Here is a 72,089-nt window from a genome sequence, read left to right on the forward strand (position 1 = left end):
TAGACCATCCCTACCCATCACCGGCAGTGGCTAGATGCCACCGGCTGGTGTTTGCTGCCACCGGCAATATAGTTTGCCGGCCGGCACTATTTGTTGCCGGTCAGCACTTTTTTGTGTCGGTCGGCACTATTTTTGGCCAAGATGGCATTTTTGGCCGGCCGATTGCTGTTCATCTGCTTTTGCAGATATTTTTAGACAGCTGTCTTGCTTTTGCATCCCTCCATACACGTGTATGGAGGGATCTCCCTCTTGTAAAGCTTACAAGACAAGCTTTACAAGACAATATAGAGAGAAGCTCTCTCTAAGGCAAAGAGGAGGAGAGTTAGATATTTTTGGAGAGCAAGAACAGCCATTGTTGAGCTCTGGTCCTAGGGTTAGTGTTAGATACACAATCTATCTCTCTTTCCCTCTTATTTGTACACTAGGTGTTTTGTGTCTCACTATTGCACACAAACACCTAGTGTTTCACCATCCTCTTGGAGCTGAGGTTCTAAAGAGTTTGTTTTGAGATTTTGGTGTTGGATTCAAGCTCAAGGAGGCCATTGAAGCATCCATTTGTAAAGGGGTCTTCAAGGGTGAGATTCTAGTCCTTTTTTTCCCATTCTTGCATTGATTTTATACCTATCTTAGAGCTGTTTTTGTGCTTATTGTATAACATAAAAAAGTTCTGTTTTTAGGCCCTCTTTATTTTTTATTAAGAGTGTTTTGTTGTTTGAGGGTTGTTGACCACCCTTAGGCCTCAAAAGGCCTCATTTTGAGCCATCTTGTGCTAGCTCCGGGATTTTGGTGTTGAGGCCTCTTCACCACTGAAATCTTGAGGGATTTCAGTGGTGAAGATGATGCTTTGAAGTCCCAAGAAGGAGAGGGCCACCCTCTCTCCTTGTTGTCCTTGAAAGGACATATTTTGGCCTCTTAAGGAAGCCCATGCTTGAGTGTGTGTTGAGCATGTTTGGTTTGTTTTTCATGCTTATATATCCATAATATAACATGATTTTAGGTTGGTTTTGGAACTCCATGCATGCTTAGCATAGTTGCCATGTAATGCCATGTTTGCGCCTTAATGTGCCTTAGGTTGTTAGCCTTTGTTGGAGCATGTTTTAGGCTTAGTCTTGTGAAGATTATGTGCTTATTTTGCCATGTTCTAAGTCTGTCCATAAGTGTTTGGGTCGATTTTAGCATGCATTATATAGCTCCTTTGTATTTGGGCTTGTTGGCCTTGAGTATGTGCATGTGTAGCATGCCATCTTTGCATTGTTTTGGTGATTTGGAATCATTCTACATGCCATTTCAGTCCCATTTCCATGCTTGTTTGATTGCCTTGCATGCCTCTTTAATGCTTTGGAAGCTTGTATAGCATTGCTCCATGTTTTGGTGCCTTTGCATGCCTTTGTTTTTTTGAGCCATCTAGATGCCATCTAAGTGGTCTTTTGGGCCTTATGTTATGAGCTAAAAACCTGTTTTAGGTTGTTTAATGCATGCCATGTTTGTTGTGATAAACATGCTTCAAAGCTTCATGACTTGCCTAAAGTACTTAGACCATGCTTACATGCATTTGCTTGTCTTGCTTGATATGATTTGGCATCATTTTATGACATGATTTCAATGCTTATGTTCCATGCTAATTACTCTTGTTTGTCCCTTTCAAGTGTGCTTGAATGTTGTTTGATTTGTGCTTAAGTGTTGGTCCTTATGTGCATGTGTGTGTACATGCCATTTAGCCCTCATTTTATAGCACTTTGGCCACTGTTTTAGGCCCTTTTTAGAGTTGCCTAATTCATGTATAAGTCCATCTTGCCATCCATTTGCATTGCCATATGTATGCTTGTATGCTTGCATAAGTGCCTTGCCGTGCCATGTTGCATCCTTAGCTTGTATGCCTAGGTTGCATTGCATCTTGCATGCATTCCTTGTCTCTTGACTTGGGTGATAGGGATTGGGAATTTTGTTTGATTGGTTTGCATACATTAGAAATCAAAGTTGCATACTTGGTTCTTTGGGCCATCATGCATGGAAATGCGTGATTGGTGGTCCAAGAACCGAGGCACATGTCCCTTTGAGTCATTACAATGATAAGAGACATGGTTGGTGCATACATGCTTTGAATTGTGTTGCCATGCTTTGCCTTGCCCTCTGTTGCTGTGAGTTGCAGGTTCTGCAGGAATACTCTGCCGACCGGCAGTGAAATGTGCCTACCGGCAACAATTTCTCTGCCGACAGATTCAATTTTGTGCCGATGGCCATACCACACTGCCGGTGGCAATCTCAATCAGCCGGTGGTGATCCTCTCTGTCCAAGGGATCAGTCTTGAGGCTTTGACAGCCTCCAGAGGAGGAAGAGAAGGAAAACAGAGGCAGCTTGCGCATGGCGGCGCGCTTCTCGAGGTGTTTTACTGTTTTTCTTAGTCGATTTAATTTGTTAATTAAATTAGTTAATTTGTAATATTAATTAGCTTGCGTAGTTAATTAATTTGTAATATTTATTTGGTCCCTCCGAGCGAGGGTAAATATGTAATAAGTGTGCGTGAGTGTGTGTATGTCTTCTAACCTCACGTCTTTCTTCCCTTTTATTTACCTGCTTACGATGGTAGATTAGGGCACGTTTAATTTAGCATACCTCATGCTATGCATGTGTGCATCCATGCATCTGTATTGCATGCATTAGGCTCGGTACATCACGCTAACTGCATCAATACTTCAATTCCCAAACTGAATACGTGATAATTGTGCATTTTCACATGTCATGTTTAGGGTAGCCGAGCCTATTCTAGCAACATTTTGTATGCGATGCATTAGACACTCAACATGGACTTGGATCATGCATGTTTGCTAACAAGTTCTTTGTTTTGGCACGGAGTACGATGTAAGTATTTCCGCTTTAGCATATCGCATGAGTGTGAATGTTGCCATGTCAGCATGCTTAACATGTGGCTAGATGCTTATGTGTTAAAATGTTTTGAATGCCTGTGGGTGAAGGTTGGATTGTTTGAGTTGGAAAAACTCATTGAAATTCGTGTTTTTAGCCTACTTGCGAGTAGCAAATTTCAAAGCATTTTCAAAACAAACGGATATGCAATGATTCTTTCCAAATTAGGCAATCTAGTCTATACTTGTTTGCTGCGCGTATAACATAGTAATTCTAGGCTAATAATTGGTTTAAGAACACGTAGTGTTTTCAAAAATGGATATCACGGTTAGTAGAGGCCGGTCTTCGGACCGGGCGAAAGGGGGTGCTCATAACTGACCTTCCCCGATCGTACCCAAGCTCCCGAGCCGAGACAACTCCGGTGATGACGGACATGTGGCCTTCGGCACCGAGTCAGGGTTTCCTAAATTCTCCCATAAAAAATATTTAGGTGGCGACTCTGTATCTGGCAAAGCAGTCCATGTTTGGCACTACTTTTTCAAAAATATGTTTCTCAAAACGATTTGCCAGATTTGGACTCTTTGGTTCAGATTAAGAACCGTGACAAATCGAGTCCGAACTGTAGCATCGAGGCCCATGCGGGCGCGTCTACAGATACCTCCAATCTTGTTCTTGTAAGTCATTCTAGTTGACTTCCAGGACCACATTCCTTTTACCTAATGGTGGTATTAATTTCTAATATGTTGTTTGGCTTATGTCCCTTTGAGCATTATCCTTTCTCTTGAAATTCGAAGCTTTCTGAGCCACATCATTAGCTCTATTATTCAAGAATCTTGGGACATGAGTTACATTTGCTATTTGAAATTGAGAAAGCAGATGTAATGCAACAACATAATATGGCAACATTCTTATACTTTGACATTTGAAAATTCCTTTTACTTGGTTAACCACCAATTGAGAATCTCCAAATACGTCGACTACATGAACTTGTAATCCAATAAGAATTTCCAGTCCCACTATTAAGGCTTCATACTCAGCTTGATTATTAAAACAAGTAATTTCATCCACTCTGAAACCATGTGTGGTTTCTACTCCTTGTGGTGACTTAATCACTATACCAATTCCAGTTAGGCCATTGGCTTTTGATCCATCGAACCACATTTGCCATGGCTCAACATTAGCCATACCAAGTTCCATTATCTCTTGGTTTTCTGTTTGAAATGGATGATCTGCCAAAAAATTAGCTAAAACTTGTCCTTTTACCGCTTTTTGGGGAACATGTTCTAAATGAAATTCTTATAAGGCTAGTATCCATTTGCCAATTCTTCCCCTCAACATAGGTCTAGAGAATATATACTTGACTAAATCTATGGTTGCAATTACCAAGACAGTTGTAGGTAAAAGATAGTATCTTAATTTCATTGCAGCAAAATACAATGCAAGGCACAGCTTTTCTACAGCTGAGTATTTACATTCACAAGAATTTAAAAACCTACTAAGGTAATAAACAGCTTACTCCTTGCCTTCTTCATTGTCTTGGGCTAAGAAAGCTCCCAATGAATCCTCTGCTGCAGCTATGTATAACTTCAAGGGCTTATCACCCTTTGGTGGCATTAGCACTGGAGGGTTAGCCAAACAGGCTTTGATTCCTTCGAAAGCAATTTGATGTTCTGCTGTCCACACAAATTTCTCTTCATCTCTTAACTTGATGGAGGTCTGGCTTTAATGATGGCTTTGGCTTTATTCTGGTCAATCTGTATTCCTTTCTTGTGTACTACATAGCCCAAGAAATTTTCAGATGACATGCCAAAAGCACACTTAAGAGGATTGAGTTTCAACTTGAACTTTCTCATTCTTTCGAAAGCTGCTTCTAAATGAAACAGATGCTCCTCCATGGATTGGGATTTAACTACAATATCATCAATATAACACTCTAAATATCCTCTAATGAGGTCGTGAAAGATAGTGTTCATAGCCCTCTGATATATAGCCCAAGTATTCTTCAAACAAAATGGCATTTTAACCCATTCGAAGGTGCCAATATTCCCAGGACATCTGAATGCTGTCTTGTGAACATCCTCCTCTGCAATGCAGATTTGGTTATAACTAGAGTGCCCATCCATCATTGATAAAATTTGATGCCCAGCTGAATTGTCTACCAATAAATCTACTATAGGCATAGGATACTCATCTTTTGGAGTTGCTAGATTTAAGTTTCTGAAATCAATGCATACCCTCATTTTACCATTCTTCTTAACTACAGGCATAATATTAGATAGCCATTCAATATACTTGGCTGTCCTAATAAAGCCTGTCTTGAGTAATCTAAGAATTTCCTCCTTGACTTTCTGAATCACTTCTGGACTCATTCTTCTTGGTTTTGCTTGTATGGCTTGAAATTAGGCTTCATAGGGAGCCTATGTTCCACTAATGACCTATCCAATCCTGGTAGTTCATTATAAGACCATGCAAAACAATCTTTATATCTCCTCAGAATAACCAACAACTGGTTCCTGTCAAAAGCATTCAACCAAGCACTTATATAAATGGGTTGTTGTACAGAACCTTCCCCTAAATTTATTTCTTCTAAGAGGTCTTGTATCTGAGAACTTACTGAAGCTCCTTCTTTGATTCCTTCTGGCTTCGAAACAATCTCCTTGCTGTGTTCTACTCCCAGGTTCTTTGATTCAACATCTTTACCATCCTCCTCATAGATAAAGTCTGTCCACAAGGCTTCTTCTTTCTGTATCTTCTGGACTTTTGTTTCAATGTCCAATGCACAGTATTTATCAAGGGCCAAAACTCTGGCCTGTTGCTGCTTCTGCTTGTAGCCAATTATCATGGCTTCTTTCTTTTGCTCCTGTACTTTTTGGACTATTGATTTTACATCCAATATTGAAAACTTAATTAGAGCCAAAGACTTGGCTTCTGGTGCTTCATCTCTTTGCCTACAACTAGGCAACATTGTCATCCTTAACGACAACCTCTTCATCAACACTTTCCTGGACTAAGTGTTTTAGGTGTGTCACCTCCTCATCAGTCGTTGCTTCGGATGAGCCATCAGGTTTTCTCAGTATACTGAGTGGTGTCACTCCCTCAATATATAATTCGGCCTCCGCGAAGTCTGCACAGGCTATGAAGGGTTGAGGATCTGCATCAATTTCCTCTGTCTCTCCATTACCCAAGGCCATCATTATTTTCTGATGCAAAGAGGAAGGCACACATTTGTTGGTGTGGATTCAATCTCTACCAAGTAAAGCATTGTACTTAGCATTGCTGTCGATCACGAAAAATGCCATCATGCAGTCCCTGGTTCCTACACTCAGGTTGATAGGCAGAATTCCCTGAGCCATCTGTCTGTCTCCAACGAAACCAGTAATGGTTATGCTGGTTGGGATTAACCTGGGATTCCTTTTCCCTAGTTTCTTCAAAGAAGATTTCGGTAGTAAGTTCACCACTGCCCCATTATGCACCAAGACTCGGTTCAATTGTATCCCATTGAAAAAGGCCTTGATATACAATGGCTTGACATGCTGTGTCATAGAGTTCGAGGGATACTCAAAAGGATATGAGAGGTTGATACTCACCTCTTTTTCACTCTCATATTCAGTTTCCATTGGGGTAGCCATTCCGGAATTATCTTGCACCATACTCACTTGTGAGTCTTCACTAGAGACTGGAATTGGGTCAATTTCTTGCCCCTCTTGGTTCTCATCTCCAGCTTGGAATTCATGCGGTAGTATGTGTACCATATTCACTGACACTGAGCCAAATTGGATGGCTGGCTGTGACTGTTTCTCCTCTTGGCCACCTTGTTCAGTTACTCCAGAAGCATCCTCCATGCTGCATTCTGACACTTCATTACTAACAAACTCCTTTGAATGGTCTTTCATGACCGGTTTTTCAGCCAAGAATGTTTGTTTAGCCATGAAGGCTTCGAACATTTCTTCCTCAACCATTTCTTTCTTTTGGCCTAAGCCAACTTCTTTCTCTGTCTCGCTATCACTCTCCATCAATGCCTTCTCCAATCCTGCTAAACTAGACCTCTCTGTGGCTTTTAGTTCAGAGTGAACTTTGGCAAACTATTCTCTGCTGCAAATTGTTTTGCCTTGTAGAGTTGGTTTTGAAGTATGGTCTGACTTTGGATTCTTTTTTCCTTCTGTCTGGACCAATTAAGAACTCTCTCCACTTTCTTTCAAGTCCTTCTGGTACTGAGTGTACCTACGCTGAATCTTCTTCCCTTGTGATTTAGAAATCACGGGGACCATATCTGGTTCCTTTATTTTTGGGTGTTTAAGCAATATCCAATTGTTTGGAGCCACCAAAGGAGGTCTGACCATCCTACCTTGGTTTCCAACAACATCTCTCTGGGTATACACTTCCCTAGGTTTGTTCTGCATGACAAACCAGTCTGGAACTCCAGGTACCCACGAACCTACTGACCCAGATGTTGAACTGCTTCTTTCTTCCTTCGAATCCATCTTTGAAGGTGACTGTAAAGGCCACTGCTTGGTCCTGACTTCATGTCTTGGGCCTAACGCAAGCATTTGATGAAGGTATCTACTTTCTACCCTGCGTGAGGTTGGTTTAGGGGGCCAATCTCTGGCTTTGATCTCATAAATTGAGCCACTCTCCAGTCTCCTCTCAGAATGACTGCTCTCCATTCTGTGATAATTAGGTGGCCTGGACTCATATAAAGGCCTCTTGCCTTTGAAATGCATTCTATCGGCTGCTGGTTCAACCATCAATGGCTGCTGCCTAACACCAGATGGATATGACCTTTTATTGAAAGCATTGGTTAGTTTAGGACGTCTCTGCACATCCTTGTAATATTGCTTCCCATCAATTAGAAGCCCTTTCAACCATTTGTAGCTCAGTCTGCACCTGGGACACATCCTTTGCATTACAGTTGCCTTTAAAGAATCGTCATCCAGTGCTTCTTCATCAAAGTCTTCCCTCTGGTGTGAGAAACCTTGTCTAATAGCTGGTAGATTTCCAGTGTCCTTCTTGATAGTTGTCTGGTTGGCAACATGCATCTGCACATTGACTTCTCCCAATTCTTTCAAGGACAAGCTTCGAAAGTCTGATATTATGACATTGGCTGCCACCTCTCCAATTTCTGGAAAAGGATTATTGTCGATCCCCATGGCCTTTTCTACTTTGGGTGGGAATTTCAAACTTCCTTTCCGAATTTGTTCTTGGATCCTGTCTCGAAAAACAATACAGTTCTTAGTCGAGTGAGACCAAGAGTTTTGCCACTTACAATATACTTTTCCTTTAAGTTCATCTGGAGATGGAATTTTAACTCCTTTTGGTAACTTAAGGAAGTTGGCCGCAAGCAAATGATCAAAAATGTCATCTGCCTTAGTTAAATAGAAAGAGTATTTCCTGTAAAGGTCTTTCTTTTTAAACTGCTGGTCAATTGTTGTATCCTTATGAATTAATGCTTCACAGATCACAGGTTCTTTCCCCACAATCTCTGCTGCATCAATCTCATAATTAGGATCTTTATAATATGTCTTGTACGATGCATTATTTCGATCTTGTTCCTCCTCTAGTAATGCTTCGTATCTAGACACCTTATAAGTAAGTTCCACTAAGTCTCTGAACTCAGTTGAGTCAAACTTCTTTCGAAGCCTAAACTCTAAACCATTTTGAGCCAATCTCACGAATTCTGGCTCTGGTATGATGACCCTACATTTGTTTCGAGCCCTTTTAAATCTGGCAATAAACTAGGTAGCTTTCTCATCAAGCCTTTGACTCAATCTTGCCAAGTCTGCCATGGAAACCTCTGGCTCCGATTGGAAGAATTGGGCATGAAATGCCTCTTCCATTTGTTGCCACGTCTGGATAGAGCCAGCTGTAAGGTTAATATACCATACAAATGCTCCCCCAGTCAAGGAATTTGGGAATAACCTTAACTTCATATAGTTATTATTAGTAAATTCACCGCATTGAGCAGCAAATCTAGCAATATGCTCCACTGTTGATTGGTTTCTATTCCCATAAAAAAGGATAAAATCTGGTATCCTGAAACCTCTTGGGTATTTATGTACCCTATCTACCCATTCTGAGTATGGTTTCCTGTATGCAGGAGTTTGGACCCCCCGAGCCATCGGTCCACACATCTCTCTAACAATGTCAACAATTTGGTCCCTAGGGACCATATTTTGTGCCTGCTGAACCATTATTGGAGGGACAAACACAAGATTTGCTGGACAACTTTGTGCCAGTGGTCATCTTGGTCCATAAGGTGGTATATTTGGGACTGGTTGTCCCTGTGGTACATGTTGCTGTTGGGGGTGTGGGTAACCCCTTTGAACCTGTCCTACGAATGGACCTGCAAAAGGTGCTGGAACAGGTATTATGTCCCTTCTATTTGTAGGAAAACCTTCCAACCCCCCGGGTATAAATTTGAATAAGGGATTAGGGAACCCCCTCGTGCCAGGTATGGTTTCAAACATGGGATTTGGAATCATTCTTATACCATTTTCTTGTACTGGGTCAGATCCACCAATTTGCATGGCTTCACTGTTAAGTACTGAGGCATTTTGACCTGCCATAGGCCTTGAAATAGGTTCGTACGAAGACTGAGGTGATGATCTTTCATAGTTCTGATTACTAGTTTGACCATTAGAATGTCCATTAACTTGCATAGGCTGTTTATCTCTAGCCAATCTTTATTAAGGGACAGTTAAAACTTCCTCCATGTGTCTTGCGTTTGTTGGTGGGTGGTTATTTATTCGATCCAAAAAGGGTGTTGCCCACCTTTCCATTGTGTTCATTAACTGTTGTCCCATGGCATCTACTAGGCCACCCCATGGATTTATTGACTGAGTAAATGGAACAGTGGATGGTCCAATTCCTTAGTCTCGTCCAATTTTATGAACATGTGGTACTTGTTCTGAAGTGCTGGTCTGTTCGACCACAGTTTCTGATAAAATGGGAGTTTCCACAGGATGTGTTACCACATTATCCTCTGGATTAGGTATCTCTACCTCTCCTTCCACGCCTTCTTCCAAGCGTTCAATTTCTTCTTGTCTCATACGTCTAGCCATTTCAATTGGTCTCACTAGGCGTGCCAAAAATATATGTTGCTTTTTTGGCTTTCGAAGGTTATTTTTGTAATTGGGAGCGTGCTAGCAAGGATTAATCAGTCCTTACAGAAAATTAATTGCCAACCAATTATCAGACGATTGTGTTTTAATTCTTTCAGCCTCAATGAAGAGGACTTTTATTGGTGGTTTGATTTAGGAGAATTAAACAAGATAACAATTAAATGAAGAACAATTTGAAGCATTTCATTAAAATGAAAAACTTACAATGAGCCAAACTCAGCCTCGTAGAGGTTTACAGCAACAATCTACTACTTGAAACTACTCTTATGAACGAAGTGCAGTGCAGGAATTTAAAGTACAGGAATGTAAAGAATAGGAAATGTAAGACTGGAAATATAAAACTGAAAAGAAAAATAAGCAGAATAAGACTGGTTTTTTGGATCTGAGTCTGGGGCTGTTTTTGTGGGCCTTCTCTGCTATTTATACTTCTCTAGGATGACCATCGAACTGCATTTCTAATCGTTGAACTGCTCCTCCATGATCGCTGATCATGTTGCCTTATAATTAGCTCCATTATGCTGTCACTTGCAGTTAGGCTTCCCTCTTAATTTTTGAATTTAAATGTGAGCAACCGTTGAAGTCACATCACCTTGCATCTCTTTGTTGATCCACTACTACTCAGATCTCGTAATAACCAATTCTAACTGCTACGTGTACGATCAGGATCGAAGACTTGAGTAGTCTTCCGGTATTACCCTTATTCCGTCACGCGTCGAATTGTAATTGGCTTATACAAAATATGTAGCCAACAGTTTCAGATTGCAATCATCACGCAGTCAATGGTTAGGGTTTCGATCGCAAAGCTAGAGTTTCGATCTCAGAGAGAGAGAGAGAGAGAGAGAAAAGAGATTTGGTTCGCCTCTCGTCGAAAATCGTAAAACTAGGGTTTCAATCGCGAAGAGAGAGAGAGAGAGAGAAGAGAGCACCGGTTCGCCTCTCGCCGAAAATCGCCTCTCTCTCTCTCTTTCAAAGAATGAACAGTGATGCTTGGTGGTTTATATAATGGCAATTTGGTAATACTTCAAATTAGTAAAGGGCATTTAAGTAATTTTGCCCCTCAATTTGTAGTTTCCCGCTTAAACTGAATGAGTCAAGCATCCTGGAGGCCACTCAGCCAAAAAGCACTTTTTTGGCTTAATTTAAGCTACAAAAAGCGATTTTAAGTTTTACCAAACACACCAAAACAACTTAAAATAATCTAAAAACTGAGTTAAGCAACTTTAAAGCTCTACCAAACGCCACCAATAACAAAAAATTCAAAATTGTTAATTAAAATATATTTTCAACATCATTAAAAATTCTTAATTGATTTAATAATTTATTAATAAAAAGAGTCATTTATAAAGCGATTAAAAATTTAAAGTAGTGAAATGTAATTTCGAAATCTACAAAGGATAATTCATATTTTCAACAAATTTCAGATATTATATTTGTAATTTACCCTTAATATATATATATATATATATATTTTTTTTTTTGGTACATAAAATGGATATATAGATAGGCTACTTCAACATATCCGCTAAAGAGTGTTGTCCCTTAGCATCTACAACATATCTGCAGGAAGTCCCACCACATCTACGTCGAGGCTGAAACTTAAGCCTCTACATGCTCCAGGTACCGCATCTACGTCGGGACCGAAGCTTAGGCCCTCATGTGCTTTAGGCGTTAAAGAGTATGTTTAACCTTTAATAGGGAGCTATGAAGACTCGAACCCAAACCTTAAGCGAGGCATTCAAAGGTTTTATCTACTGAACCAACTCCTATTGGTTAATAAATATATGATTGGTACTCTCTAACAAAGACGTTAATGCTTCGGTTCATGCAAAGTTAGCCAGCTTGATTGTGAATAAATAGGAAAATACTTTTCATACTGATTTTCTTTTTATTATAGAATTTACCATCAAAATAATCCGCTGGTGGTATTTTTATTTTATTTTTTTATGAAATTGTACCAAATTCATTATATAAAAAAAAAAAAAAAAAAGAGAGAGAAAAGAAGTGCCAATGACATTTGTGAAAGAAAATGATTTACAATCATAAATTTTGTACCAAAAAAATGAAAAAAAAATCATCCAGATTGATATGGCAATGGCGTTTGAAATTATGAATCAAAAAAGTAGATTTTTTATTTTGAATGAAATGATCATAAGAAGTCAGTTATTCTATATGAAAATTTTGTGCAAATATTTTATTTGTATATCATTATTAGAATATAAAAGACTTTAAAAATCTAATAATAATAATTTTTTCCTTCTCTAATTTAATAACAAGTGATTGTGACCAACTGTTATAAATATGCTAAATTTTGTAATATTTGATAAAACTTGAAGGGTCTGGCTTGTGTTATTGGGCCTGTGGGGCCCACCACGGGTCCCGTTTTGAAAATCTAAACCGTTTCAATGTATAGAACTCGTCGAATACTATATGCCTGTGAAAAATCACGTTGATTGGATATCGATAGTTATGTGATCAAATCAGTTTTGTATAAAAAAATGGATGGTGAATAAATTAACGGTTCATAAAAAACTGTTTTGATCACATAGCTATTGATATCCGATCAACGTGATTTTTCACAAATATATAGTACTCGACAAGTTCTACACATTAAACGGTTCAGATTTTCAAAACAAAACCGTGGTGGGCCTCCACGGGCCCAGCAGCACGGTCCAGTCCGATGATAGACTGGAGCAAAGCCAAGCCCAAACTTGAAAGAGGTGGCGGGTTTGAGTTTGAGTAATGATTTAAAACTTGTTCCCCATGAAAAGTTTACAAAAAATTCTTTTTATATATATTGGAAGTGTAAAAACACATTAATTAAATTGTGAGAGGTGATTTTAATATATATGCTTCTTGCTCAAAAAATAGGCAATGTTAAACCTGTATTTGGATAAAAAATTCAAAGAGAAATTTACGGAAAAAATAAATAAAAAATAAAATGAAGGAAAGATTGAAAGAGATATTTTTTTACTTTTTCCTTCGTTTTCTTTACAGTTCTCCCTCATACTTCAATTTTAGCATATATATATATATATATATATACTGCATGGTTCGAACTTAAGCCCATTAGTCTTATGCTCACACTTGTATACAGGGCATGTATGTTTGATGCAATTTTCTTAAAAGAATTGATAATCACAAATCAAAAATTGTGATTATCAAATTTTTAAATAATTACTATTTGAATAAATTACATTGACACCCCTTGAAATTTATATTTATTATAGTTCCCTCCCTCACCTTTTGAAAATTACATCCCCCTCCTGGGGTTTAAAGTTTCATTACAGATTGTCCCCTGAGGTTTAAAGTTTCATAACAGTTCTCCCACTCACCGTAATGATCATCATACATAAAATCAAATTAATAGGGGGGTCAGTGTAATTTTCCAAATGTGAGGAAAAAATTGTAAGAAATAAAAACCTCAAGGGGCGTCAGTGTAACTTACCCTTATTATTTTTACCTTATTTAAACTATTTTGACCTCATAGTATAAACAGTATCAATTAGTCTGATACAAATAAATTCATAAAATAAAATAAAAATTATAAATTGTATCAAAAATTTTATCAAACACAATAATAGTTAATAAATAAATAAATAATAATTACACTAATGCTTGGCGTGGACAACAAACAACCTACCAAGGTAGTTCACTAGCATTACATGGGGAACGATAATGGGACAGACATGAACTAGTAAAACGACTTACATATGGTATAATAATTTGAAAAAAGAGAAACATGAATTAGGTTCCCCTTTAAAAAAGGAAAAAAAAAAAAAAAAAAACAGAAGAAGAGAGTATGTGTGTGTGGCCAATTACTACCTTAATTTGATTATTATTATTGTTATTACCTAAGGACGTTTGGTTTTGCCTTGCTTAATTACCATGTATGTGTAATTTTCTATCTCATACATACTGAAAAATTATCAAATATAAATCCTAAATGTGGCCTCAAAAATCAAAGATAGTAGTGAATTAAACCTGAGACTTCTCACTTGATTATAAGCTAATTTATTTATTTATAAGAAAAATGTTTGGGAGCTCTGAATTGGGAGCACTAAAGGAGCTCTAGAGAGTGGGTATCACTGACTGATGTGATGTTTTGGTCTTAAGTTTTTTTTTTTTTCTTTTTTTTTTGAATTTTCACCTCATTAGTGGTCCATTAGTGCTCCCAAATTAGTGAGATGTATCATTGTTGTATTTATAATAGACTCACAAATAAGTTGATACTTAAAAAAGTTAGCCTTGTTTAGATGTGGGTTCACTTTTTAGTTTTTAGGCTTTTTGAGTATTTTAGTGAGGGACTAAAAAATCTCGTTTAGGATAGATTTTTTTACTTTTGTAAGAAAAAAATAAAATTATTATAATTTGAATGTAATATTTTATCTTATTAACTTTTTAATTTGTTTGACATATTTTTTTTTTTACTTTTCTAATGACTTTATTAAAGTGATTGGAATTGATTTTTTGACGAGAAATAAGTATGACAGCCTATGTGCTTTGCAAGTCATAAAAACTGATAAAAAAAAAAAGTAAAAAAGTAAATTTCTTATGTTGGGTAAGGGTATTTTAGTCATTTTAATTTAATTTGACACCATAAATAAATATTAAATCAAAAAGTCAAAAGCTAACTTTTTACCAACTTTCCAAATCATTTTAAAAAAAACTAAAAAACTTAATAAAATGTCAAAAATTAACTTTTTACCAACTTTCCAAATCACCCCAAACTACGTACATTTTAACAACCGAACTAGCTTTGGCCGACACCGCTTATGTCACGCCACTGCATAGACGCCTTGATTTTAAATAAACCGAACTAGTTTTGGTTTTAGTCTTTTGAATTTAATTTTTTTTAAATTGATTTTTTTTTCTTCATGTTTTTTAGTTTTAGTTAATATTTTTAAAATTTTAAGTAATTTTTTTATTTTTTTAGATATACCTTACTTATATGTATCTAAATAAGTAAAATATTTATAAAAAAATATTTTTAAAAAATTAATAAATACACAAAAATATGAAAAATATACTAAATTTTCATTTTTTTGTTGTATTTTTTGGTATTTAGTGTATTTTTTAAATATTTTTTCATAAATATTATACTTTTTAAGTATATTTATGTTAGGTGTATCTAAAAATTAATTAAAATATTAAAAAAATTCATTAAAAATATTAAAATACGAAAAATAAAAAAATAAAATTTTCTAAAAATTATTTTTTAAAAGCTGAAACCTGATTTAATATAACTCTATCTAAAATACACCCTGAGAATATTGGTAACTTCAGTGGTGACAACTTTTTTTTGGGTGAATATAAAATAAGTTTCATCATTACATTTACGTTACATGTTTTCTGAAAATTTTAATTATTAACGTTTATAAATTTTACCATTTATTTATAATTACTTTTTCAATGGTACATTGACGTGAAATTTCTTTTTTTTATTCTTTTAGTCAAAACGTAAAATTAAGACCAAAAAATAATTTTACAGCCTAACAAGTTATAAAGAGAATAGTTAAATTTTTTGCTTTAGAGCTTGAATTTTTTTTTTTTTGATTCAATGGTAAAGAGTGTTTGGACCAACTTACGTGTATCTTGATTAATCTTTTTTCCGATTTAGTCAAAGACAGGCCATCCACATTAGAATTAGAGAATTTAGAAAAAAATTTCTTTTTTGTGACATAGCCCCAAGACTAGAACTTGAATATGTTTGAACCTGGTCACTGGTAATTAATAGTATAGTTTTCTTCTTCTTTTATTCTAAAGAATTAATAATAAATGGTAATAATTATATTTGAAATCAAATTGGAGATAACTGTCATTAATGTATTGGTATAAAATATGAGAAAATAAAATTTTATTAAAGAAGGTATTAGTGAAACATTAAATAGAATCTAAAATTTCGCATCCATATTTAATTCAATATTCATATTTTCATTGGTAACCGCTAGTATTATTGTAATGATAAATATATAAACAAATTTGGCTAGCCAAAAAAGAATATAATATATAATTTTCATAAATACCAGTATCATCAACCAATGGCAACAGTCCACGTGTTTTATATATCTTTGCTTCCATGCAAGGCTTCTCCTAAAAATTGCCCAATGCCATAAAAACCATCCATCACCAAGAGAGAGAGAGAGAGAGAAACAGAGAGACAAGTTATAATTTTCCTTTGTGCCTATTCGCAGTTATCACTGCCACAATAGTCGTCACACAACCAATCTCTTCAGTTCAATATATGTATATCAATTCTGGAGTGAGGAGTGTAGGTCTATTTCAAGTACTCAAAAGCCAAAAGCCATTTCTAGAGAAAGACCACTCACGGTAGGGTTTTTGGGCACTCAGCTCTTGTTCTTGCTCATCAACTCTACGAATTCCATCACGGGTTCTACTCTTTTCGCTTGAAAAACCAATTGCACTCAATTTTCTAATCAGATTTTTAGCTTCTAAATCCTGGGTCTTCGTTGATTTGAAGATTCCCCTGTTTCATTACCATTCTTGCGCGATACAGAGAGATTCAGCATTTTCCCGAGAAAATTGAGGTTTTCTGATCTGGGTTTTCTTGTTCTTGGCTCATTGCTTTTGTTTCTTGATTCAATCTAATGGAGGAAGATCAAGAACACAGGTTTGTTTGCAAGATTTGTAGCAAGAGTTGCTTTAGTGGCAAGTCCTTGGGAGGTCACATGAGGGGTCACTTAGCCTCGATTTCAGCTAAAAAGCATGAAGATCATCAAAATGGTGAGAAGGTTTTAAGGGTTTCTGATTCAACCCAGAAGCTAGAAAAGCTCAAGAATGGCGATTTGGGTCTCGAAGGTGATTGTCATGGAAGCTATGGCCTGAGAGAGAACCCTAAGAAGACGTGGAGGGTTTCAAATCCGAAACAGAGTGTTGCAATGAAAGAGAAACTATGTAAAGAATGTGGGAAAGAGTTTCCCTCTTTGAGAGCTCTCTCTGGTCATATGAGATGTCATTCAATCAAAGACAAAGAACATATATGCAAACAATGTGGAAAAGGGTTTGATTCAATGAGAGCTCTGTTTGGTCATATGAGACATCACACCAAAAGATCTAGGCTCTCGAATGAATCTCCAAAAGAGAGCCAATCGGAGTACGAAACTGCATGTCCAATTCGGAGAAAGCGATCAAAGACAAGGTACAAGATTACTGGGAATTTTGCTTCATCTAATTTGAATTCATCTTCAAATGTTTCTGAGATTGATGAAGTAGAAGAGGCTGCTATGTGTTTGATAATGTTGTCTAGGGGGGTGATAAATTGGGTTGAGTTTAATTCAGTCTTGGAGTCTTCTGAAAACAATTCTGTGATTTTTGAAGCTAAATCAGTGCATCAAAGTGAAAAATTAGTATCTGATGTTGATGAGACTTGGAAGGTGAAGAAACTGGGTGTGAAATTCGATTCTTGTGTTTCGTATTCTGGGAATTCTGTGTTTGAAAAGAATGAATCTGAATTGGGTGATTTTGATTCTGGGTTTTTTAGCAAGAATAAAAAGAAGGCTGAATTTGAAGTTTCCATTGATGAGTTTCACGAGGGTGATAAATTCAAGAAGCCTGTAGTGGATGATGAATCTGAAATCAAGAATGGAAGTGAACCTACTGAAGTAGAATTGGAGAAGGGTTTGATGAGAGAAGTCGTATTGGATCAAGCTGACTCAGAAATTTTGAAGTCTAATTCAAGCAAGGAAGCTGGTTTTGATGTTCAAGAACCTGAATTGGGGGCCGGTTTTGAGGTTCAAGATCCTGAATTGGGGGAAAATTTGTGTGATGAAATAAACTTTGTTGCTTCTACTTCTGGGATTTTTGAGGATTTTCAGAAGAAACGCGAGTACACGTGCAAGACCTGCAACAAGATCTTCCACTCTTACCGAGCACTTGGAGGCCACCGAGCTAACCACAAAACTATCAGCAGTAGTGAAAATAGGACTGTTGAGGCGAACATTTCACCACTGACTAACACTGAAGCAAATTCCAAGCTTGATAAGCTTGAATGCAATGAGAATGCAGTTGAGCATGACATTGGTTTGGGAGCTATGACAAGTTACGAGTTAAAGAAGAGCAAAGACCACAAATGCCCGATTTGCTTCAAAGTTTTCCCATCAGGACAAGCCTTGGGAGGTCACAAAAGGGCTCACTACATTGGATTCTCAGAAAACAGAAACACAGAAAGTGTTTCAACAAAGCAGGAGGAGCTTCCTGATATTCATAATAGCATTTTCGATCTTAACGTCCCATTAAGTCTTGAAAGTGAAGTCAATGATGATGATGTTGTTGTTGGGTTCAAGCCATGGTTGGTTGGGAGTGATCACGAGCGCGAGCCGCTGCTGATCTCTAACTGAGCAGACTGATTCTCCTTCCATGGTTTCCATGAATTCAAGAGTGTAGAGACAACTAGGATGATAAAACCAAGTTTTAGGATCACCAACGTAGAGGTAAAATTTTCGTCTTGTTTTCCCTTCCATTTTCTTGGCTACTTTTGTTTCTGTTTGTTCTTGCAAAACAGGAGCTCATTGATGATCTTTCTTTGGAAATTCAAAATTGAAATTGAAATCTGTGTCCATGCTTTGTGTGCTTCTTTTATCCAGTTGTGTTACTAGATAAGCTTGGTTGGTTGTCATTGAATTTTGTTGACATTGGAGTTTTCTCAAATTTTCATTCCAAATATTGGAAGAAGATTAGAGCATGGTATTACTATGAAGGTCTTTTCAAGATTGAGAGGTAACAGTAATTTGATTGCGTAAAACTTAGATACTCAAAATCGTTGCCCACAATTTAAACTTACAATAAATGTGTCTAGATTTAAGTCTTGTATGATAGGGATCACACTCAAAATGAGGTGGGGTTTGGCGATTACTTTTTTAGTTGTTTTTTAGAATGTAAAAATCTTTGTGTTTCGTAATTACTACAAAAGTTACTCTTTTTTTTTTTTTTGACTGGAAAAGTTTGTCTTGTTAACCGAAAATAATGACTTTTTTTTTTTTTTTTTAATTTGCCAAAAAGCTATATATATATGTTTAACTAATACATGAATCAGGAACACGCATTAATTTTTGTAAATTAATTTTTGAACAATAATTGTGGATATCTAGCATTACTGAATTTGATTACTACCGTTTGGAAGATTAGTTGAGACTTGAGAGTGCTTTCGAGCAATGTTGGTGTCCCTCAAAAACAATACAAAAATGTGAAAAAGATGGGTAACTGAGAGCTGAAGGTGGTTGTTTAGTCACCCATTATATATAAACATCACAACCATCTCACTCTGGTGTCTATTCATTCCACTTTGTGCTTTAAAAAAAAATTCATCAATCTTTCTATGGTTTTTGACCTCTCTCTCTCTCTCTCTCTCTCTCATGCTAGCAACTACCTAGAGGGACCTGGCTACAGTGTTAGAATTATTTTTTTAGGCACTCCACCTTTACCCAAAAGGAAAAAGCATCTCCATGTTATAAACCACAATGAGTCCAAAGTATCCACCTAATAACTCGATAAGATTAACACAGAAAAGATTTATTCACAAACAACTCGAATTTAAAATTGATTTAGCATTATAAAATAGATCCAAGCTTGAACTCTAATTAGCTCAGCTTTGAGATCTCTTCCGCACGCATGCACGTACGAGTTTTTGATTCATGATTTAAAAAGTATTTTTTGTAGTACATGATTTTTTCTATGTAAACAGAGGCTCATTGTTGGGAGGTCTAGTTTTCTTGTACCCTTTGCCTTCAATCAAAAGAAAAGGCATACTTTAATTTACAGCGCTTGGAATGAAATAAAGTTATGTTTGGTTTAGCTTAGTTCAGCTAATCCAATGTTTGTTTGGTTTTAGCTTAATTTAGTACTCTATGTTTTTTTAGTATTGTTCCAACTAAACAATTTTGAAAATTTCTTGCAGCTCTACAGCATCCCCTAGAATAGAAAGTAATTTTTGAAAATAGTTCACCAATAAATTTTTTGTGTTTTAGTCAAACTTTTAGTCATCAGCTAAGCTATAATCTTTTTACATGTTTGGTAAGTTTTAATATCATATGCTATGTAGACTTTTGTACCATAAAATATTTTCTTTACTATTCAAAATTTGATAATGTTATATTTGAATCTTACATTCATCAAATAAAATAAATTTTTTATTGATATTTATTTTTATGAGAAATAAAATGGGAAATGAATTTTTTTTAACTATTATTTATTCATTTTTCTAACCCAACCAAAAAAAAAAAATTAATTAATTTTTTATTATAATTTTCCATTGATTTTATTTTTTTTCCACAAATCCAAAACCAAATACAGTACCAAAAGAAAAAAGAAATGTGCTCAACAAAAAAACCAAAAATATAATAATAATTTTCATTTCGTAAATTTGTATCAAAATAGTACAAAAAAATAAAAACACTAATTATCAAAAAATTAGAGGAGAACATGATCTTGCTAACAAGTGTCTTGGGCACAAGTAAAAAAAAATATATATATATATATATTATTTTCAAAACACTTTTTTATAAATTTCGTAAAAAATTTAAGCTTTTGCATCTTTCAAACAATTTTTCAATTTCATTTCCAATTCCAATTTTAACAATTAATTTTTATTATTAACCTTCAGCTTTATTTTTTTTTTAATTTTTTTTATACATCAAATAGGCTCCCATTCTCTCTCTCTATTTTTGAGGATTTAAATGAAAAATCTTTTGAAAAAATTATTAGGCACTCTCGGCACACCATATATCTATACTACTTTACCAATCATGATTCGTCATGTCTCCTCATTTTTCTCAATTACTTAACATAAAATTATAATTTTTATTTTTTTCATAAATTATAATATTATAAAATATCACGTAACTATTCTTTCCTGCACCCAATAATCACTTTTTTTTTTTTTTGTATTCATGTTTTTTGGGGATAAGTATTAAGAGTGGGCCCAAAAACTGAGAGGCATTTGGGCCTTGTTTTGGGCCATTTTTAAATGGACCACTGTGGCCTGGGCTTGCATTCATTGCACAAATCATTTCTGTTACAAAAGTGCAGAGAGAGAAACTCTCCAACTCTCTTTCCTCTCTGCTCTCTCCTCTTTTTCTCTCTCTAATCTAAAATCCTGAATGTACAATTTCAATGGACTACAACAACCAGTGGAGAGAAATGCAAACCTACCCACCACAAAACCCTAACTCACAACCCTTAGATCCTTACTCTCATCATCACCATCATCTCTACACCACCCAATTCTCCCAAAACCCTAACCCTAACCCTAACCACCCTATCACTCACCTCTCAACTGACCCTCTTCTTCAACCCCATGATCCCCATTACACCACTTCTTCAAGCTCCTTTCTACAGACCCATGTCGGTGGCTACGAAGCCTACCACCAGCCCAGTGTGGTTGCCTATGCTCAACCGACTCTCGATGCCGGCACGGTGGCCGTGAATTATTATCAAGACCCTAATGTCATCGCTGCTATTCAGAATTGGGCGTCTCTCTATGCTCCTGTAAGTGATTTTTTATTTTTATTTTTTATTTTTTTGCATTGTTGTTCTGATTTTGATTCGAAATAGTGTGGAGTGATTGATGATCAGAGTTATCTTTGTGTGTTCTTTGACTGAGTTGGGTTGAAATGGTCTGAAAATGTAGTTTCTTGAAAGTGCTTTGTTTGTTTTTTTGAGTGTTCTTGATTTTGATCCATGTTAGTGTGAAATGATTGATGATCAGAGTTATGTTTGTGTGTTCTTTGACTGAGTTGGTTAAAATGATTTGAAAATGTAGTTTCTTGATTATGAATCAAACAAGAATTTAACCATCAAGCAAAACTACCTGGTAAAGCCCACATCGCATGGTCAATGATTTGTACTGTTTATTTGTATATTTATATATATAATATAATATTAGTGGTGGGTGCAAAAACTATGCAAATGCAATTTTATATCTGAACTTTTTAGTGATTTGATAGATGAGGAAGATGGGTTGAATGAAAACGGTGAATGGTTTATGAGCAGTTAACACTACGGGTATTTTTAATATATGAAAAACACGTGACAAAGCTTCGAAGCTGTTCCGAGCTGTGTGTTTTATATAATATAACAAATAGAATAGGTATAAAAATGCAACATTTGTTCTTTCTAGACCTGCCATTTCTTGAAATCTCTCTTGCGAATCAAAATTGTGGTGTAACATGTATCCTCTCCTATTCCAGTACCGGTTCAAGTTAAATGTTAAAAGTTGTCTTTTAGTATTTGAAATAGATATGTGGAATGATTGATGATCAGAGTTTCGTTTATTTGTTCTAAATTTGCTGAATCAGGTAATTTGAAAGTAGTTTCTTAAAAATGAATCAAACAAGAATATTTAACCATTAAGTAAAACTACCTGGCAAAGTCCACATGGTCAATGATTAAAAATGAAATGGATTAACTACTGTAACTGGTTACTTATATATCAATATTTCATTTTGAGGCTCTAGAGATAAACCTTCTGCTGAACTGGCTGAAACTTGTCTCAGAATTGATTATTAAGTGCAAATGCATTGGAGAATCAGTGTAGTTTCTGATATGGTGAAGGTTGAACTTTTCAAGGGAGCCTCATATCGTGAAGGTTGATAGAATTGCTCTTTTAAGTTCAAAGATAAGATTACTATTGGGCTAGTATTATTAGGACTATTTGGAGACTTGTTGGCCTTTGATTTGCGTTAAATTACGTAGTAAAAATTTTAAAAGCCCTCTATACTTGTATTTGTTTGAGCTTTTTTTTGGGGGTATAATTATATCATAACCAATTGGCACCAACTGAATCCCCTCTTCTAAAGTAAAGCATCCTTTTGATGCTTCTAGTAGTTTCATAGTTTAGTATTTATCCTAGTTTTTTTTTTTTCTTTCCCCATTTTGATCTTGATGAATTAAGATGATGATCAGAATTCAGAACTCAAAGATCTACAAGGGCCATTGGGGTTTTGGTAGTCGTTTTTTCAATTTAATATGCTGTGTTACGACTTACATTTATTTACTGTCTACACATTTCATAGTGTTTGGATGGAGAGAAATGAAAGGAAAAGTTTTAATTCTTGTCCTTCTCCTTAGTTGGGAGTTTTGAATGAAAGGATAGCATGGTCCACGGAGGGTTAGGATATAACCTTCCAGAGTCCGGATCCATATTTCTCATTTAATTCATTACCTCGACCTCACCAATGTAATCAAAATGACAAATGAGGTGCCAGATCAGAGTTTGGCTTGCATATGTATCTCCCCTTTATATATCACGCAAAAGTTGTATGTGCTTTTGTTGTAGAGACCATACATCTAAAAACTATTCATTTAGCTTCGTAACAGAGCATTATGGATTGTTACATACACAGGGCTGTTATTTGTTTTGATCATACAAAATGTTGAAAGTCTTAATCGGGTTTGGAGCTGGCCAACACTTTTGTGTGGTGCTCGGCATTTGCTCCATGATAGGGTGGCTAGGTTAGGCTCTTTTACCCATTTAGTTTTTTTTTTTGGTTCTAAAATTAAATAATTAGACCATTATTCAAGTTATTTCTAAAACTAGGTTACAGTGTGACTGCTGCTCACGTTTCTTAAAGAGTGTGATTGCTAATTAAGTTTTTTACTCAACACAGAACTCTATATGATTATAAGGAAATAAATGGTAGAAAATGAAGTAAAAGAAGAGAAATAGAAAAGAAATTATTTTTTTCTCGCATGTATTTGTTCAGGATGAAAATTTGAAAGGAAAGATAGATAAATTTGGAATTTTACCCTGTTTGGGAATTGACTATTTTAATTGGCTTTTTGATTTTTTACGAAAAGACATGCAAAAAATAGAGAAAGTGATATGATAACTTATAGTGTTTTTTTGGCTACAAACCCTTGTTGCCAAACGAAGCCTAATCATAAGTACGAACTTTTATGAACAAATTTAACTTCCTTGTGTTTTTTGCAAGAAACTAAAAAGCTTAGTCACCATGCTAACACGTGTAAAGGAAAATCAATTTTCTTGTAACTTTCAACATTTTAATGCTTCTAACTTGAAAAAGTTTTATGTTTTCTCTTTCTTGCACTTTTTACCACTTTCATCCTAACTGAACTCAGCCCAAGTGTTTACATCCAAGTAAGGTTCTGAAAAGCTGTTACGGTCACCGTAACGGTGACGGTGGCGCGATTGCGGTTGCGGGGTGTAAAGGTCGTAGCGTAACGGTTGCAATAACCGAAACCGTGAATTTTTTTATTTTTCGCACAATTTGAAAAAAATTTATCGATACGCACATTTTTTTTCCATGATCATATTTATTGGGTTTTAAAATAAATATTTATCAATTTTTATAAATTTTTAAGTTTGATCCAATATATTTCATATTTTTAAGTCACTATAAACTGAGTTTTTTACATTCTATTTTACTAATTAATGACTTTATATTATACAAAAAATCAATTATTAATTATTATATATAAGATAAACAATGACAAAAGTAAGAGAATAAATAAAAGTTTAAATATATATATATATATATATATATTAATCAAGCCAAATAGATAATGACCGCACTTATTATTATTATTATTATTATTATTTTCAAACAATATATAGATAGACACACACAAACAAAATGGTTGAGTGATAGCAGCTGAATAGAAAAGCATAGGTCTTACAGCTTCAACAAATCAATAACATGTTTTTCATCTTCCCCCTTCTCTCTCTATCTCTCTTTCTCCATTTTCAACTTTTTTTTTTTGTGTTTTTTCGAAAAAAGCAATTCAGAACCGTTACGTAACGGTGCGTAACAGGCCGTTATGGCGGTTACGGCACCATTACAATCGCTATAGCAACCGCTACGGCTGATACATCTGTGAATCTCAATCACACTGCCAAATGGTCGTAACGGTTGCGGCCGCTTTTTAAAACCTTGCATCCAAGTAAAAAAGGTGAATAGCAATCATACTTTAACCTAGTTTGAAAAACAAATTAAATTTTGGTGTAGTTATTTCATTTATGAAAAAAACACACATAAGTAAGCTGCACCCTCTCATGGGGCACATAAATAGATGAGGGAAATTGGTTTTCCTTGCTCTATTAGTACACATCTTTGCATTGTTGTGCTTGTATCTCATTCAGAACCCATCTTCCATTTCCTTTGCAGGGTGTAACAATACCTCCAAATGGGATGGAACTGTTGGTGCCTGCACAGGTGAGCCCAACAACATGGACCAAGGCAAAAGTACGCCCACGTGGAAATAACACTTGGAAGAGAGACCCAAAGAAAACAAAGGTTGTACAATCTGCATGGTGTGAAGTATGTAAGGTCGAGTGTAACAGCCAGGATGTTCTCGAGCAGCATAAATTGGGCAAGAAACACATGAAAAACATGGAGAAACTGAAAGAGGCAACTGCACCGCCTCCTGTTGCTTCAGGAGTTTCGAATGATCCAGTGATTGGACCGCAAGAAAATCCTGATAAAGGGAAAGCTGCTAGTGTGCAAAAGACAAAAAACAAGGCGGCTGAACCAGTGGAGGATTTGGAGATGAAGAAGAGGAAGATTCTGGAAGGCGGTGCAGCAGCGGATGCTATGATGACGTGCACCGTTTGTAACGTGGTTTGTAATAGCGAAATTGTTTTCCAATCTCATGTTGCAGGAAGGAAACATGCTACCATGTTGAAGAAACATGCACGTGGCGGTGCGGGAGTGGTTACCGCCACTGCCGCCACCTAAAAATGTGATAAGTTTGGTAAATGAAATTTTAGTGTAAAATTCTGATTTTTCAGTATCTCTCATGTTTTATTTATATTTTTTTAATGTTTACAGATTCATTTGGATGGTGGCATCCTTAAGATAACAAATAAAAATGAAATCTATTGGAACCTTTAGACTTTATCAGGCCATTCTGTTGACATGATGAGCTTAGGCTAGTAGCACGTTAACGGTCAGTTTGGATAGAAAGAAATCATTTTTTTTTAGTCCTAATCACTTATTTAGATTATTAAAGAGGTAAAAAATTATATTGGTAATATAATCTTTAAGAAATTTTATTTTATATAGTCTATTCAAGCATGATTGAAAAAAAAATCATTTTTTTTCCTCTCCAACTTAATCATTTTTTACCCCCTCTCCAAAATATAGCATAAAAATATGAAATTAAGTTAATTTTGTCTTACAAACTATAAGTAGGATAGAAGTGACTAGGTGGTCAAGTCATGGAAACAATTCTTTCTTCCATAACTAGTAGAGCTTTTTTCAACCATTTCTGTCTTATAAAATATAAACAAAACTGAACTAAATACTCTTAACACAAACTCTCAAAATGAAATTTATAAATAGTCTCTATAAATTGCATGAAACATCTCGTAAGTGCTCACATGCAATTAAATTAAAGCCCCAAAAAAAAATTATTCTAAGGTCCAACGACAAATCTTCCAACAATTTACATCACAAGTAAATGTCACCATTGCACCATAATAATTCACAAATCACAGAAAATTGTAGCTGCTCAAATATTAGGTTCATTATTATTCATAAGCTATAGTAGAATTTAGAGGTGACCAAGTTTCAGGTGAATGTGCAAGCATATCAAGCTAACACAACTTTATTACATAATGACAACATGTATGGACTGATTCACTCGCATAGAGAAAAAAACAAACAAACAAACCAACAAACAAACAAACTCACTTCTATAAAATGACCAAGTTTTTTTTAAGGTAATTCGACCGGTTCAATGTTCCATATGTCTCTGGCATATTCATGAATTGTTCTGTCACTGCTGAACTTGTACGAGCCCGCTGAATTCAAGATTGACATTCTTGTCCATCTCTGCACCACCAACAATTACAAATGTAAGGAACAAAAAACACAGTAGGATCTAAATAAATCAAGTAAATGAACATAATTACGTTCTAAATATATTGAGTAAATGAGATTTTCCATTTTCGAATGCATGCATATTTTTGTACGGTGCAAGAACATAATATTTGATGCTAAAAACCTTAGCAAAACATGCTCGGAGCAAACAAATTATTGCAAACAAGTCAAATTTCAATTTGGAAAGATCAAACGATGCATGGAAGACGAAAAAAAGAAGCCAATGCTGTCATTCTTATGTTAGTTATCAAATCAACATTTTGTTGGAATCTAAATTTTACTAAATGATCCATGAAGCTGTGAATATGGCATGCAGAGTCAGACTAAAGAACAATCCAACTCAAAAATGTATGTTGAATGAACATTAGAAACTAGCAAGCACATAAAAGTGACAAATGTGCACGGCTTAGCAACAGAGATATGCAGATAAATGCTTAGATCACTCACCCCTTGGTCTCGATATGCCTCGTCGACCTTTTCTTGGCATTCTATGTAACTTGGGAAGTCCTTGCCCACAAGGAAATAGTCTGCACTGCCAAAACCTTCGTTTCCTTCTAAGGATCCCATTAATTCATCATAGTTATATGGTCCAAAAACACCACTTCTAACAAATTCCTTCACTTCTTCAAAACGTGGGTCAGGCACAAACTACATCAAGTAAGAAAAGAGATAGAATCATTCAATGCAGCTGATACAAGATTCAGATAGAGCAACAAAAAACAACAATTACAGCTTCCCACTCTGCTCATGAGGAAACTTTTCAAAGGCACAACTACCCAACCTCAGTAGGGTTCGTTCCACAGTAGAAACAGTGACACTTGGGTTCAACCTCAAAAACAAAAATAGAAAGAGAAATTTGATCCATTGGTATACCTTTCCTTCAGCTCTTTCTTTCCTAAGGCCCGCGATTTCATGAGCTTGAACACCAAAAAGAAAAAAGTTCTCGGGTCCAACCTCTTGCCTTATTTCGACATTGGCCCCATCCAAGGTCCCAATCAAGATGCAACCGTTCATAGCAAACTTCATGTTGCTGGTTCCACTGGCCTCCATCCCAGCAGTACTAGAGAGAGAGAGAGAGTCAAATCTTAAAGACCATAAATCAAGAGTTCAGTCTATCAGGGAATAAATAAAAGCTGTTATTCTGCAAAAATGATGTGTGACCTGGGTTTTAAATACCTGATGTGTTGCGAGAGCTCACTTGCAGGAATAAGCAATTCAGCAACACTGACATTGTAATCAGGAACAAATACAACCTAAAAATAAAAAATTAAAGGAAATAAGAATATCAAAGATCAATGGTATGAATGAGCTTGCAGCAACAATCAAGATCAGTTATATGGATGAGCTTGCAGCAAAGAAATCAATATACAATGTTCTACCAGGGCAGTCGAAGCAATTCCACAGCCAAAAAATAATAATGATTCTTGGTAGTATTTCCAGTAAAGTTCCTCCAAAAATTGCAAGAATTCTAGGCCTATAATTCGACAGCTTCATGTGATTGGCATTTAATTGCTTAACTTCTGCTGAAATTGACATAGTATTTTTTTATTTTTTTTTATTTTAAACATATAGATTGGAGTTATAATTGTTGTTTATTATCTGTGCAATCTCAAAACTGATCTATAAGGCTACCAAACTATGGACACTCCAGTCAATTTTATAACGTGTGATCAAAATGACTGTCAATAATTACCCCAGATAGAATCATTGAAGTGCTACAACAAAGTTCAAAGAGTCTTCACCAAAAAGTATCCAAAAATCAATATCCAATTGCATGGACAAAGTTGCCATGGATTCACAAGTATTTTACTGAACCCTTTCAAGGAGTTGTGAGTGATCCTTAATTTTGATAGATCTGTTAAAATTCATAAAATGAAGCATATGGGATCATCACCAAGGAATAGCCATGACATCATAACTCACGAGTAGTGGACAGGAGATACTTCAAACCTTTCTTTGAGCCATTTGCCTTGAGAAATATGGTTCAGATAGCTAAAGAAGGCAACATTATCACATTCATAGTGAAGAATTCTCACCATTGAGTCATGGTTAGGCCTTTCCATTTTGCACATCGTGCACGTGCTCACACTCACACACACACACACACACAGAGAACAATGTGTGGACTCGGAAAGCTTGATCAATAAAACCTACCAAGAAAACTGTACCTTTAGTAAATCACCGATTTCAGGATCATGATTTACTGTAGCCCCAACATCTGTGATAAATTTAACTATCCTTTTGGCTTGCACATATGTGGTAAATGCTTTTCCTCCAAATATACAAACTCGTGGAACAAACTCCACTTTCCTCTCTGCTGCACTCATTTCTTTCATCTTTTTGTAGCGGTAAACAATCCCCAAGATATTTAAAAGTTGTCGCTTGTATTCGTGGATACGCTTCACCTGAAGGGGGAAAAAGTCAACTTTATCTATTACAGCACAATTTTTGCAAGGAATATAAGGAAAATTGAGAAATGTTTATGCATAGAGAGATCATAGAATGCAATGATGTTTCATCTAACATAATATCCCTTCCCAAATAATAGTCCACATTTCCTTTTTGGAGTCCCAAACTGTATTTCGCACAGTCAAAAAAGCTAATGATTAATTTATTGAATTTCCAGCTATACCATTTGTTGAGATATTTATGACAAGTTTCTCACCTTTTAAACAGGCAACAATATAATGCCACTTCCTAAAGCTTGTGTGTTTTCAAGGTGGAAAATTTTTATGGACTGGAAATGAGTCAGCTCACAGTTGTGATGTTCAACACAAATTTTAAAGGCCAAAATGGTTTTGCACTGTGTTATTGTGAAATTGAAAGAAAAAAAAGATTCTAAAGGCATGGAAATAACCTGGACATCAAACATTGCGTCAGGGCTGATGGAATATCCAGTTTTTTCTTTGAGGAATGACACAACCTTCATCTTGTTGCTCCTTTTTGCTGCCCTCCACTCAATGTGGAGATACTCATTCTCGGCAAACTATGCATAGTTTTCAAAACTCAGGTTAGGATATATGATGGTTGCGTAACACTACTAATTTCAACACTAAAAGGGGAAGAAAATGAACTTCTTCAAGAAATAGCAAAACAAAGAGGAACAGTCAAATACAGTCTCATTTCATGCCACAAATTTTAGATGCCTGTCACATCTTGTACTGATGTCCAACTAATTACACCCTCTTTATAACAGTGCTCACCACCCAAAGATTTAGAATGAAGGAAAAATAATTCAAATACCACTTGTAATGCTACAAAGCCATGCTGCAACTTACAGTTCATGATGAATAGAAAAAATAAAGTTAATACGTACTAGTCTAGTAGTGATTTTCCCTAATGATCTGATCATCTTCTAGCATGATTAGCTAACACATTTTACCGAGAAGTGCTCACATTTCAACCTAAAATCATTAGTATTTGAAAAATTCAGTTCTTCATGTCCCTGGTTTGTCTATTTTCTTTGAGCTACCAAACGCAACATAGCTTAAAATAGGGTGTCCATTAGCCCATTCTAATTGATGACAGTAGTTCATGAGTGTTCAAGTTAGATTCATCCTGCTAGGTAGATATTTGGTTGACAGAAGACAGATAAAATGTAAACCCATACCAAAAATGAAAATCAGTTATCCAACTAGTACAAGAATTTTAATTAATAAAAAGAAAAAAAAAATGGACACACAGACTGCATATTACCTTCCGCAGTTCTGCCAATTTCTCAGTGTGAAGGACCCAATCTTCTGTACCTATCCACTTAGTTATGATATTACTTAGATCTGGATTGCAAAAACGGATCCATCTTCTTGGTGTCACCCCATTTGTTTTATTTTGAAATTTCTCAGGCCACATCTACCAACAGAGAGCAAAAATAGCATCACTTCTAACTATACTGAGAAAAATGAGCTGAGCTATAAAAGTCATAAAATGCGTAAAATGAAATATCGACAAATATATAGTTCAAGAATGAATGAAGTACCACTATCATTTATACCTGATAAAATTCATTAAACACGTCATCCTTTACAATTTCACTATGAATCTCAGCAACTCCATTTACTGCATGACCACCTGCGACACAGAGATTAGCCATGCGGACCATCTGTGGCGGTTTTGTAATTGGTTCCAAGCCCACCTTTTTCTGCTTCTGCATGCCTTCTTCTTTTGATTCATCTTCATCAATAGGTTTAAGTTCTTCGTCAGATTCTTCAACTTCTTCACTGGATTCAAGATCAGATTCTTCAACTTCTTCACTAGATTCAACAGCAGGACTTTCTTTGTGTGGCGGTTTTGTAATTGATTCCAAGTCCACCTTTTTCTGCTTCTGCATGCTTTCTTCTTTTGATTCATCTTCATCAATAGGTTTAAGTTCTTCATCAGATTCTTCAACTTCTTCACTGGATTCAACATCAGATTCTTCAACTTCTTCACTGGATTCAACAGCAGGACTTTCTTTTTGTTTAACAAATAAATCAGAAATGGAAGTAGGCACATCAACATTTTCTAAAATTCTCATTGCCTTCAATTTTTTCTCCAACAGGTCAGAATCTGATGTACCATACTCTGATATTATTTTATGGATCAGCTGAAAAATAGCAAATACCAGAAATTAGTATGAAAGTAACAACTTCCAGTGGAGAAAGATTGTGTGTGTTTATTTTGCACTACCTCCTCATCAATCATCTCTATAATCTCAACATGTCGAGGAAGCAGTTTCTGCATAAGTTCTAAGCTCCATTTCTCCAATGCCTCAGGTAAAACGGTGTGGTTTGTGTATGCCATAGTTCTGGCAAGTATATACCAGCACGTGAGGCAATTATGTAACCACAACTTGCAAATAAATATTAACTGCCAAATGGCATGTAAACAGTAGAAAATGTTTCAAATCCAATTAAAATCACTAAAGCTTATAAAATATTTTAAGACAAAAAGAGATATAATAGATTTGAGAACACACTGAATCCATTACAAATTCACAATCTAATCTGGTCTCTATAACTGAAAATGACACCGTCACACATGCACATAAAACTAAAGCAATAAAAATACCTATGGGTAATATCCCAAGCTTCCTTCCAGCTCATGCCCTTCAAATCCATCAATATTCTCATCAGTTCTGGAATGCAGAGTGTTGGGTGAGTGTCATTCATCTGCACTGCAACCTTTTCGGAAAACTCTTCCCATTTGACATGCCCTCCAGACCTCCTCTCAAACCGTGCAATAATATCTTGCAGAGAAGCTGAGCACAGGGTATATTGTTGCTTCAGACGAAGGATCTTTCCCTCCATTGATTCATCTCCAGGGTATAGTATATAGCAAATCTGATACCACAATAATCTAGTTTTAGAGAAGAGAAAGAGTTAGGCAATGAGGTAGACTTCATTCCCTTTTATATTGATAATACTGAGTAATTGCAAGAGTGTCATAAGGCATAATATAAAGAAATACAATCACACAATCACGTATTTTCTATTCTAACTTAATTCCTATTCTAACACTCACCCTCAAGCTGGTGCGAAAATATCTCTCATTCCCAGCTTGTTGAGAATGCCATGAAATGGTTTGCTCCCTAGCCACTTGGTGACAACATCGGCTAGTTGGTCTCCAGTCTTCACAAATGAAATACATATGATACCACTAGTGAGCTTTTCCTTGATGAAGTATCTATCAATTTCCACATGCTTAGTTCTATCATGTTGAACTGGATTATGAGCTACCATTAGTGAGCTTTTCCTTGATGAAGTATCTATCAATTTCCACATGCTTAGTTCTATCATGTTGAACTGGATTATGAGCTATGTTGATTGCGGCCTTGTTGTCACAGTATAGTCGCATGACCCTGAGCCATAGCCCTGAATTCTGCCTCAGCACTAGATCTAGCAACCACATTCTGTTTCTTATTACGCCATGTGACTAGGTTGCCACCAACAAATGTACAATATTCGAAAGTTGATCGTCTGTCAGTGATGGATCCTACCCAATCTGCATCAGTAAATGTCTCAACGCTGAGATGGTCATGTTTTGAGAAATAGAGACCCTTTCCTGAAGAAGTTTTCAGGTATATCTGGATTCTCATAACTGCCTCTAAGAGGGAAGTTCTCAGAGCATGCATAAACTAACTCACCATACTCATGGCAATAACAATGTATAGACGTGAGTGAGATAAGTATATGAGCTTTTCCACTAGTCTCTAGTATCTCCCCCTGTCCACTGGATCTCCCTCTTGATCCTCACTCAGTTTCTGGCCCGGTTCTAGAGGTGTATCACACGGTCTACCTCTAAGCATTCCAGTTTCCTTTAACAAGTCAAGTACATACTTTATCTAGCATATGAAGATACCATCCTTGGACCAAGCTACTTCAATGCCCAAAAATACTTCAAATAGCCTAAGTCTTTGATTTCAAACTCTTTGGATAAGTATTCTTTCAAACGAGGAATCTCCTCCACATCATCTCCTGTTAGAACAATATCATCAAACAATGTGTGATCAGCTTGTCTTTGCTTGAACCTATATTTCAGCATAGCTTGAGCAAACCTTTCGAACCACGCCCTAGGAGACTGCTTTAGTCCATAAAGTGACTTTCGGAGCTTGCATACTTTACCGTTGGACTTAGCATTCTCAAAACTAGGAGGAATATCCATATAGACCTCTTATGCTAGTTTTCAATGAAGGAAGACATTCTTCACATCAAACTGATGAAGTGGTCAATCCAAATTTGCAACAAGAGAGAGTAAGATTCTCACAAAATTCATCTTAGCAACCGGTGCAAATGTCTCCTGGTAATTCACCTCATAAGTCTAAGTGAAACCCTTAGCAACCAGTCTTGCTTTGTACCGTTCTATGAAACTATCTGCTTTGTATTTTACCGTGTACACCCACTTACACCGAACTGGATTTTTGCCTCTAGATAACTCCACTAACTCTCAAGTGCCACTCTTGTTGAGAACTCTCATCTCTTCCATCATGGCATGTTTCCATTCAAGAATACAGAGAGAATCCTGAAAATTAGTAGGTAGACTCACAGTCACAGAAGACACTTTAGACAGAAAAACTTTATATGACAAAGACAGACTAGAATAAGAGACATGATTAGTAATAGGATGATGAGTATATAAGAAACATCAAGATCTGAAACATTAGGAATAGGAATACTATAATCAAAATTACTTGGACTCTCAGGAGAGGGGTTTGACTTTGGACACTCATCCGGAGAAGAAGTTGACAATAGGGGAAGGAAAGTAGTCTCTTGTATCCAGGTGACTTGCTATCTGTCCTTATCCCTGATATAAACTCTACCTGTTTCCTTTTCCTCAACAACTGCTGGCTCATCATCCTCTATATGTTCAACCACGAGCGGAAGTGGAACAGGAATCTCTTCACACCAAGATTTCCCCTAAAGGGATGACTGCGATACCGGAGAGGTCGGAAAGTAAGGCTGAGACTCAAAGAAAGTGACATCCATGAAGACAAACCTTAGTTGCACGAAGCGGGAGCGGGGGCGGGGGCGGAAGTAGGAGCGAGGAAGCGGGAGCTGATAGAAGTTTCTTAGGTTGTACACATTAGAATTTTTTTATAAATATTTTTATTTTAATACACATTAATTATTTTTTTTATTGATTACATTTTTTAAATAATGTGTTATTGTTAATTTATTTTTATTTTATTTTACATATATGTGTGTGTTTTTTTTATTAATATGTATAATATATACTCATATATATATATTATATTTGTATGTGTTAATATTTTTTTTGGGTAAATATTTATAAAAATTATATATATTAATATTTTTATTTTTTTTATTATATATTTATATGTATATATATGATATATATTAAATAATAATGTGTTAATGTTTTTTATTTTTTTATTTTTTAAATATATATATTTATTTAAAGATTTTATATGTTTTATCTTATATATATATATATATATATTACTTATATATTAGATACATATCGTGACAGAAGGCCAGAGAGAGAGAGAGCGCCAGTGAGAGAAGGCAGAGACGAAGGCAAAGGAGACGATGACGATCAACGAGGAGGCGATTTGTGAGAGAGAGAGAAAGACGATCTGCCAGAGAGACAGAGACAAACTGCGACAGAGACGAAAAACTGAGAGAGAGAGAGAGAGACGAACTGCAATAGAGACGAAAGACACAGAGAGAGAGAGAGAGACGACCTTCGAAGTGATGAAAGAAGAAGAAAAACGAAGCAAAGGACATCCCAGACACAACCTTCAGGTTCTTCTTCACCTTCTTTCTCCTCTCTCTCTTTGTTGACCAACAAGCTAGGGTTTTTGTTCTTCTTCACCAACGATCCCATCTTGAACAGGATCGCGTTTCTCTCTCTACAGAAACGCGATTCCTACACGTTTCTTTCTAAGAAACGCTTACGAAGATTCGTCACATATTAGCACGATTCCTGCAACTACGAGACAAACCATTTGCGAGTGGGAGGATGATAACACTTATAACCTTTTTTGGTGGCAGAATAACCCAGAAAAACACACGTAAGGGACCGAGGATCGAATTTACCACGAGTGGGCGAATGATTATGGGCAAAGCAAACATAGCCAAAAGTCTTATGAGAAATGAAAAACTCGGAAGAGATCGACCCGAACAAAACTTGAAGAGAGGTTTGTTTCTGGAGGACTTGGGTAGGAAGTCGATTAATCAAATATGCGGCAGTGAGAACCGCTTCTCTCCAATAGGATCGAGGAACTCGTATCTCAAAGGATAGACAACGGGCGACATTAAGGAGATGGTGATTTTTGCGTTCTGCAACACTATTTTGTTGAGGAGTATTAGTGTATGAAATCTGGTGAATAATGCCATGAGTGGCGAAGTAAGTGGCAAGACCAGAGTCAATATATCCCCCCCATTATCAGAATGTAGAATTTTGACAACCACCCCAAACTGAGTATAAACCATGTTATAGAAGTTTTGAAACACAGAAAATATCTCACTTTTATCTTTCATCAAATAGACTCAAGTGGCCCGGGAACAATCATCTATGAAGGTAACAAACCATTTTTTACCGATTAAAGACACAAAACGGGATGGACCCCGTACATCAGAATGAATCAAAGAAAATGGAACAAAACTTTTATTAATAGAATGAGCAAAAGAGGCTCTGTGTTATTTCCAAGTTGACAAGACTCATATTGAAAATCTAACACATTATTTTTCTCATACACAGAAGAAAATAAATGCTTAAGTAATAAAAAAAAAAAGAGATGTCCTAAGCGACGGTACCACAGCCAGATGTCTTCCTTGGTGGATAGCTGAATAGATGAATGAGCCAGCTTATCGGTCTGATCCAAAATGTAGAGACCATGTTCCTCTCTAACACTGCCAATCCTCTTCCTCATGATGAAGTCTTGAAAAAGACAATGATCAGGAAAAAAATATCACGCTACAATTTAAGTCATGGGTAATGCGACTCAAAGATAAAAGACTAACATCAAAATTTGAAACATGGAGGACAGTGAACAAAGGAAAGGCAGAGGTAGCATGAATTAAACCTTCCCCTGACACAAATGACATAGTACCATCCGCAATACACACTTTTTCCTGACCTGAGGAGGGGTTATACTTTGAAAACAAATTAGAGGAGCCAGACATAGCACCAGAATCAATAATCCATAGTACAGTCGTATGAGAGAGCAATGCATATGGAGAGGAAGCCAAGTTACATGAATTGAAAAAAAAAGAAGAGGGTGCACTTGTAGTAGAAGTGGAGGCGTGACGGTCTAGCAAGTGGCGAAGAGCAATCTCAAAATCCGAGGCAGATAACCCCGAAACATCAGCAGCGGTGGAGACAACTGGAGATGAAGATAGTGACTCAACAGTGTCTGAAAGATGTGCTTGTGCATTAGCCCCTTGGCCTCTAGATTGACCAGACCTACCGCCTCGAGTACCAGGACGGTCTCCGCGGCCACCAGAGGGGGTTCCATGCAGCTTCCAACAAGTCTCTCGTGTGTGGCGAGATCTACGATAGTAGTCACAGAAAAGATTATAGAAGACACTGGCTCGTGTCGGACCGATGTAGAAGACAGTTTATGGGGTCATGTCGGACCGATAGGAGACAATGTTGTGACAGTTGTTGTGACAGTTTACGGAGTCTTGCTGGACCCTTGTAGAAACTAACCGGAATCAATGTCGGGACAGTTTACAGAGTCTTGCCGGACCCATGTAAAAGCTAACCGGAATCAATGTCGGGACAGTTTACAGAGTCTTGTCGGACCCATGAAGGAGCTAACCGGAATCAATGTCGGGACAGTTTACAGAGTCTTGTCAGACCCTTAAAAAGTCGCACCCTCAAAAGGTGTGCCCAATCTATCAAAAGGCGTGCCATCAAAAGGCGTGCCCAATCCATAAAAAGGCGTGCCATCAAAAAGCGCGCCCATGTTGTCGTCTAGCGCCGAGCGGCGCATGATGCGCGTGTCTGCCTCTTCATCATGGTCTTTATAAACCGAAGCGGAGGCTGAGGCTTGGAAGCATAACAAACCAGTTGAAACCTCTTCGTTCTCTGAGAGCTTGTCGCTAAAAGCTGCAAATCTTGAAATACTCTGTAAACACTCTATAACCAACCCTTCTCTGAAACACTCAGCAACCCATAACATGGCCTCGTCTTCCCGTTCAGCTACCCAGAATATGGCCTCTTCGTCCTGTGGTTTGCTCACTCTCTTTCCCGACCTCAACGAGTCAACAAGAGAGATAACTGGTGCGGTGGCCAGTGAACCTCAACCAAGCGCCTCTGGTTTTGCTCTGTTGAACTTTCCGATGCGGTCGGTGGAGCAAAAAATGGCGGTGCAAACTGATATTGAGGCCAATCAGTATACTTTGAAGTCATGTGTGGAGACCATGACGGCGGTCACAAACCTGTCGCACCGGCTGCAGAGTAGGACAAATGAGGTGCAGCAGTTAAACGCCCAGCTGGCTCTACTCCAACGCATGTATAAGGATGCGCGAGCAGAGATAAGTGTGCTAAAGGCGGAAAACAAGGAGCTGAAGCGGAAGGCCACCGTTATGTTCCGATTTGGAGGGCCGCCATATGCTATAGTGGAGGAGCAGGGAGGAGGCAACTTGCTTGGTGGTCTAGGAAGCATGGAGGCTGGGCAATCACGGGACAATCAAGAGAAAAGCAAGAAGAAGAGACCCGCAGCAGAGTAGAGAAGAAAAATCCCACTGTGGGTGCGGTTGTTTTGTTTTTTGTTTGTTTGTTTGTTTGTTTTTTTTTTTTTTTTTTTTTTTTTTTTGGATGTAAAATGGTGATCGGGGTGAGCCCCGATATGAATAAAATGAGTTTGGTGTGCAGTCCGTCGGCGTCTGTTGTTTTTTTTTTTTTTTTTTTGAATATCAAAACAAAGAAAAAACAATGGAGAGTGTTTGGTTTGGAAGGGTAATCAAAATATATTTGGGGGTGTGTGTAAGGGTGGATAAAAAGGGTCAAAGAGCACATGGAGTCTGAGTGTGTGCATAATAAAAATAATAAAAGGAATGAGTGGAGAGTGGGTGTTATGTTTAAAGAAAAGAAGAGTGGTGGAATTGGTTTTTTTTTTTTTTTTTTTTTTTGTTTTAATAATAATAATAATAATAATAATAATAATATATTAATGGAAAGCATGTGCGCTGGTAGTGTGTGGTGGTGTAAAATGGATGAAAAGAAAAAATAAAGAAATAAAGGAAGAAAAGTAAAAATGGGTTTAAAAACACGAGAGAGAGAGAGATAACCCAATCAGAGGGTAAGGATCTGGCTGTTAGAGCTTTTGCAACCCAGTCGGCTGCCATGTTTTTGTGTCTGCTCGTCCAAGAAAAGGAGAGGTGATGCTGTGCTGCAAATTCACGAATATCCAAAAGAGGGTTTGGTGGGAGAATATTTTAGAATAAAAAAAGATAGATAATATAGTTCACTCTGTCCTGAAGAGAAAAAAGCTGAAAAAGAAAGAGGTGGTGATGAACGTGGACATGGCACAACTTTTCGAACTGGACGTGTTACAAGATTGGGACTACACGTTCATGCCCACGTGTGGGACAGTTGGTGATTTCAGGTTTTGAGTAAAGTGGGTCTAGGGAGAGAGAGAGGAACAAAGTAGTCATGATCTCTGCTCTTCTTCGTTCTGCAACATACGAACAAAATGCTGAAAATCAGAAGGATCGCAACACCACCTATGGCAATCCCAACGACAAGCCCTGTCGATACACTCGATGATGAGCTCGACGGCATCGATGGGGTGGTCGATGATGACGGCGGCGACGGAGAACTCGAGGACGACGGAGGCAGCGGCGATGGGGTCGTGGAGGTCCCGGTAGGCGGAGGCGGGCTCGGAGTCGTGGAGGCGGACGGTGAGGTAGCTGCGGGCGGCGGCAATAACCCTTGTCTTTTGTTTCTCTGTCTAGATCGGCGAACACGCCGTAGTCGTGGACGGCGGCGACGGAGAACTCGAGGACGACGGAGGCAGCGGCGATGGGGTCGTGGAGGTCCCGGTAGGCGGAGGCGGGCTCGGAGTCGTGGAGGCGGACGGTGAGGTAGCTGCGGGTGGCGGCAGTAACCCTTGTCTTTTGTTTCTCTGTCTAGATCGGCGAACACGCCGTAGTCCACGGATCTACGGCGGTGGCCGCCTCTATCGATCTCTACACTTACGCCTCTCTCAGCTTTCCGACTCATTCTGATAATGATGATAAATTAAAGCTCCATTTGAAGGATATGGCCTTAGAATTTGCTTGGCCAGTCGGAATCTGTGAATCTTGATTTTGGTCATCAAGGTTGGTTAATGTTTGGAGAAAATTAGCTGGAATTAGTGAACAAATGGGCTTTTGAAGGTGAAAAAATAATCCATGGGAAGCCGTCTGGTATTGACAACACAGTGAGGTGCCGAGAGGGAGAGGGAGGTTTGAATTGGTTGAGATCCGCGCGGGCGGTCAATGCAAGGTTGCCGCCCGCGGGAAGGCGAAGAACACCAAGATCTTTAACCTACAGCTCTGATACCATGTAAGAAATAGATGTATTATTGATTGATATATGTTATAGTGTGTTGAGCTCTCTCCTTTATAGAGGAGAGGGAGAACAATTACAAACCGAAAGTAGAAGCACAAACCAAACAACATTATTAAAGGTACATTATTAAAGCATACTAATTATTATACTAACCTAATTATTAAAGCAACATTTTACATATTATATTCTAACAATCCTTCTCGGAGGAAGGACGAGGACCACGAGTCACACGGTCACCATCTCGAGGGGGTGCAGAAACCAAGGTCGAACGATCAGTAGTAAGAGAAGGAAGCATTGCAGAGCGATGACTCTCCTCATTCTGCACAAAAGCAAAGGCTTCCTGGAGAGAAGGAAGCACATCCATGCCAAGAACTCTGCTCCGAACCAGATCATACTCCACATCAAGGCTTTCCAAGAACTTGAAGACCCTTTCTTGCGCCACAAACATTCAGTAACCGGCAGAATCAATGGGACATAAAGGCTTATAAACCTAAAAGTGATCAAAGCGCTTCCACCCATTACTAAGGAAGGTAAAATACTGAAGAATAGTCATCTCACCTTGGACTGACCATTCAATGGAGCGACGTAACTCAAAAGTCTATGAGAAGTTCCCCTTCCGAGAGTAAGTGGTAGTCACGGCCTTCCAAATATCCTGGGCAGTGTCCATAGAGAGATAGCCCTCTCCAATCTTCGGGATCATAGAATGGATCAACCAACCCATAATGAGGGAGTTGGTGATCTCCTACTAATCATAACTCGGGTCAGTGGTGATGGGTGCCTGTATTTGGCCATCAACATACCCTATCTTCCCTCTGCTCTTCAAGAAAATAGTCAGACTCTGCGACCACGCTAAATAGTTCTAACCATTGAATAGAGAAGTGGTGATTTTAAGGCCAAGGTTGATATTATCAGTCATAGTAGAAGGATAAAGGAACTCTCGCTCTTTGGCGACTGAGAAGTTGTGGACTCACTAGTGAAATCTACCATGAATAGTCTACTAAGAAACCCTTAAACCCAATACCAATCACAAACTCAGAAAATGGATGAGGAAAGCACACTATGACCACAAAAAGATCATCAAAAGAATAATAATTGTCTTGTTTGTTCGTTTTTTATATTTTTTATTTTTTTATTTTTTTTAATGGATCACCATTTTTTTTAAATATATATATAGATAACTAGGTCGACACCATTAACAACTGCCTACAGCAATACAAGAAAAAAGAGAGAAGAACGAACTGTGGCAGAAACAGAGTTGACTGAGAGAGCCGACCGAAGCCAAGGAGTCAAGCAAGACCCCGACAGAGGCCAAGAAAGCCCGAGAGGCTGTCGACAGGCCCCTAGGGTGCCAGAAAGGCTGCTGACAGACTCCCTAGAAGACTGGGTGACTGTCGATGGTCTGGGTGAGGCTGTGGATGACAGTCAATGGCCTAGGTGAGGGGCTACGGGGCTGACTGAACTCTTGGGAAAAAAGACCTGCCGGCAATGATGGTAGGGTCCTTGCCGACAAAACAGAAGAAGGTATGGGCTAGGATTTTGGCTTTGATACTATGTAGTTTTAGAGAAGAGAAAGAGTTAGGAAATGAGGTAGACTTCATTCCCTTTTATATTGATAATACTGAGTAATTATAGGAGTGCCGTAAGGCATAATATAAGGAAACACAATCACGTACTTCCTATTCAAACTTAATTCCACTTAGAAAATATGAGGAAGAAGAACTCCGAAAATATGAGGAAGAAGGAATATATTTCTGTTATATTCAAAACTTCTTATTTTACAAGACCAAATGACACTCCTTATATAGGAGATATTACAAACATCATTATAACCCATTATATGCCACTTACATATTATATATTACCACTATCTACCACTATCATATTATATACATGCCACTATCTACCACCAACACCACTATCATATTCTATACATGCCACTATCTACCACCAACACCACTATCATATTCTATACATGCCACTATCTACCACCAACACCACTATCATATTATATGCATTAACACAAATTTCCAGCACTCCCCCTCAAGCTGGTTTGAAGATATCTTCCATAGCCAGCTTGCTAGTCAGCTTATCAAATTGCTTCTTGTGTAGTCCTTTCGTTAGCACATCAGCTAATTGTTCACCTGTTGGAAGGTAGGTCATACAGATTATGCCAGCATTGATTTTCTCCTTGATGAAATGTTTATCCACTTCTATATGTTTTGTGCGATCATGTAGAACCGGATTATGAGCTATAGATATAGCTGCTTTGTTGTCACAATAGACCTTCATGGGTGTCGGGTGAGAAAGCTTTAATTCTTCAAGAATTCTTTTAATCCACATTACTTCACAGATTCCATGGGCAACAGCTCTGAACTCTGCTTCTACACTACTTCTAGCTACCACATTCTGTTTTTTACTCCGCCATGTAACTAGGTTCCCACCTACAAAGGAGCAGTATCCGGATGTTGATCTCCTGTCTGTAACACTTCCTGCCCAGTCTGCATCTGTGTATACTTCAACTTGAAGATGTCCATGTTTCTTGAACAGTAAGCCTCTCCCTGGAGTTCCTTTCAAATATCTTAAGATCTTATAAACGGCCTTAAAGTGTTCTGCCCCTGGTGAGTGCACGAACTGACTTACCATGCTGACTGCAAAGGCAATATCAGGCCGCGTATGAGACAAGTAAATCAATTTCCCGACAAGTCGCTGATATTGTTCCCTCTCTTTGACTTCTTCAGCCTTAGCAGCTTGTAACTTCAAGTTAGGCTCGATCGGAGTCTCCACCATCTTACAACCAAGCATACCTGTTTCTCCAAGGAGATCAAGAACATATTTTCTCTGATTAACGAATATACCTTCCTTGGATCTTGCAAATTCCATTCCGAGGAAATACTTGAGAGCTCCCAGATCCTTAATGTGAAATTCTTTTGCGAGTTTCTCTTTGAGAGCTGCTAACTCTGCTTCATCATTACCAGTTAAAATGATGTCATCAACATAACAATCAAAATTGCAATTTTACTGTTTTTTGAATGTTTATAAAATATTGTGTGATCTGCTTGACTCTGCGAGAAGCCACAACTGATAACTGCCTTCCCAAAGCGTTCAAACCACGCTCTTGGTGATTGTTTGAGTCCGTATAATGACTTGTTCAATCTGCATACTCTGTCGCTTCCAAGTCTCTGCTCAAATCCCGGCGGTAGGCTCATGAACACCTCCTCTTCAAGATCACCATTAAGAAATGCATTCTTAATGTCAAGTTGATGTAGAGGCCAATCTGAATTTACTGTAAGAGATAACAGTACTCTGATGGAATTTATTTTAGCAACAGGAGCAAACGTCTCCTGATAGTCGATCCCATAAGTTTGAGTGAAGCCTTTAGCCACCAGTCTCGCCTTGTATCTCTCAACGCTTCCATCTGCGTTACATTTTATCGTAAACACCCATTTACACCCAACTGTTTTCTTGTCTTTGGGTAGATCAACTATCTCCCAAGTACCACTTCTCCTTAAAGCATTCATCTCCTCCATGACTGCTAATTTCCAATTCGGATCATCCAATGCTTCCTGTATATTTATTGGAACAAACAAGTGTGAAATCCTAGATGTGAAAGCTCTATGGTTTTTAGACAGTCTTTGATAGGAGAAGTAATTTGCAATAGGATGTTTAATGCAATTTCGGACACCTTTCCTAATTGCTATAGGAACATCAAGGTCGGAAATAGAAGGAATAGGATTACCTAAAATTTCGATGCCAGAACTCGGGTGGACATTCGGGTCATTAGGATGGACATTCAGGTCATTATTCCTCAGATGAAATCGCTTCCTAGTATAAACTTGAAGCTCAGGATTTAGATCATTTTGTAGTACTTCTCCCCCTAAACAAGAATCTTCTTGACTAGGCACCGTAGAACTTGATTCTCCTAAGTGATCATTATCAGACAGATGTGGTTTTTGTGTAGGATAAATGACATTGGGGAGCGGGATAGAAATATCCCAAAAATGGTCTTCTACTCCTCTTGTCTCCCCTGAAGAGAAGTGTTGGGGAAATAGGATTTTGTTTCCACAAATGACACATCCATACTCACATGAAATTTCTTGGTTTGAGGATCGAAACACTTATACCCCTTTTTGTTTGAGGAATAACCTAAAAAAACACATTTTGACCGAAATTGACTAGGAACATGAACATAGGCAGTACATCCAAAAACTTTGGCGGGTAAATCAGAAAACAACCTCGTGTCAGGAAAAAAAGCTTTGAGACAATCGAAAGGTGTTTTGTATGTTAACACCTTTGTAGGCATCCTGTTTATCAAATAAGAGGCTGTTAAAATTGCTTCACCCCATAAATATTTAGGAACATGCATGTAAAACATTATAGCACGTGCAACTTCAAGTAGATGTTTATTTTTTCGTTCTGCAATGCCATTTTGTTGAGGGGTATCCCGACATGTAGATTGATGAAAAATCCCCTTTTTTTCCAAAAACTCACCCAACTGCTCATTGAAATATTCTGTTCCATTATCAGAATGTAAAATACCAATTTTGGTTTGAAATTGGTTTTCAATCATATTGTAAAAATTTGTGAATAAATTTTTCACGTCAGATTTTTTATTCATCAAATAAATCCAACATAAGCGGGTATGGTCATCAATAAATGTAACAAACCATCTTTTACCAGAAAGAGTAGTGATTTTAGAAGGGCCCCAAACATCACTATGAATCAAATAAAAAGGTTTGGAAGTCTAGTAAGGTTTTGGCAAATAAGTAGAGCGATGAAATTTTGCAAAAATGCAACTTTCACAATGAAAAGAAGAACAATCAATCCCTTTAAATAATTCTGGAAATAAATGTTTCAGATAAAGAAAACTAGGATGTCCTAGCCTATAGAGCCATAGCATTATTTTTTCTCGAACAGAGATTGAACTAGTACTATTAAAGCTCTGAGCTTTTTTATTACTAACAGGTACTTCATCAAAGTAGTAAAGACCTTCAAGCATCCTAGCACGCCCAATCATCATCCCCGAGTGTAGAAAATTTAATGTATAAAGAGAAATAGAGAGATGTATTGAATGTTACAATGATTCCTATATATAGAAGAGTAGATGGTAGTAGGTGGTAGATGGAGTAGGTAAAGTGGAGGTGGTAGTGGTGTAGTGGGTTAGGTTTAGTGGAGTAGGTGAGGTGGTAGTGGTGTAGTGGGTTAGGTTTAGTAGGTGAAGTAGGTGATATGTTTTAACAGCCCCCCGCAAACTCAAGGGGGATAGGAACTAACCAACTTGAGTTTGGAGAGAGTAACAAAACAAGAAAAATACATAAAAATAAAAGAGGATAGGAGACACTGTATGGTCGTGTCAGACCATTGGTGAAGACACTGGATGGTGGTGTCATAACGTTGTAGAGGACACTGTATGGGGGTGTCATAACGTTGTAGAGGACACTGTATGGTGGTGTCATAACGGTGTCGAGGACACTGGATGGCGGTGTCAGACCGATGTAGAAGACAGTTTATGGGGTCATGTCGGACCGTTGTAGCAGACAATGTTGTGACAGTTTACGGAGTCTTGCTGGACCCTTGTAGAAACTAACCGGAATCAATGTCGGGACAGTTTACAGAGTCTTGTCGGACCCATAAAGGAGCTAACCGGAATCAATGTCGGGACAGTTTACAGAGTCTTGTCGGACCCATGAAGGAGCTAACCGGAATCAATGTCGGGACAGTTTACAGAGTCTTGTCGGACCCATGTAGAAGACAGTTTATGGGGTCATGTCGGACCGCTGTAGAAGACTGTTTACGGGGTCATGTCGGACCGATGTAGAAGACAGTTTATGGGGTCATGTCGGATCGGTGTAGAAGACACTGTATGAGTGTGTATATAGGCTGCCCAAAAGATATACATGTAGATATATATATCGAGCCCGCAAAAGTTGCGCCCTCAAAAGGCGCGCCCACTTTATCAAAAGATGTGCCCGACAGAAATCATCGAGCGGCGAGCCATCAAAAGGCGCGCCAGACACGCGGCGATGCACGTGACCGACAGAACGCGTGTCGGCCTCTTCGTCAGGGTCTTTATAAACCGAAGCGGAGGCTGAGGCTTGGAAGCATAACAAACTAGTTGAAACCTCTGCATTCTCAGAGAGCTTGTCTCGAAGAGCTGCAAATCTTGAAACACTCTGTAACCAACCCTGTCTGACAGTACCAATCGGTAATCGCTGCTTCTCTGAAACACTTAGCAACCCAAAAACATGGCCTCTTCTTCCCGTCCAGCTACCCAGAACATGGCCTCTTCTTCCCGTGGTCTGCTTACTCTCTTTCCCGACCTCAACGAGTCCACAAGAGAGATAATCGGTGCGGTTGCCCTTGAACCTCAACCAAACGCCCCTGAGTTTGCTCCGTTGACCTTTCCTATGCGGTCTGTGGAGCAAAGAATGGCAGCGCAATCAGATATTGAGGCGAATCAGTATACTTTGAAGTCATGTGTGGAAACCATGACTGCGGTCACAAACTTGTCGCACCGGCTGCAGAGTATGACAAATGAGGTGCAGCAGTTAAACGCCCAACTGGCTCTGCTCCAACGCATGTATAAGGATGCGCGAGCAGAGATAAGTGTGCTAAAGGCGGAAAATAAGGAACTGAAGCGGAAGGCCACCGTTATGTTCCGATTTGGAGGTCCGCCATATGCTGCAGTGGAGGAGCAGGGAGTAGTGATCGTGCCCAGTGGAGTGGGTGCGGGAAACACAGAGGCAGCACCGGCAAGGGCCGCCCAGGACGGAGGCAAGAAAAAGCGACCCGCAGCAGAGTAGAGAAGCAAAATCCCGCCTGTGGATGTGGTTGTTTTGTGTGTGTTTTTTTTTGTTTTTTTTGTTTTTTTTTTTGTTTTTTTTTTTGTTTTGGTGTAAAATGCTGATCGGGGTTGATCCCCGGCATGAAGAAATGACAAGTTTGTAAAATGTTTTTTTTTTTTTTTTTTTGGGGGGGGAGTGTTGTGTTGAAAAAATAAAAATAAAATGAAAGAAAACAAGGGAGAAAGAAAATAGATAAAAAAATATGTATAGATGGATTATATGAAAAATATCAGGGTGATTGTTTCAAAAATAAAGTGGGGGTATGTAAAAAGGAGGAAAAGTGATTTGGAAAAAATAAATAAAAAATAAGTGATTTTAAAATCAAATGGAGGAGAGTTTGAGTAATAGAATATAATAAAAAGAGATATATATATATATATATATATATATATAAAGTAAAGAAGGTGGGGAACAACATGATAAGGGTGTATTTTAAAATGATAAATAAAAGAAAGTTGAAGACAACATGATACCGGTGTATATGGATGTGATAATGAGAGTGAAACAAACTTGGTGAGTGTGATTAAATAAATAAAAGAAGAATGGGTGTGCTTTCCTTAGTGCTCCTCTCTCTGCCTTCAAAGTCGAGATTGGTCTCTCCAAACGAAGGCTCAACATTCAAATCATTGTAGTCCTCTGAAAAGGTTCTAACCATGTGCCACAAAATTGGCCCCACCATTATTTGCCTGATAGATAGATGGCTGGAAGCCCTTGATAACACCAGCACCACATATGGACAAATGCATACACACACAATCACAGCGCTGGCACCACCGATGAGTATGGTGGATAGCCTCCTGTGGGCCATCTCTAACACCTCATCATCTCTATAACCAGATACTGATATTAAACAGAATGTTAATATAAATATCAGCAGCCCATAATCGTATCTTGCTTTCATTCTTGGAAAAAATCTTATGAATGTCACTACTGCAGCTAGTATGAAGACGAAAAGCCCAAGTAGTATGGGCTCACATATTTCTCCAGAAAAACTAGCAATTCGATGAGCTCCAACGCCAAGAGTACCAGCAAGCAGTGTTGCAAAACCCCTATTTACACCCCTTCCAAGTGTTGCACCCACAGAGAAGTCAAAGACAACAACAATAGTAAGAACAGCCCACATTGCAGAGACACCAAAACCATCATAGAGAGGGTCACAGTAGTAGAACTAAATGGTTGAGAAGGTGGTGTAGAGAGAAACCGAAGAGAGAGTTGCCGAGAGAGAGAGGTTGGCCTCTTCATCTCAGAGAGAGATGAGAATGGTTGATCTTTGTATGTAGAGAAGTCGCCTCTGGTGGCGGCGAACTGGAAGCTATATGTATTGATATTGAGAAATAGAGAATTGTATATTATTGATAGAGAATTGTATAGATATTGATTGTATTATTGATAGATGTATTGAATGTTACAATGATTCCTATATATAGAAGAGTAGATGGTAGTAGGTGGTAGATGGAGTAGGTAAAGTGGAGGTGGTAGTGGTGTAGTGGGTTAGGTTTAGTGGAGTAGATGAGGTGGTAGTGGTGTAGTGGGTTAGGTTTAGTAGGTGAAGTAGGTGATATGTTTTAACACCGAGTTCTGGTCCTGAAATTCACAATGGGATTCAAAAAATGTAACACGACAATTAGAATCCTTAGATAGTTTACTGACAGACAAAAGGTTACAGGCTAAGTTGGGGACGTGAAGAACAGCATTGAGATTAATTTTCTCAGTTAGTTTAATAAATCCTTTTCCTGCAATAGGTGAAAAACTACCATCGGCTATTCTGATTTTGTCATGACCAGAACAAGGGAAATAGGTACTAAATAAATGGGAAAAACTAGTCATGTGATCGGAGGCACCGGAATCTATGATCCACGGAGAGAAGTTTAGGCAAGAGAAGGCTTTAGGATTTCTACCTGTTTGTGCCAACAAAACACTAGGAGTACCGGATGAGGAGTTGGATTTTATCAGCTTTAAGAGTTGATCAATCTGCTCTTTGTTGAAGGGACCTGAATCGGCTTCATTAGCGGTAGGAAAGCCACGATTCTTCTCTCCTTGTTTGCTGCTTTTCCAGTTGACAGGTTTGCCATGGATCTTCCAACACGTTTCGCGTGTATGGCGAGGCTTGTTGCAAAAATCACACCAGACCCGTGGCTTATCATCAAACCTGCGCTGGTAATTTGCAGCCTTGTTGGCCGCAGCATTGCTAATTAAAGCAGAAATTTCAATTGATTCACCAGTACCTTTTTTCTTAAGCATGACGCTCCTTCGGCTCTCTTCCCTTCTGACTTCGGCAAATACTTCGCCAATGGATAGGAGAGGAGGTCTGCCAATAATTCTTCCTCGCACTTCATCGAACTCAATGTTGAGGCCGGCAAGAAACTTGTAAATACGGCTGTCTTCCACAGTTTTCTTGTGGTGGTTGCAGTCGTCAACCAATTTCCATTCGTATGTGTTGAAGATGTCAAGATCCTGCCACAACCTTTTCAACGAATTGAAATATTTGGTGACGGAATCATCTCCTTGACGAATCTCTCCCAACTTCAAAGTTAATTCGAAAACTTGAGATTGATTTCCTAGGTCAGAATACATCTGACTAACATTATCCCACAATTCTTGTGCAGTAGGATAGCACATGTAATTAGAGCTTATATCCTCCTCCATAGAATTGACCAACCATGTCATAACCATGGAGTTTTCAGCGTCCCAACTGTCGAACAGCGGATCATTAACAGCAGGAGCCTTCTTGTCACCAGTGATGTAACCGATCTTTCCTTACCCACGGATATACATCCGAACAGATTGTGACCAGCGGAGAAAATTATCACCATTTAGGCGGATGGTGGTGATTTGGACAGAGTGAGAGTTGGACGTTTTCACCGGAATGGCAGCGGCAGGGGTTGAAGTGGTTTCGGACGTGACTTCCGACATGGCTATGACGGTTTTAGGGCTGCTGCGTTTTTTGTTGCTCTGATACCAACTTAGAAAATATGAGGAAGAAGAACTCCGAAAATATGAGGAAGAAGGAATATATTTCTGTTATATTCAAAACTTCTTATTTTACAAGACCAAATGACACTCCTTATATAGGAGATATTACAAACATCATTATAACCCATTATATGCCACTTACATATTATATATTACCACTATCTACCACTATCATATTATATACATGCCACTATCTACCACCAACACCACTATCATATTCTATACATGCCACTATCTACCACCAACACCACTATCATATTATATGCATTAACACAAATTTCCAGCTATTCTAACAAGTATATTCGCTAGTTAGCATTGTTATAAAAAAAATCAATAAATTAGAAAAGCATGTGAAAACAGAAATGAAGCAGGCACAAACAAACATGACACTGACAAATAAAGAAATATTAAATCTTCTTTCTTATTTAGTTATGTTAGTATCTCTAAGTATGCAATAATGCAAACATAATCACTACTTACAAGGGTGCAATGGGAATACAAGAAAGAACAATATCATATGTTTGGTTTGTTCCAAAAGGCAACACCCAACTTCCATGTATTCAGTATTTTAGTATAAATGAGGCCCCAAACCACATCCTACCAATTATATTTTATAAAGAATATCCAGATTATAGCAAAATAATGAGGGAAAAAAAATGTATACATAACCATGAATGCATCCAAACCTTTTCAGCATTAGCTTGGGCTTCACAAGCTTTGGTGTGCTCGCCAGCATTGAAAGCATTTAAATCAAAATTTTCTGATGGAGATTTAGTGGACCACAGTCGAAGGTTAATTGTGGTTCTAGTTTTATATCCCGGTATTGGGACATCATACGCAACAGCCTTTATGTCTTCTCCACCAATCCAGTGTCTTTTTTCATCTGACCCCACCACAACCTTGCCATAAAACTTCACTGGATGCGAGACATCATTTCTCACAATCTCCCAGGGATTGCCCATCTGCAAGGAGAAACTGAAATTAACTGGAAGACAAAAAAGATTTACATTATGAAATAACTCAAGACAATAAAAATAGATAAAGCTATTAAAATTTCAAAATAGCTAAATATAGGTTTAACATAAAACAAAGTGAAAATACTGAACAAAAGGAAATCATACTTCAAGCCAATCTTCAGCAACTTCCTCCTGGCCATCTTTTGTAATCAGTTGTTTAAATAAGCCATGTTTGTATCTAAGACCATAACCCCATGCTGGATAATTTAATGTTGCCAAAGAGTCCAAAAAACAGGAAGCAAGACGACCAAGACCTCCATTTCCAAGTGCAGCATCTGGCTCCTGTTATTGATCAACCAAAGAGTTAACCGCTACAACCAAAAAGGGGGAGCGTTCACCATTTTTTTTTTTTTTTTTTTTTTTTCTGTGCATAGTAAAGAGAAGATATTGATTTAAGAAGCTTTGCAGCTTGTTGAGGCTAAACAATGGACAGTGCACAAGGCTTCACAATATCAAGAAAAATGTACAATACAAGCACATCAAACAAAATGAAAATATAAAGGAAATCTGACCTGCCAAGCTACATTCTCAAGATTGTGCCCAAGCTTGCACAAAGCCTCTCCATAAGCATCTGTCAGTTCTAAATTACCAATGGCATTTAACAAAGCTCTTCCCTACAAAGGTAGATCATGTTGCAATAGTAATGAACTGCAAAAAAGTATAATCCAAATGTACAATAATGAAACAGTAATGGACTGCAAATGCCGTGGTTGGTGAAACAGAAATGGATTGTGAAGGTGTCAATTGTGGTATGCAATCAAGATGCCCAAGTCAGACCTGTAGAAATTCCATTGACAAATAGTATGCCTGCTTTACATTCATCTTTTCATAGTAATTATATGTTGCATTCCAATTAATGATAAGTGCATCACGAACACTTTGTGCTGTTGCAAAGAAAGCCTTGGGTAGCTCAAATCGCTCCGGAGAAAACAATGATGTGAACTCTGCATGGTATTTGATACTCGACGCAATGGATGCAGCATCAAGAGTGAAAGAAGTCACGTTGATTGCAGCACCTAAATCATCACGCAAAAATCAACAAATAAACTATATAAAGTCCAGAATAATATGCTTTTATTTTTGTTTTGATAAGTAAGAAAGAAAATTTCAATAAAGAAATCAGCAAAAGGGGCACAACCTTGTGCACACAGAGTATACCGATCTACTAATATTTGGCAACAACCATAGTAAATCTCATTAAGACGGACAGAACATAACATGTACCGTAACATCCCTAATTTGAGTGTTAAACGCATCAATTCATAGGGTTGATATTTCCCACAACAATTGACTTGTATTGCTCTAATTATAGACGTTAAGAATTACTCATAATGAGCACCACAAATCCACCTGAAAATTTGACAATGTCAAAACTTAATGAAGTATACACTTTTAGGTAACAATCAAATATTGGCATATTAACATCAAAAAACGATCAGGCCCCATCAACTGATGTATCCCATTTTAAATCAACAACATTAAGAAAGAAACCATGTTTGATTATATAATTGCGAACCAATCCACTTTCAAACACTTTACATCCTCGAAGGATAATTCACCATCCAACGATGTTGTTTGAAAATGAATGGCGAAATCATCTAATTAAATGACTTGTGGTCTTTTTTATCAGATGGTTGGTCCCAATCCTTTCATGTTCCAAACATCGTAAAATGTGAATTTCTAAAATAAAATAACAGTCTGACAGATGTAGTTTATTAGAACAAAGAAATATATTTTTTTTAATGATCTGTTACTTTTTCATGCCATGTTAATATTAAAGAGATTGAGTTCAGACCCAATATCTAATTAATCCCATTTAGTATTTCAAATGACAGAATGCAACATTTACTTGCTCTTTTTTCAAGTAAAAGTGAGATTGGAAGACTATCGAAACAAGTTCATTTTTTTTCTCTCTACTATAAGATTAAAATGAGATCCATTAGATGGTCAATTCCAAGACTTGTCCACATGATTTTGTATCCAAGTCAGAGCCCATTATAAATTATTCCCTAATCTAATCAGCATGGACTATAATATAACAGTTTATCTTAAATCAGTAATATTGATTTGTATTCCTTGGCTCCAATCGCAGGCTTGCAGATATTAATAAAATCATTTGGACGCTTACTTCCCAACTAAAATTATTTTCTAAGCTCACGTAATTCCAAACAAGACTTTAAAATTCAATTAGTATTGACAAAATAAAACTTCAAAAAACCATGTTTAACTGTATTATATAAAATTCCAAGTGTGTTTTGAATATAAACTGAAAACATTGAAAACGGGCTAGTTTGGAAATCATAAGTTTATATTTATATTTATAAAAGTTTATATTTATAAATGATTGTTTCAATTTATAAATTTGAGCGGAAACGTAAATTCATTTAAAAATATGACTACCAAACTTTTTTTTCAAATAATTCTTTTTTTCAATTATGATATATATATGATCTCATTCTCATAAATAATAAAAAATAAATATTTTAAATATGAATAAATATATTTTTTAGTTTATATTTTTAAAATTTTTTAAATGAAATGCGTTTATAATTTATATTTTTTAAAAAATAAACAAAAATTAATTTATAAAACTTTTGTAAAGATAAACCAAAAAGGTAAACAGTATCAAACAGTACCCTAATAATCCAAACTACTACTTCGATTTAGTATTTAATAAAAAATTTAAATAATTAGATATAAAAAAAAAAATTTAAAAAAAACAGATTCCAAAAGAAGAACAAACCTTCGTCGGTGATCGGATCCTTGAGTTTATGGTTTGGGTCGCTCGAGACATTCTTAACCGTGAAAGACCGCTTTAATCTCCGAAAACAGGAGGTTCGGATGAGGAACAAATTGGAGGACCTTATTCGAGAGCTGAAGCGGATGCATCTTGAGATTGAACTGAAATGCGAGAACGACTCTGTTTTAGTTGAAGTTGCAGAGAACGGTAAGGTCGCCATTGTTATCTCTCTGTCTCTCTCTCTGTCTCTCTCTCTCTCTATATATATATATCTTCTGCGAGATCAGATCAGACTATGGAGGAGATAGTGGACTACGTTTGTCTTCTTCTTATATAATTCATTCATTGAATTCATACTTTCATCAAATAATTCAATTCATTCATTGAATTCATACCTTCATCAAATCACGAGATTGCTCTCGTGCCATGTTGTTATACGCTCTCACTCACTCACCAGTTTACTGAGGGAAACTATTCGGTGTTGCGGGACTACCCACAATTATTAGAGTAACTATTATTATTTTTTTTAATTACCTAACGAGTAATGTTACTATGCTAGACACTCTAAAAAATTTTAGGACGGATTGCATTAATAATCTTTATACTTTAGGTCTCGTGTTATTTTAGTTCATGGCTTTTTAATTATGACATATTTGATTTGAATTTTAAATCTTATTCTAAATAAGTACAATTGAATATATCATTGCTTAATTTTAAGGGCAAAATTATCAATTTGATAAAATATAAACTAATTTAACAAAAATAAATGTCAAAAAAATATTTTAAAATTTTTAAAAATTATTTTTACCCACCAAAAATAAAATTATATAAAATTAATAAATCTTTTAGATATTTTTTTTAACAATTTAATTTTTATTTGGTATTTGGATAATGATCATATAATGAATGATTGTTAGGATTTTAATGTGTAATCGATATATATATATAAATATAAAATGTTTTTAGAATTTTTTAATTTAATGGATTGGTTTAATAACCATATCAAAGTTATCGTCATATTTGACTATTGGAAAAATAAAAATTAATTTGATAAAAATAAAAACAATCACTCAGTACATGATCATCTAAATAAAAATTAATTTAGTAAAAAAAATATCTAAAAGATATATCAATTTTACATAATTTTATCTTTAGTGGGTAGAAATAATTTATAAAAATTTTAAAATATTTTTTTCACATTTATTTTTATCAAATTAATTTATATTTTATCAAATTGATTTTGTCTTTGAAATTAAGTAATGGTATCTTCAATTGTCCTTATTTTGAACAATATTCAAAATTCATGATCAAATTTGTCACAATTGAAAAGTCAAGAATTAAAGTGACACAAATCTCAAACTATAAGGACTGTCAGTGTGATTCACCCAAAATTCTATTAAAATTTTTATTAAATATCTCGTATAAACGTGGGATCCACATGAGACCCACATGGTGGAAGTCTTACATCCATGTGAGACATTTAATAAAAATTTTGATATAACTTTTGGATCTCTAGTATTTTCTTATCTAATATCGTCATATTTGTAAAGAAATTTAAAAAAGATAGGTAAAATATAAATGAAATATATTTATATTTTACTTATATTTTACATATGTTTTTTTTTTATATTTCAAAATCTCTATTTAAATTTATGAAACAAGTATAATCTTAAAATATATATAAATAAAAGAGTATTAAAGTTTTACATGACAATAAACATTTTTATTTTCTTATTGAAAATTTTACTTGAAACAATGAAACAAATAATTAAGGTTCTTGACAACACAAAAATTAAGTAATTTGTTGACTTGGTTTATTTGAATAATATGATCTCTTTACTTTTACATGCCTTTTGTAATAAATAAAAAAATAAACTATACCTAAAAAAAAGAGTTCGCATTGAGCAATGTCGTATAGCAAAGTTTTCAAGTTTATTTTTGAACTAAGTTCAATAATTTTTTTTTTAGTTGAAATTATTTATCAGTCCTATCAGTTGGATTTACAACTTATTTTTTATGAACATATTACTCTTTAAATTTGGGAATCATTAGAAAATATGTGAATTTGTTGTAAGAATTAACGTAGTAAATTGAGAATCATGGATTGAGTTGTGAGAGGTGTTTGTCATCTCTTAAAAAGTTAAAAAATCACTATTTTATTTAAGTTACATCACCTCTTTATCATATCATTTTAAACTCAACCCATATTCAATTCATATTTCATAAAAAGTCAAAAAAATATATTTATTTAAAACATTTCAATAATCCCTAAAACAAGAAACGAGTTACGTGAGCCTAATAATATAGAACAAGCAGAACTTGATGGGTATTAGATCCCATCAATAGAATCAACTCATAAATCTCCATTTTCTTTTTAACAAGAATAGTTTGCAGGCCAAAAACTTAGGTTCAATTCTTGACCAATGATGGGTTGACTCTTATGGACCAACTGGCTAGCCCAAAGATTTAGCCGTAGCAGATTGAGATTAAAAGTTTATTTTTAAAATTTTAATTTTTTTCTCATATTATTCTCATATTTGGTATCGGTCTCCCCGATCATGGGCCCTCTTACAGCCAATGGGCCATACTTCAAACCTCAAGTTCGGGTACGAATTTGTCAAATAAAAGTCCGTCAGACTAGACGGACTTCGAGAGACCCGTGGACATACAGGCTCAATACGACTCAAAGCATCAATCAAAGCACATTGGGGGCGTTTGGTAAAACTTATTTTCAACTTAAATCAGTTTTTGGCTTAAATTAAGTTATATTGGTGTGTTTAGTACAGCTTGTGAAGATAGATTATGGCTTAATTTAAGCCAAATTTCAGTTTAAATTGAAAGTTGCTCCGCAGGTGCTTAAAAATATAACTTATGCATGCAGCTATTTTGGGAGAGGCAAAATGACTTAAATGTCCCTTCAAAAATTGAAGAAATACCAAAATGCCAATATATAAACTTTACTTTTGTTAACTGTTCACATCCACGGAGATAGAGAGAGAGAGCTCGGGGCAATTTTCAGCAGCCTGAGAGGCGATTTCCGGCGATAATTTCTAGAGATTTCCGATGATTTCTCTCTCTCTCTATCTCTATCTCTATCTCTCTCTCTCCGGCGAAGCTCGCGAAGCTCTGTTATCTCCTGTCTCTCTGTCTGAACCATCGCGATCTCTCAACGCCATCGTCGCCATCGCGATCGCGAAGCTCTGCCTGAAGCTCTGTCGTCATCGCGATCTGAAACCCTAGCGCCGGTCATCGCCGCTGTGCTACCGGAGCTAGGGTTTTCAAACCCTAGAAAATAAAATTGGAAAAAAAAAGAGAAAAAAATCAAAATTAAAAATAATTTATTTTAGAATTAATATTTAATTTTCAAAATAAAATGAAAAAAAAATTATTTCAAAAAAAATAAATATTAAAAAAATAAAATTAAAAACAAAAATAATAATTATTTCGATTAAATATCAATTTAAATAAATTTATTTCGATTAATATCAATAAATAATAATTAAAAACAAAATAATAAAATTAATAGTTAAAAACAAAAATAAATTTATTTGGTAATTTCTTTACCAATTTAAAACAAAAATAATCAATTCAAATAAATTGCACGATTTAAATAAATTTATTTCAATTAATATCAATAAATAATAATTAAAAATAATAATGATTAACAATTGATAATATTAATGAAAATAATGATTTTTGTAATACTAATTATATTAACTTTTATTAATGAAATAATGTTTGTTATTGTAATTGATATTAATGAAAACAAAACAAAATAATAAAAAAATGACAATGATTAAATTGTACAATTAAATAATAAATTAAATAAAATGAAATAATAAATTAAATAACTTCTATTAAATGAAAAAATATAATTGACAAAATAAATGACACTAATTTTATAATGACACTAATTTCAGTATTTTTATATTAATTAGTATTGACACTTAATTCATTTGTAATGAAAAAATGAAAAAAAAAATTATATACTATTATTAATTTTAGTATTAATTGATGGTAATTAAGCCATCAATTGACACTAATTAATTTGTAATGAAAAAATGAAAAAAATTATACTAATTGATACTATTATTAATTTTAGTATTAATTGATGGTAATTAAGCCATTAATTGACACTAATTAATTTGTAATGAAAAAATGAAAAAAATTATACTAATTGATACTATTATTAATTTTAGTATTAATTGATGCAAATTATATTAACTTTTATTAATGAAATAATTTTTTTAAAATTAAAACTAAAAAAATGACAAAATAATCATTTTTATATCATATAAGGGCAAAATGAACAATTATACAGTAAAAAATTATTTTACAACTTATTAACCAAACACTCTCTGCTGCTTAAATTCATAATCCCACAACTGCACCAAATAAGTTCTTAAATTCATAATCACACAGCTATACCAAACAAGTTCACAGTTTATATTCACAACTATAAGTTATAATCTTTTAAATTATAATTTATAATTATTTTTTCACAATCCTACCAAACAGGTCTATTATAGGATGGTCTTAGTGGAAGAGCCAGACCCGCCATTTCCCTCACTTGTTAGCTGTCACGTGCGTATACCACGTGCAGATTTTCCACGAGGCCCACGACCATAACCAAAGTGCGTACGCATATACCACCTGCAGCTTTTACACGACACCCACAATAAAGCAACGGTAGTGTTACCTAAGGTGTTTTGTGTTGTTATAAATAAATGTATTTTTTTATTTTTATAAAAAAATATATATAAATATAGCGAAAGTGATTAGAAAAATAGAGGGAAAATATTAATTGATATAATTTAAATAAGTGTATGTAAATAAAAAAAAATATATTTTTTTAATTTATCCTATTCACTTACATAGTGTATTAATGAGTATTATATCATTATTATTAACCTCACCTGTTATACAAATTAAAAATATTTAAAATTTTTAAAATTATGTTACATCATCGATTAATATCATTATATTTTTTGTTTAACAAAAATAAAAAAAATCCAAAAACAAAATCTAAACAAGACTAAAAAAATCCTAACACAAAAAAATTGACTACAATAATCAATATCAAACGAAATTTTAATACATTAATTAATACATATAACATTACTAGTAACCAAAGTAAATATGCAACTTTTACTGGATTTAATAATACATTCATCAGCAATATTAGATATCATGAAAAATCTTTCATAAAAATAATCATGAAAGTTTTGTGACCCTTAGATTACACTTAGAATAAAGCACTACACACTAATCAAGCTAATCCAAGAATCATAAATTATTCATAATCATTTTTATAAAAAAAATTTCAAATTCCCTAACTTTTCTCTTCATTCGGGCCTCGTTTGGGAACATGCTAATTTAGTAATTTTTTGGCTATTTGGCTAAAAAAGTAGGTAAAAAAAACTTATGCTCCATTTGGTAAGTCACTCAAATTATAGTTCTACCAATTGATTTGAGTGTAGTATTTGTTTTGAGCTTTCAAATCATAATTCTACACCAATTTCTCAAAACTCAATTCAAAACATAATCATTATTTTTCAAAACTCATAACCAAACACATAATTCAAAATTATTTTCAAAACTCAATTCAAATCAATATTTTCATTTTTTAAATATTTTAATTTGTTAAGATTTTAAATATTTTAATATTTAAATATGTTACGATTTTTTTAATTTTTTAATTTTTTTTAATTTTTAAATATTACGATTTCAATTTTTTAAATTTTAAAATATTATATAAAAATAAATTCAAACTCTATTTTATAAAAATATTTTTAAATATTTTAATTTTTTTTGTTATGTATTACGATTTGAATGTAGAGTTGTGAAAATAGTATGGAGTTTCAAGTTATGTGTTTGGTTATGAGTTTTAAAAATAATTTCTTAATTGAGTTTTGTTTTACGTGTTTGGTTATGATTTGAGTGTAGAGTTGTTTTTAAATTAAAAAAATATTAAATTATTAAATTATTTAAATTTTTACGATTTAAATTTTTTGAATATATATTTTAATTTTTTACTTATTAAATTTTTTAGATTATTTAAATTATTTAAATATTTATGATTTAAATTTTTTGAATATTTATTTTGAAAAAAAATTATTTCCTTTGTATTATTTTCAATTAAAAAACTGATCAATGTTATTTTTTTGTTAATAATAAATTTTTTTAATTAAAAAAAGTTTGGTTATGAGTGTTGATCAGAATTTTCAATAGTGTGAAAGTAGTGTGTTTTGTTATGAGTTATAACAATTTGAATTAAATTTTGAAAACTCTTCCCAAACAAATTTTCTTACTTTACATGTCAAATCAAACTTTCAAAACTTAATTGCACACTCAATTCAAAACTCAATTCAACACTCTATTCAAAAATCATAACCAAACAAATTTTATACACTTAAATCATAATTTCAAAACACACAAACTCAAAATACAACTCATATTCTCAAATCATAGTTAGAAAGTCTTACCAAACGGAGCCTTATATGTTTGGGATGATTTTTTGACTAATTACGAAAAAATATGTAAAAAATAGAGAAATTTTTTTTTTTAACTTTTTAATATAAATTGTTAACTTTTTAACTAATTTAATAATTTTTTTTTGACTAATTAACTAAAAAAATAAGTCCAAACGGGGGCTCAATCCAATTTCAGTCAAATCACTTGTACTTTACAAATCATTCCCACATACTTGAAGCCCTGAAACCTAACCCGTCTCCAATGGCCTCCCACCACCACCACTGCCACCACCCACCACCAGTAGCCGCCGCCTGTTGTTACTGCCACTATTCCACCTGCTGTACCCCTCCTGCACCAGACCCACTCCTCAACCACCCCCCTCCTCCTCCGCAATCCCACTGCCACTCTCCCTATCTCAACCCACCTCACGAAACCTTCCTCCACCACCCACCACTGCCGACCCACCAACGCAAGTATCAAGAAGAGTTTCAACTCCACCAGCAGACCCAGACGCGGACCCAACCCATTGTGTCCTCTCTTCTCCGCCGCATCGCCGCCCTCGAATCCTCTCTCCGCCGCCAATATTCTGCTTCTTCTAATTCTCTCCGTGACGCTGCCGCCCGTACCATCCAAACCCACTTCAGAGCTTTCCTGGTTCGCAGATCACGAACGCTCCGTCAGCTCAAAGACCTCGCTTCCGTCAAATCCACTCTCAATTCTTTCAAGACCTCCTTTGTCGATAATGCCCACCTCCATTCTCAAGCTTTCTCTCGCAGGGCCATGAACTTGCTTCATAAACTCGACTCTATTCAGGTACCTAACAAACAATCATTTATATATATATATATATATTGTTGCTTGTATTTACTCAGTCGGAGATCTGACATGGGTTTGTATGCAGGGTGGTGATCCGATGATTAGGGATGGTAAAAGATCGATTCGCATAGATATAATTCGATTCATAGAGTTTATTGATGGGGTTTCGAAGAAAAGAAGTGAAATTTCAAGCATAGAATTGAAGAATGCGAGATTTGGTAGGACTGGTAACAAATCTAGGGTTTTGTATGGTGGTCAAAAGATCAGCACTGCTGATTTTCGAGAGATGGCCGGTGATGAGAGAGTTTTGGTGGAGAAATTGCGGGGCCGAGTTGAGAAAATTCATGGGTTTTCTAGAGTTTCTGAGGATGATTATGATGAAGAAGAAGAAGGCATTGAGCTTGAAAACCCTAGAATTTTTATCAATGGAAATGTTAGTGCTTCCCACAATAGAGAAGGGGGTTTGGTGAAGAGGCAAGGTGGGGTTCAACCCAAAGTTAAGAAAAATGTGAGCTTTGCAGACAATGGGAATGTTTCTAGGGTTTTTCTAAGTGCCCATGAGCCAATTTCAAGTGGAGATACTAATAGCAGTGATGGGAGTGTTTCAATTGATGAGGAGAGAGAGCTTGTGGACAATCTTTGTAGAGAAGTTGAAGAAAGTGGGGGTTTATCTAATGGAAGTCAGGATGATGATGAAGCACATACAGAGGATGGCAGTGAAAGAAACCCTAGAAGGAATTTGGGAGCTGAAGAAAACTATGAGATTAGTGGACACTATGAGGGAGAAAATGGGAATTTTGTGTTTTCTGCTCCACTGCCTGTGAAGATGGAATCTAAAGCTGATTTGATGAAGAAGAGAAAGGCTGTGAAAATTGTTGTTTGAAGGGCCGTAACATGGGTTAGGTTGAAGTCTTGATCTGTTTTTTTTTTTTTTTGGCCTGTTGGGTGTAAAGCAAGGCTTGTTTGTTCTACAATTTTGTTCTAATTGTTTCCTCTAGGAAGTATTGGTAACCTTTCCTTCCTTTGTGAAGAGAGGTTTGTGAGCGTAGTTAAATGTACCTGCCCCTTGAGGGGCCTCTAATGTCAAATGATTTGCGACTCTCCCCAATTTTAATGTTTTACTACGTGTTCATTTTATTTTATTTTTTCTCATTTCATGAAGAGGCTGTCTCTGTCCTTCACATCTGTTACTTTCCTGGCCTTTGATCCGAGTTGCATCTAAACTGAATGAAATACCATGTCAATCTTATATGCAAAACCATCGACCCAATAACATGCCCATGTAATTGTGGTGAGCACAGATAACCAACCATTCACGAAAGACTGCTCTGATGCTGCCGAAAGCATGTTAATTAGAGTCAACTAACTGCAAAAATTCAGTTTGAGCAGGAAATCCCATGTATAAATCAACTATCTACCAGCCTTGCAAATGTAACTGTAAAAAACATTGCTGATTTAAAAAGACTGCGAGCGCAAACCAGGGTTTTAGTATTTTATTGCGAAAATTCTCATCCGACATGTTATTATCTTTTTTATCCGTTGGTTTACAGTTCATCTGGAGAGCACAATCTTCATTTGAAATTTGGGTGCAGCTTGGAGGGGTTGCAACAGTGATGTACAGTTGCATTCAGGTAGTGGTAGTGTAACTATTATGATAGAATCTTATTGGTGTGTGATGTGCAAGAGGCACTCGGAGGTGGTTTGTGTATTATCGCAGTGTCTTTTCGGCTTATGTGATGAGTTGTGGGTTGCTTCGCGGGACTGCATTCAAATGCTTCTTATTATCTTTAAAAGGCTTGGAAGAACCAAGAGAGCCAAAACAAATGTGAACAAGCATTGTTTTTGCTATTTTCTGAGTTATATAGGGGGTGTTTGGTCTAGCTCTTTTGGACCAACTTAAAAATTTTAGCTCCAAAAAAGTAATTTTGGACTATTTGGTCTAGCTTTGAAAAAATTGCTTCTGCTTCTAAGAGTTTTTTTGAGAGAAAAATAAGCTGAGAATCAGAAGCTGCTCCAGGCAGCTTCTACAAGTGACATTATGCGAAGGGGTGTGAAATTACTTAAATGCTCTTCACAATTTCCAGTTATTATAAATGTGCCATGTATATAAACCAAGAACACTCATTCTCTCTCTCTCACACATACGAGAGAGGTGATTTCCAGCGAACCGAGGTGATTTCTGGCAAACTAGGGCGATTTTCGGCGACCAGAGCTCTCTCTCTCTTTATCTATCTCTCCGGTGTTCTCTGATCGCTCATAATGAGCGATCTGAACCGGAGCTTAAACCCTAACCATCGCGATCGATCTAAAACCCTAGTGTCGCCAGTGACGATCTCAATCCGTAGCCTAACAGTAACGATCGCGATCTCTTCTCTCTCTTCTGCAATATCTTCTTTCTCTCTCTCTTTTGCGATCTCACACTAATTGCGATTGCGGCAATGAGAGTGACAATCGATGGCTGCCGGTAGTAGGATGAGAAGGAAGAGAAAAAGGGGTTGCTAGCAGTGGAAGTATGAAGATGATGAGGGAGCTGTCGGCGGTGGGATTAAGGTTTTTAACAAAAAAAATTAATAAATTAAAAAAGAATAAAAGAATTAATAAATTTAAAAAATTGGTAAATTAAAAAATTACTGAATGATTGGTATTTAATGAATAATTTTTATAATAAATTATTTAATTTTTTAATTTTTATATAAGGGCAAACTTCCATTAACAATTTTTATATTATTAATTGGCATTGTGTAATCAAAAAAAATAAAAAAATAAAAAAAATACAATTTACTTCCACTAATGAAAAGAAATTAAACAAAATTAACAAAGAAAAAAAAGAGAAAAGAAAATAAGGAGAAAAAGACAAGAGTAAAAAAGACATTTACACAACAAAAAACTACTTCACAATTTATTTAACAAAAACTACTCAGTAATTTAAATCTATAATCCAACAGTTACACTAAATAAATTAATAGTTTCTGATTAAAGTCATAATCTATAATCTATTAAATTATAATTTATAATATGTTTTAACAACTACACCAAACGGAGCCATGATTGGAGAGAAATGCTAGAATCTTTGATGGCAAGGAAGCAAGTGTAGAGGTTTTGTGGAAAAAGGCCGAATATTTGGCTTCTTTATAGACATTTGTATCCCCTCCTTTTAAAGTAGTTCTTTTGTTTTTGATCTCTAGGGATTGGGCTGCTGTTTGTCATCCTTAGGATTTGGAGTTTTGTGCTTTTGTTTTGCGCTTTTTCTTTTTCTTTCTCTTTCTCTTTCTCTTTATTTGTATGAGAACTTTTTGTCCTCTTTCACTTTTCTATTTTAATGAAATTTTGTTAATGCTAAAAATAAAAAATAAAAAATAAAAAAATAAAAACTGATTTATGTTGCAGTGTTTAGTATGTGTTTTCAACATTCTGATATATCAATAGATATGACTCTTTATGTGCTGCGGTATGAATTGATCGTTTCAGCTAATTATATCAATAGATTTTGTCTGTTTTTATTTTAATCTCTTGAGGGTCATACATCTGTGAGATTATGGTCTTGTTTAGTTTGTTTTTGAGAAATTTTTTTATTTTTTTTTGAAATAATAGAAACTAATTTGATGAAAATAAATATTGAAAAATATTTTTAAATTTTAAAAAATTATTTATGGCTCCCAAAATATAAAATTAAGTAAAAATGATAAGCGTTTTTTATTTTTTAATTTCTTTCACTAAATTAATTTTTAATTTCTTAGAAAAAAAATTTCTAAAATAAGTTTTTAAAAATCAAACCAAACATTTCATTGCATTAATTTCAAGTTTAAATATGGAAGTTGTGGGGACATATTTCTTGAATGACAGCACGTAGCCAAAGTGGCACCGAAGTGCCAACCGAGGTGCCACATGTCTTGGTCATGATGCCGAGATTATAGCGACCCTGGTTTTGGCCCGTCTTTTGTAGTGTTCCGAACTCGGGTTTGTATGGTTTGAAGGGGTGGTTTATGTCTTGATTCCCTTGTCTTCCCCTTAATGTTGGTTATTGGGTTGTAGTTGTGTATTTGGAACATGTTGGTTGCTTGTTTTTCCAAAACTTTGTTGCCTAGAAATCTACCTCTTCGCTCGAGCAAGGCTTCTTGCGCTCGAGTGAGCTCTATGAAAATGTGTCTTCACTCGAGCAAGTTTTTCTTCGCTCAAGCATGCGTCTACGTCTCTGTAAAACCTAAAGGCTGGTGTTCTTCGCTCAAGCAAGCTTTCCTTTGCTCGAGCGTGCTTTTGCGTTGTAGACCTGAAGCTTTGCATTAGTCGCTCGAGCAAGGAGGCCTTTTGTGTCTGGTCGCTCGAGCGAGAACTCCTTTGCTTGAGCGAGCCTGTTCATATTAGATCGTAAATGTGACATTTTAGGTCACTTTCAGTAGCCCATTCTCTCCCTCAAGCTCTCCAAAAAAAAAAACGCAAATATTTATACTCTCTCTCTAAAACTCACCTTCTCTCTAAGATTTCATCTAGATCCATTGTGTTCTTGACCCTAGTGTCTTTGAGAATAAGGTAGAAGGCATCAAGAGCTTTGTATAGATCTAAGTAAAAGTAGGTTTCGTCATCTTTGAAGTCCCACCTTGTTGCTTGGGTTTTTAACACTTGAGGTAGGGATTTTCTACACTCTAGTATGGTTTTTAGCTTAGTTATTTGCTATTGTGTATAGATGATGAGATTTGGTTGTGGTTTGGACAAATCTAAGATTTTGGTGTAAAATGAAAAGAGGGGTTTTTGATGTAATGAGATAAATGATGTTTGGGGTTGAATATAAACCCTTGGTGTACTAAAATAGTTGATTTTGGGTATTTGGGTTAATATTGGAAAAGATGGGATTTTTGCCCTAATTTGATAAAATGATTATTTTGTATAAATAATTGGGATTAACATTGAATATGTTAAATTGGATGATTATTGATATAAATGGTGATATTGGATATGTATTATCTCACCTATGAAAGTTTTGAATAAACTATTAAACCCGATATTGAATATATCTTGGAAATAATTGTATTGGGTTATCGGTGGAGGATAGCTATGATTGTTGTAGAAATTGTATGAGGATTAGGCGATTTAATGCTAATCTATGGTTGGTGTCATTGAATATGACCGTGTTATAAATACATTGTATATGTATGTTTATTGGGAGGAGAAAGGGGATGTACTCCATAATATGACCATGTTATAAATACATTGTATATGTATGTTTATTAGGAGAAGAAAGAGGATGTACTCCATATATGATTATGTTTATTAATACATTGCATATGTAAATTTGTTTGAGGATGAGAAAGGGGATGAACTCCATTTAAAGCAAGCTGGCCTGAGTGTCCTGAGTGAAAGACCCGAAATCTATTATAAATGAATGGGTGCCGGTTCCCTTAGCCGAAATATCCGTAAAATGGTAAGTTTGAAGTGTTTATGTGTGTGTTTTGCATAATTGGAGAACCATTAAGTTGTAGTCTCATTTTGGTTGATTGAAAGATAATGAATTTAACTCATGAATTGAGTAGCACATATGAACTGGATATGAGTTGAAGAAACAATGGAATAAGATTGACTTTAGTGGCATATGGATGTGTAGGCCTTGTGGATGCTTCCATATCGGTATTGTTTATATACGTGGTATTTATACCTTTGCTAAACTTCATAAATTGTGTTAGATTATTTCTACAGGGCTATTGGCTCACTCTATAAGGAAATACCATTTTTCAGGTGCAGATGAAATGCTTCCTCCAAGGCAATAGCGTGGATGAACTTTCGGGAAGCAAGAGCTTCTTAATTATGTATTGTTGTGTGTTTGTTGGTATTTATAAAGCCAAGGGCTTAAGATGTTATGAGCGAGACTCAATTTGTGTAACCAAGCAATGGCTTGGAAAGATGTAAGCCTACATGGCATTTAATTGTTTGTTAAACAGTAAACTCTAATATATGAAAGTGTGTTGTTTCTCATATTTATTTCCGCATATGAGTTATCTTTATCGTATTATTTTGGGGGTGTTACAACGTGGTATCAGAGCTTACCGAGTTTGAATACTTTGGGTACGTGGGAAGTGGTTAGTACCAAAATGGGTTTGTCTCGCTTGATTGAGATGTTAGCATGTATTGTATGCTTATGTGATAACATGTTTATATGATTATGTGGGTATGGAATTTAGTTCCTAAGATATTGATTGGACTACGGGTTTGTGGAAGTCCTATTGGAAGAGCACTTGATCAATGCTATTTCTAATTGGAACTCTAGCAACGTCATGGGACAATCATTATCTAGGAAGGAAATTCGTATGTGATTATGTGATTGCATGTCTATGTGGAGGGATTTACTATTGTCCATTGTATTAGAACACAAGTGAGTTAGCCTTGGCGCGTTTGAAGATGTGCTAATACTTGTTGTTGCTTTTCTTAGGATGTCAGGACGTGGACGTGGTGGTAATATGTAACAACCCCGATCCATAATTAGCTACTAATCTGTATTTAACGATGCTAATGAGAGAATTAAAATAACTTATGTGTTTACTTTGTGTTTTGCATGATTTTGGCTTTCTATTTGTTACTTATAGAAATATCTGTTTGGAATTTCACTTTAATATGTACATTGAAAGCCTTATCGGTGGCCGAATCTGAAATCGATTAATGTTTTATGCTAATTAAAATTTATGTGATTTTATGGTATGTTCAATTGAAATTTGATTTGGTATGATTAAATTAGATTAAAAAGTTGTATTACCTCAATTTGATATTTACCAAATTGCCATTAGTGGACAATGCTAGGCCATCTATTAGTCTTGATTTATCTATGCTTGGCATCACTCTTCATTCATCTTCCTAGAGACAAAACCGACTAGAGAGAGAGAGAGAGAGAGAGAGTTAGGAGAAAATTGGTTTCAACTAGGAATTCTTGCTTGAACTTGGAAGAATTGAAGAGATGATTGCATAATTGAGCTTCTAGACTTGAAATTGAGGACCCAAGGTAGGATATTTATCCTTTAGTTTATGAATTCAAGTTGGTTCTTGTATGGTTCATGGTAATTTAGAGTTTAAAGTCAAGAATGGGTTTAAATGTTGAATTGAGTAGTAAATCATGCATGCATGTACATTTTCTCACAAATTGAGCATGAATTCCAAGAATTCTCTCTTGCATGTTTGAAATTCATCTTCATTTAGGGAAATCGTCAAGTTTCAAGTTGTTTTGTGGTGTTGGATCATGTTTTGAGAAGTTTGATACAAAAAAAATTCATGCATGTTGTGTTCATGAACATTCATCATGTTTTAAGTTGAAATTGTGAGTTTTTAACAAACTCTTGGGCCATGATTTTATGAAATAATTCTTAATTCATCATGTTTTACAAGTTTACTATGTTATCTCAAGTTTTGGGGCCCAAGAGATGTGTTTTGAAGGTTGGAATTCGAGTTTTGAGCTTGAAGTTGCAATCTAGAAATTCCAGAATTTGCATCTACGCTCGAGCGTGGGAGTTCACGCTCGAGCGACCACTCTGAGTGCATGCACTCCGCTCAAGCGTGAATTGCAAGCTCCCAGAAGTTTCATGTCTTTTACAGATCACTCGAGCGAAGGAATGTGCGCTCGAGCGACCATTCACATTTTGCATGTCCACTCGAGCGAGGAAAGCTACACTCGAGCGTGGACCTTACTTTCAGAAATTTTGCCTCAGTGTTCCAAGGCATGTTTTGGCATCCTCATTGCATCTTAGGCATTCCTAAGCCTTAATTAAGCCATAGTAATGAGGTTATGGATTAGAAACACACTAAGAAAAGAATGTACTAAGTTCCGAGACTGCAAATGTGTGTGTTTTAGGCAATGTGATAAGATAGAACAAGAATCAATGTAATGAAAGCTAAGCCGTGTTGGCCACATGAATGTGTAATGATAAGACATGCTTGTGTTATGTATTTTGTGATTGTAAGTCAAGACTCGAGGATTGATTGACCACTTACTGGAACCACTGTGAGTAACGTTATTGTAAAGATGCGTTTATATGAATTATGTTCCAAATGAAATGTGATAAGCTATGTTTTCTGAAATGATATCTGTTTATGTGAGCGAATATTCCGTATTTGAAATCTATTACGGCATCTATAGATAGTCCCAAGTCATGGGGGGCGACATGAAAATGAAGGTCCATGACATTCATGTATTTACGAGATCTCGTTAGCCACTTCATTGTGGTGATATGTGTTTAATCGGTATCCGGAACCGATTACTCTAGTCGGAAGACGTTCTATGATGTGTTCTATGGGATGTACCACTATTATATTCTGATATGAAAATGATTATGCTCTGGTCTGTTTTCTGCTTATGATATATTCGGATTTCGTTCACTAACCTCTTTACCTTAATGTTATTCATTGGGCTTTAGCTCATTATGTGTATATATATGTATAGGTGAGCATTCTGGGGCCCAAGCCTAAAGGCTTTTGTCTGGATCTGTGTTCTGTTGTCAGCCAACCATTATGCCTCACGTGGAGGTTCCCGAAGTGTCCAATGTTTAAGTTCTGTTGTTTCTGTATATATAAGACTCGTTTGTTCTATTGGCTGTACTTAAAATACTGTAATGTGTGTGGGTATAATGTATGGTTGACTGCTGGTTATGTATATAAAGTTTTAAATATTCTGTTTCATATAAGTCAGCACAGCTCATTGGACAACTATATTTATGTATTTGCTTCCGCTAGCCCCTTAATCTTGTTAATCTATTCAGAGGCCTTCGGTAGTCCAAGGATTACTGGCCGGTTACGATGCTAAACTTATAGGGGCGGGTTTGGGTCATGACATAATAGGCGTGGTAGGCCTAGGAGGCATGAGGTCCCTTTATCGGATGATATTCCGGCACAGGAAGAAGGAGTTAGTCAAGCCAATGTGGCTGAACCGGTTAATCAACAGGCCATGGGCGCCTTAGCCCGTGAAATGGTCGGAGCATTGAGGGAATCTATGGACATTCTCTGAGCTGAGAATCAGGTCCAAGCCCAAGTAGCTAAAGCAGGGCTATCTTTCCTGAAGAGGGAGTTCTTCCGGTCGAATCCGGATGAGTTTTGGGTGATCCCAATGAGCCACTGAAGGCAGATGAGTGGCTAGAACAGTTAGTGAAAACATTCGAAATGCTTGGCATCGAGGATGATCAATTGAAAGTGACCTTGGCATCTCTCCAGATAAAAAGGGATGCGGGTCAGCGGTCAAAGTACGCACAGGGGCGTATTGGAGGAACTTGGGAGGCATTTGTTGACGCCTTTCAGGAGAAGTTTTTGCTTCCCATTGTTAGGGAGAAGTTGAGGGATCAATTCTATCAGCTCAAGCAGCTGAATACACCTGTGGCAGAGTTTGAAGCCATATTCACCAGTTTGTCGAGGTTTGCACCAGAGTTGGTAGCGACCGAAGAGCGTAAGTGCTTCGAATTCGATAAGAAATTGAGGACCGGACTCATGTTTTGAGTGACCGGGTCCATGTTTCGAGATTCGTAGTTTCTTGGGGTTGGCCAGTTATTACCGTCGGTTTGTGAAGGATTTCTCTAGACTAGCTTCACCGTTGACTAAGTTGACTAGAAAGGAAATTAAGTTTGTGTGGAGTGAGACTTGTGAAAAGTCGTTCCAAGAGCTCAAGATTAGACTCACCACTGCTCCAGTATTGATTATACCGGAGAGAGGCTTGAGTTATTCAGTTTATTGTAATGCTTCACGGGAAGGTTTAGGTTGTGTATTGATGCAAGAGGGTAAAGTGGTAACCTATGGCTCACGGCAGTTGAAAACTGTCACGATCCAAACCTGCCCCTATGGGTTTAGCACCGTAACCGGCCAGTAATCCGAGATTACCAAAGGCCTACTTAACAGTAGAACAGTAATACAGAGTACAGGGGCTAGCGGAAGCCAGAATAGTAATTAAAAGATGTCCAATGAGCTGTGACAGTCTGTATACAAAAGACTTTTCATACATGTATACAGTCAGTACCAAACAGTATGCACAATATTTACAATCTTTTAGGACAGGGACTTAATCCCTATGTAAACAGTACAGTTCAAAAACATTCAGTCTATACAGTATTACAGAACAGTGATAGTTGGGTGAAACTAAGACACCCCAAAAGCAGCCTAAGCTTGATCACACTTGGAACCTCGCAGTGAGGCACAATGGTTGGCTGACAAAACAAGAGCCTGCCTGACGCCCCTAGCAACGGTCCGGTGCCTAAACACCTACATATATATATATATATGAGCGGTGAGCTAAAGCCCAGTGAATAACATATGCGTAAAGAGGTTAAGAATGAATGTCCTTTCAGTATTGAAAACAGTCAATTAAACAATATATCAGTCATTCAGTTTATGGCTTATATTTCATGCCAACAGTCATTCAGAAACTATAATAGTCATATGTGGTACATCCAATAGCAAAACAGTACAGTAGGTCTTATAGACCGAACAGTCAGTTGATGGCCATCATATCAGTAAACAGTAGTGGTTCCAACATGGGAACCGACAGAGATCTCTGTGACGGTAGCAATACAGTACAGTAACAGTAGGTTGCTATGGATGCCACGAATACAGTTCACAAATAGGACATCATTCATTCAGTAACAGTATCATTTCAGAAAACAGTACAGTTCAGTTGTTTAGAAGATAATCATTATTGAATATATCTTTACAACATTGTTACTCACAGAGCTCTAGGCTACAGATAAGCTAGAGCGTCTCCGGAATGCCAACCCTACACAGTTACAGATTGAACACACACTAAGCTACACAGTTGGGAAAAATAATAACTTAATCCCTAATTTGTCTCGGTGTGGTTCTACATCAATATCCTCATTAAGATGCCTTAAACTAGGCCTAGGAATGCTTAGAATGAAATGAGGATGCAAAGATGCGCTTTACAAACATTTTCAGAATTTTCAGAAAATAGAGGTCCTGCTTAAGCGTGACTATATCCGCTCGAGCGGACATGCAACAAAAGGGTTCCGCTCGAGCGTATACTTCCCCGCTCGAGCGGACTGTAAAACAGTCAAAAGTGCTGGATGTGTGAAAATCACGCTCGATAGGTGCTCTACACCTGCTGAGCGTGAGACACAAGATCCCGCTCGAGCGTCCGATACCCCGCGCGAGCGGACTGCAAACACAACTAAAGTGCTGGATGCACGAATTTCACGCTCGAGCGCCAGTCACCCCGCTCGAGCGTGAGTCCAAAATCTGGAATTTCCAGATTTGAACCTCAAGCTCAAAATCAAATTCAAATGTATCAAATTCGATCCTTTTGGCCTAATTTTCTGGAAAACTCATCAAAACTCATAACATTACATGTTTCAAGGATCCATTTGAGAAATCAAAGCCCAAAGGTAGTTCAATTAAACCCAATTTCAAACCAAATTTCATGAACATGACCT

General features: G+C 36.3%; 4 protein-coding genes across 4 annotated transcripts; 3 read left to right on the forward strand and 1 right to left on the reverse strand.

The window, feature by feature from the left end:
- The first annotated feature begins 16,115 nt into the window (after positions 1–16,115).
- LOC114307535 (uncharacterized) lies at positions 16,116–18,575 on the forward strand. The gene has a single exon (XM_028252930.2). It carries the CDS (start codon positions 16,586–16,588, stop codon positions 18,332–18,334), a length of 1,749 nt encoding a protein of 582 aa, XP_028108731.2. The 5' UTR covers positions 16,116–16,585; the 3' UTR covers positions 18,335–18,575.
- Positions 18,576–20,988: 2,413 nt separating this feature from the next.
- On the forward strand, positions 20,989–25,742 carry LOC145789893 (uncharacterized). Its single transcript, XM_082867463.1, has 2 exons — positions 20,989–21,479; positions 25,118–25,742. Exons 1-2 carry the CDS (start codon positions 21,105–21,107, stop codon positions 25,685–25,687), a joined length of 945 nt encoding a protein of 314 aa, XP_082723589.1. The 5' UTR covers positions 20,989–21,104; the 3' UTR covers positions 25,688–25,742.
- A 710-nt stretch (positions 25,743–26,452) lies between these two features.
- LOC114308260 (alpha-1,4 glucan phosphorylase L isozyme, chloroplastic/amyloplastic) lies at positions 26,453–53,935 on the reverse strand. Its single transcript, XM_028253817.2, has 15 exons — positions 53,407–53,935; positions 51,441–51,679; positions 51,176–51,277; positions 50,769–50,945; positions 50,334–50,609; positions 31,880–32,151; positions 31,499–31,616; positions 30,825–31,415; positions 30,530–30,682; positions 29,691–29,819; positions 29,002–29,238; positions 28,010–28,086; positions 27,707–27,893; positions 27,281–27,481; positions 26,453–26,785 (listed from the first exon to the last, which is right to left on the reverse strand). Exons 1-15 carry the CDS (start codon positions 53,621–53,623, stop codon positions 26,669–26,671), a joined length of 3,093 nt encoding a protein of 1,030 aa, XP_028109618.2. The 5' UTR covers positions 53,624–53,935; the 3' UTR covers positions 26,453–26,668.
- Positions 53,936–60,064: 6,129 nt separating this feature from the next.
- On the forward strand, positions 60,065–61,801 carry LOC114308246 (calmodulin-binding protein-like protein). Its single transcript, XM_028253797.2, has 2 exons — positions 60,065–60,690; positions 60,779–61,801. The coding sequence occupies exons 1-2, from the start codon at positions 60,139–60,141 to the stop codon at positions 61,574–61,576; spliced, it is 1,350 nt and encodes a 449-aa protein (XP_028109598.2). The 5' UTR covers positions 60,065–60,138; the 3' UTR covers positions 61,577–61,801.
- Positions 61,802–72,089: the final 10,288 nt, after the last annotated feature.

The sequence above is a fragment of the Camellia sinensis genome, chromosome 4 (assembly GCF_055761805.1).
Source record: "Camellia sinensis isolate YWXY chromosome 4, ASM5576180v1, whole genome shotgun sequence".
In the NCBI taxonomy this organism is placed as follows: Eukaryota; Viridiplantae; Streptophyta; class Magnoliopsida; order Ericales; family Theaceae; genus Camellia; species Camellia sinensis.

What these genes read in the sequence shown, in the direction of transcription:
- LOC114307535 (XM_028252930.2), top strand. Translation starts at nt 16,586, where the DNA reads ATGGAGGAAGATCAAGAACACAGGTTTGTTTGCAAGATTTGTAGCAAG.
- LOC114308260 (XM_028253817.2), bottom strand. Translation starts at nt 53,623, where the DNA reads ATGGCGACCTTACCGTTCTCTGCAACTTCAACTAAAACAGAGTCGTTC. An exon ending in GCTTGGGATATTACCCATAG is followed by an intron (nt 31,617 to 31,879) that starts GTATTTTTATTG and finishes TATACTTGCCAG; the next exon opens with AACTATGGCATACACAAACC. An exon ending in TAGAGATGATTGATGAGGAG is followed by an intron (nt 31,416 to 31,498) that starts GTAGTGCAAAAT and finishes GCTATTTTTCAG; the next exon opens with CTGATCCATAAAATAATATC.
- LOC114308246 (XM_028253797.2), top strand. Translation starts at nt 60,139, where the DNA reads ATGGCCTCCCACCACCACCACTGCCACCACCCACCACCAGTAGCCGCC. An exon ending in ATAAACTCGACTCTATTCAG is followed by an intron (nt 60,691 to 60,778) that starts GTACCTAACAAA and finishes GTTTGTATGCAG; the next exon opens with GGTGGTGATCCGATGATTAG.
- LOC145789893 (XM_082867463.1), top strand. Translation starts at nt 21,105, where the DNA reads ATGGACTACAACAACCAGTGGAGAGAAATGCAAACCTACCCACCACAA. An exon ending in GGGCGTCTCTCTATGCTCCT is followed by an intron (nt 21,480 to 25,117) that starts GTAAGTGATTTT and finishes TTTCCTTTGCAG; the next exon opens with GGTGTAACAATACCTCCAAA.